Genomic DNA, 72,089 nt, shown 5'->3' with positions numbered 1-72,089 from the left:
TCCTAATAAGAGTGATGTGGCAGGTAAATTGACAATTCCTCATTTCACTAATAGGGTGAGAAATATCAACCTAGGAATTTAATTTGTGTTTAACAGTTGTGTTGATGTCCATGAAAAACAATAAAACAGTGTTCCCTTTTAGTGTATCTCTTATTTTAGCCCTAGTGTCGATATATCAGGTATAACTATAAGCAGTTCTTACCCATTGCTGGTTGATTTTATAGTACTGAAAATATGGGAAACATATAAGTAAATTTCTGTGATTCATTCTGACGTATGTTTCATTCCATGAATATCCTAGAAATATTCCCCAAAGAAAAATCTCCGTTACCCATACGTATCGTTTTTCCCGTTCTCTAACTCATTTTTAAGAAATCAAACTTCTGTCTTCAGTGTACATACCGACGTAACATGTGTATCATATTGAAAAAAATGGCTCTGAGCACTATGGGACTTAACATCTGTGGTCATCAGTCCCCTAGAACTTAGAACTACTTGAACCTAACTAACCTAAGGACATCACACACGTCCATGCCCGAGGCAGGATTCGAACCTGCGAACGTAGCAGTCGCGCGGTTCCGGACTGAGCGCCTAGAACCGCTAGACCACCGCGGCCGGCAGCCATTTGAACCAACCATTTGACAGCAGACAACAGTGTACTTTGTAAACTGTGAACAGACTGTCGAGTGCCGTGATCGCGACATTTGAATTTCATAGTGAAGTGTTGTAGCATCAGTTATTAACTGTTCCCCTGACGTTTTTGCCTCTCAGACTGCATTTTAAGTGTTTAGTCAATATATTGAAGACTTTCCTGGAAAAATAAAAATAAACCACTTGTTCAAATGATAAATCAACGAGAGTGACTCAATATTTTTTTTTTAATTTCACCGCAATACCTGCCTGCATTGTTCTTTATATTTTTATTTCAACTTGAAAATTGAGTTTACGACAGGTGTGAGCTGGCACCCTATGACGGAAAACGTAGCCAAACATTGAGACCAGCCACATCTCTGGGCCACTCAGTTAAGCTGAGTGTGGAGTATAACAAATAGTATACATATTTTCGTGCCATAGCACGTGGGGACTCGAGCTAATTATTCAAGCTACAGAGCGTAGTGCCCAGTACCGTCGTAAGTTCTCTGAAAATATCCTGCTTGTATACAAGATTTTGACGCAAGAATAATCACTGATGCTAACTGATCTAATTTTTATTGAAATATTCATAAGCAAGAATTGCTTTCATTGTACAAAAGAGAAAAAGGGGCGCTTGAACAAATAATTTAATGAATGCAAGATTACGATTACACCCACTAACTTCCTGGCACGATCTGTAAGTCGATTGTGACCTTTCTTACAGGCGGATCTCGCGCAACGAAGACTGTGAAACCTCACCTTGTAAGACTAACGCATTTTCACAAAAAGAACATGAAATGCAACAATCACATCGAACATAGTTCGGAACAGCGTGAAGTTTCGAAGTCTCTGCAACAATGACTTACCTTGCTGGCTGTAATATACTTGCAAAGAATTCAAAATATTCCTACTGACGGCAACGCTTTTACGAATAATAATTCCGCTGAAGGGACTGTAAGTGTCAACTTGTTGTCAGATCAAGTACTGTCTCACTTAAAAACGTAAGAGCACATGGAAACAACCTAAAACTCGTGTGAGTTGTGTGAGTCACTGGGGGATATGAATAAATCGGGAGTACTTTATGATGATTCCTTACTATCAATCATTAACTGAGTAAACAGTAAACCACGTGGAGTACAATCCCACGAAACACAAGAAACAGATCAAAAGGAAAAAATCCATACATGTTAGAATACTCCGACCAATATCAAGATAGTGGGAAAGTGATTAATGTCATACTCTAATATCATGGATGGACAACTAAAAGCCGGCCGGTGTGGCCGAGAGGTTCTAGGCGCTACAGTATGGAACCTCTCGACCGCTACGTTCGCAGGTTCGAATCCTGCGTCGGGCTTGGATATGTGTGATGTCCTTAGGTTAGTTTGGTTTAAGCAGTTCTAAATTCTAGGGGACTGATGACCTCAGAAGTTAAGTCCCATAGTGCTCAGAACCATTTGACAACTGAAATATCGATGTTGTTCTGTGAACATGGAACAAGATCTCTGTCCTTGAACAATCGATATTAAGCCTGGGTTCGAGTGAAAGTACATCTAAATTCCTCAAAACGCTGCAAAGAAAATATTACGCCAAACTGCGCTAGGTTCAAATGACTCTGAGCACTATGGGACTCAACTGTTGTGGTCATCAGTCCCCTAGAACGTAGAACTACTTAAACCTAACTAACCTAAGGACATCACACACATCCATGGCCGAGGCAGGATTCGAACCTGCGACCGTAGCAGTCGCACGGTTCCGGACTGCGCCCCTAGAACCGCGACACCACCGCGGCCGGCCAAGCTGCGCTAGCATACCTACGACGTCACCATAATGCTTGTACACCTACATCTACAATTATACTCCCCAAGCCACCTCACGGTGCATCGCGAAGGGTACCTTGTGTACTAGTGTCACTTCCTCCTTTGCCTTTTCCATTCGCGTGTGTTTCACGGGAAAAACGACCGCTGGTAACCCTATGTGTGGGTTTGAATCTATCTGATTTTCTCAACTCTGTACACAGAGCGTCTCCAAGCCAGCCCCGATAAGCATTAAGATCCAACGCTATCACAAACAGGAAACAGAAGAAAAGCCTTTGTCTAGCGTTCATCGAGGCATGCTTCCACAGAACTCTGTCGCTCAGGCATGTGATTGGTCAGTCAACTACATTGATCAGCCAGAACATCATGACCACTGACTTACTGTCGGTATAAACCAGTCCAGGTGATAGCAGCGTCACTTGGCGAGTGATGACTGCTAGTCATACACAAGCACAGTTCATGTACACTAATTTTCAGAAAAAACAGAACATCTTGAAGGACTAGAGACAGAACATTCATATTCACAGGACATGTACATTAGTATGTTCTGCAGAAATGATTAGCATTTCAGTCACCTTGGTTCAGCATGTGTCCCGTTGCCTGGCAGGCATAAGGTCCGCCATAGATCCTGCGTAAAGGCGCGAATGGCGTCCTGTGATGTAACCAACCATGCTGTATTCACCTGTTTCCTAAGTTCATCTGTGCTGGTTGGCACTGGGTCACAGCACTGTACCCATCGTTTCACCATACCCCCCACATTTTCGATTGGCGACAAGTCTAGTGATCTGACGGGCCAGGGTAAAAGGCTGACATGCTGTGATACCAAAAAGGCGCATATTCATGCAGCAACATGTGGTCGTGCACTGTCTTGCTGAAAAATGGCGTCTGAGGTGTTGTGAAGAAAGAGTATGGGTACAGGTCACAGGATGTCATTCATCATTCACGTAGGTCACACTGGTCACGGTGCCCTGAACACGCACCAACTGTGATTTGTGGTTGTACCTAACAGCTCCCGACACCATAAGGCCTTGCGTTTTCGCTGTATGTCTTATGCAATGCAGTCACTGTGATATCGCTCCCCTGTCTGCGGCGAACCAAAATGCGGCCATCATTTTCAAACAAACAGAACCTGGATTCGTCCAAAAACACTATCTCATGCCATTCCTGTCCCCAATGATGCCGTTCCATAGACGATTGCCATTTACGATCTTTCTGCACATTTGTGAAAGATAAGCAGAGAAGTGGACGACACGCACATAACCCACGCCAGATAGTGGACAATGTGTTACACTTTCCACTGTTGCGCCAGAGCCGAGGAGTACACAGACATACCATTCAATGCCATTCAGATGAGATGTCGATCTTCTCGTGGGGTGGTCTGGGTGATCTACATCTACATCTACATGATTACTCTGCAATTCACATTTAAGTGCTTGGCAAAGGGTTCATCGAACCACAATCGTACTATTTCCCTACTATTCCACTCCCGAACAGCGCGTGGGAAAAACGAACACCTAAATCTTTCTGTTCGAGCTCTGATTTCTCTTATTTTATTTTGATGATCATTCCTACCTATGTAGGTTGGGCTCAACAAAATATTTTCGCATTCGGAAGAGAAAGTTGGTGACTGAAATTTCGTAAATAGATCTCACCACGACGAAAAACGTCTTTGCTTTAATGACTTCCATCCCAACTCGCTTACTATATCTGCCACACTCTCTCCCCTATTACGCGATAATACAAAACGAGCTGCCCTTTTTTGCACCGTTTCGATGTCTTCGCTCAATCCCACCTGGTAAGGATCCCACACCGCGCAGCAATATTCTAACAGAGGACGAACGAGTGTAGTGTAAGCCGTCTCTTTAGTGGACTTGTTGCATCTTCTAAGTGTCCTGCCAATGAAACGCAACATTTGGCTCGCCTTCCCCACAATATTATCCATGTGGTCTTTCAAACTAAAGTTTTTCGTAATTTTTACATCCAGGTACTTAGTTGAATTGACAGCCTTGAGAATTGTACTATTTATCGAGTAATCGAATTCCAACGGATTTCTTTTGGAACTCATGTAGATCACCTCACACTTATCGGTATTTAGCGTCAACTACCACCTGCCACACCATACAGCAATCTTTTCTAAATCGCTTTGCAACTGATACTGGTCTTCGGATGACCTTACTAGACGGTAAATTACAGCATCATCTGCGAACAACCTAAGAGAACTGCTCAGATTGTCATCAAGGTCATTCATATACAACAGGAACAGCAGAGGTCCCAGGACGCTTCCCTGGGGAAGTGACGTCACCCATCTCATCATGTTCTATGGCCTTCTGTGAACCATTCTACCATTCTGCATCCACTCGTTGCACTGCCGAAATACTTCGTCCCACTTGAGCATCAAATTCCTTGATGGATACATCAGATTCTCTCATGCCAATAATGTGCCCTTTTTCAAACTCACTGATTTGACAGAGCAGTTCACTTATACATCTGCAAGGCATCCTGCACATCTGTGCAAGTCGCACTGGTCCATCACCTTCGGTTTATAACGACAACGAGAGGCACAGGCACATTTTTCTAATAGGTGGTGTTGCGCAGCGATATCGACGTTGACTTTGATCCCGCAGGCCAACATGGTTCAAATGCTAATCACTTCTACAGAACATACTAATGTACACATCCTGTGAATATGAACGTCCTATCTCTAGTTGTTCAATGTGTTGTTTTTTCCGATAATTAGTATAGAATTATTGAGCATGCTGTCCGTGTGTAAATGGGCAAGACAACAATCAATCTGAGTTTTCCCGAGGACAGATTATGATGGACCGGAGGCTCGGAATGAGCGTTTTCGTAACAGCACAACTTGTCACGTGTTCAAGGAGTGCTGTGACGAGTGTCTTCAACATGTGGCAAAACTAAGGTGAAACCCTGTACAGACATCATGTGGTTAGGCGGTCACACCTCATTACAGATGTCAGATGTCGTAGGCTGGGCGGAATGGTAAAACAGGACAGATGGCAAACTGTGGCAGATCTAACATCAGACTTAAATACTGGGTAGAGTACAAGTGTGTCTGAACACACAGTGCACCAAACACTCTTAAAGACGGACCTCCAAAGCTGGCAACCCATGCATGTGCCAATGTTAACATCATGACATCGGCAATAGTGTGGAGATGGCGACACGAGGACAATTTTGATATCAAATTGATATTCAGGTTAATTAAACTCATCCATTAATTACCAATGCGATGCTATACCACACTGGCGTTTGTGAAACAAATCGTGAGAGCCTGCTTGTAATAGAACCCCCTAGTTTTACCACATCTGTCTCTTCCGATGTATTGAAAGCAAATACCGTCTGCATGCTTATATTTGACATTTTTGATCCATCACTCCTCATTACCGACATGTCTGTAACGTTTCTATCATATACCAGACAGTCATTTTCCACAGCAGCAGATTCTTGCGTTCTAGCTTTGTAAGCAATTTGACCATCACAGCCTGTTTCAATCTACTCACACGTCGGGAAAAATTCTATCATTTCGAGGATCTAGAAAGAGCTATAATTCAATTGATGCCTACTTTGCAGTTGTGAATTCCTAAGGGACCAAACTGCTTAGGTCACCGCTCCCTAGACTTCCACCCTACTTAAACTAACTTATGCTAAGAACAACACACATACCCATGCCCAAGGGAGGACTTGAACCTCCAGCTGTAGGGGCCATGCAGTCCGTGACATGACGCCTCAAATCGCATGGCCACTCCATGCGGCTTTGCAATTAGAGATTATGAAGTATGAATTAATATGAGACTTGTGGTAATACCTATTTTTAAACACGCAATCATGACGATAATAATAAAAACAGTCATGATTCCATAAGAATGGATACAACCGACTCCGATTAGTTTTTTGGGCAAAATCGGTGTAGTTTTGAGAGAAGTATATGTATTCAAACTTTAACCAGTTATATAACTCCTTGTTACAGAACCTCCTATAAGATTTTACCACATTTCTCTCTTCCGATATATCGAAAAACAAATACCACCTGCTTGTTGAGATTGGCATATTACATATACACGTATCGCTCCATTGGACCTGGTGGCCAATGGTCAAAGCCGCTTGCACAGACCTGCGTAAAGGTTTGTCGACTGTACTGGAGGAAGATTATCAGTCACAAGAGAGGGTTCCTGTATTGTTCCTTAATAAACAATTTAATGCATTGTTGTTCGGCTGTAACACATCAAAGCAGTGTATGACTACGGCTTTGTATGCCACCGTAAACTTCGTTTTTCTATTATGACTTCTAGGTCTGTGTCAAGTGCTAAACTGATCCATTTACACGTTTCGATCCATTGGCTCTCACAAAAAGCTGAACATCGTATGATGTAAACTATGTAACTCCCATAACACACAGGTTGGCAGGAATAAAACACAGAGGCGATGTTTCTCAGCGAAAAAAATGAGGAAGACATGGCAACATATGGGAACCGGGGAGTTTATGGCATTGCAGAGCGTTTCTAACAGCTGTCCAAAGACGACGATCTATTCAGTTAAGGCCGGCCGGGGTGGCCGAGCGGTTCTAGGCGCTACAGAATGGAAACGTGCGGCCGCTACGGTCGGAGGTTCGAATCCTGCCTCGGACATGGGTGTGTGTGATGTCCTTAGGTTAGTTAGGTTTAAGTAGTTCTAAGTTCTACGGGACTGATGACGTCCGAAGTTAAGTCCAATAGTGCTCAGAGCCATTATTCAGTTAATCTTGTCTTCAACAGCGATGGGTAGCAGATGTCTTGGTGTCCTGTTTCAAAGACCATTGTTTTCTCACTTTGCAGTCATGTACATGATTATTGCTCCAGTGCTGACCATCTCCAGAAGGTGCTGTTCACTACATGCGTGAGGTAGTAGAAATAAAAAGAGCTACTGTTATCTTATTGGTGAAAAAATCATGTGGAGGGCATCACAACATATGGAAATACGGCGAGTCTGCAGCACTGAGGAACACTTCCAAACAACTGTCTGAAGGTGATGAACTCTACATTTAACCCTCTGTGCCACAGTGACAAGTAGCAGATACCCAAGTTTCCGCCACAGCTCTCTCCATCTCAACCAAGTGGTGTCAGTTAATCATTAGGTGGTAATCAAAAGTGGTCGGATGGGATGGGAAAGACACAATTGATATGGGACAATGTACTGTAATCCGCACTGCAGTTGATAGTGCGATCAATTTCAGCAATGTTACCAGTTGTTCGGTAATTTCAACGCCAGGCAATGACACAACAGAGTGCTCCAAAATTCCTGTATCATCGCTAAATCACCCCACGACTACTTTGCAAGTAACGCATACTAGATAGCGAATGCAGATAGTACATCCATTCGGTCATATACATCAAAGCAAACCAGTTGGTCTATAATTTCAGCGCTAGCCGATGAAACAGCAGAATGTTTCCCAATTTCTATATCATCGCTAAATCACCCCTACACAACTTTGCAACTAGACTGCGAATGCAGACCGGTGACTGTGCAGTAGATCCAGTCATATATAACAAAAGTATACCAAACAACGTCCTCCACCGATGCAATTAGGTTATGTACATATTTCCAGCACATAGATCATAGTGAAGAACTTACGATTATGACTGGCGATCTTCCCCTATGTGGATGGGCCTCACAGAGTACTCTCGCATTCGTAGAATATAATCAGGGGTTGACAGACCCCTCCCACATTGTCCTTGACCAACCCTCCCTGCAATAAACTGTTCAAATGGCTCTGAGCACTATGGGACTTAACTTCTAAGGTCATCAGTCCCGTAGAACTTACAACTACTTAAAGCTAACTAAGCTAAGGACATCAAACACATCCATGCCCGAGGCAGGATTCGAACCTGCGACCGTAGCGGTCGCGTGGTTCCAGACTGTAGCGCCTAGAACAGCTCGGCCACATAGGCCGGCCTCCATGCAACACAGTCGCTAATTTAATCTGCAGCTGACCAGATGTATGAGGGTCTCACACCCAATACATTCCACATCTCATGAAGGAACGGGGCGAGCTGTGTCCGTAGCTGCTGTTCAGCAAAGACTGTTCCACACCAGTCTTACCCACAGCATCCATTCAGATGCACACGATCTCTCCAGACGCATGTCGAGCAGAGTAACACCTCTTATCGGTGTATAGTAGACTTGGGAGTGTTGCAGTGATATAACAGACGATTAAGGCGAAACGTGTGGCTCATACATGAGGAGCTCCACATGGGTGGACTTCGAAACATTTCACGTAAATTAACTGTGTTATCAATTCTGAAGTATTATTCCACTGTCTGGAGTCAGTACCAGGAAGGTACTGGCGTGAGAGAAATGATCGTAGATTATAAACACACACTCCTATAGCTACATGGTGCTGGACCTAAAAATGCTACAGTGTTAAAGCCATATGGCTTCCGAAATATTAGTCGATCAGAATGCAAAGCTCTTGATACTCTAATGCAGGATAAATTTGTCCAACGTCGGACATACAACCACCCTGCAGGTTTCCAAACCCAATCACTATGCTGACAAACTTTAAAATGATAAAACTACCTATATTAAATTTCAGCCTCCAGTTGCATAAGCAAATAAACTTTAACTAGGTTTCGACTATAATAATGTAGCCTTCTTCAGAAATGTCACAACACAAAATTAAAATTAAAACATGCCAGATATTGGCCTTGTCAAACTTAAAATGTTGGTACTACAGTACATAGTCATAAGACTGCGTCACTTCTACTAATGTTTTGCCGATAGGCCACACCAAAACATTAGTAGAAGTGACGCAGTCTTATGACTATGTACTGTAGTTTTAATATTTTAAGTTTGACAAGGCAAATATCTGGAATGTTTTAATTTTATATTGTGACATTTCTGAAGAAGGCTACATTATTATAGCCGAAACCTAGTTAAAGTTTATTTGCTTACGCAACTGGAGGATGAAATTTAATATAATTACATTTTACCGTTGCTGACTCTGCTGCACCATGCTAAAAACAAAACTACTTACTTCTGCACTATCCTGATGTCATAGGAAGGCATCGTCAGTGTATGTCCGTCGCTCTAGCTGCTTGTAAACCAACTAGAATGAAGTCAGGAGATTGCTGCTCTGTCTCTTAGGAAATTAATGGATTTTATTCGTCTCCTTAAGTCGGAAACGTACATACCCTCAATCACACTTCCCGCGGCAGTCCTACATATTATTATTAATATTATCGGTTTTGACAGATGTGGGTATGTCTAAATAGCATATAGAGCGAAGAAAAACCGACATGAATATTTTCGCTAGCTGATGCATTGAGGTGCCACCCATGCCCTGCTGCACGAAAAGGCACACGAAAAATCAGCAAATTCTTATGAGGGAGTAAGCACCACAAACAGTAGCCAAAGGAGATGTAACAGTCTTATTGCTGTTTACAGTAACATCACCATGGCTCTGGTAGCATTCCTCTTCCACAAAGAAGTCCTGGTCTGATGTTAGGTAGTTTTGCTCGTGTGTAGGATAATATAGCAATTTCATCCTAACACCACATCTCTCAAGTACACCCCCCTCACACTATTAAAGGTGATATACAGGGTGTTTCAAAAAGACCGGTATATTTGAAACGGCAATAAAAACTAAACGAGCAGCGATAGAAATACACCGTTTGTTGAAATATGCTTGGGACAACAGTACATTTTCAGGCAGACAAACTTTCGAAATTATAGTAGTTACAATTTTCAACAACAGATGGCGCTGCAAGTGATGTGAAAGATATAGAAGACAACGCAGTCTGTGGGTGCGCCATTCTGTACGTCGTCTTTCTGCTGTAAGCGTGTGCTGTTCACAACGTGCAAGTGTGCTGTGGACAACATGGTTTATTCCTTAGAACAGAGGGTTTTTCTGGTGTTGGAATTCCACCGCCTAGAACACAGTGTTGTTGCAACAAGTTTTCAACGGAGGTTTAATGTAACCAAAGGACCGAAAAGCGATACAATAAAGGATCTGTTTGAAAAATTTCAACGGACTGGGAACGTGACGGATGAACGTGCTGGAAAGGTAGGGCGACCGCATACGGCAACCACAGAGGGCAACGCACAGCTAGTGCAGCAGGTGATCCAACAGCGGCCTCGGGTTTCCGTTCGCCGTGTTGCAGCTGCGGTCCAAATGACGCCAACGTCCACGTATCGTCTCATGCGCCAGAGTTTACACCTCTATCCATACAAAATTCAAACGCGGCAACCCCTCAGTGCCGCTACCATTGCTGCATGAGAGACATTCGCTAACGATATAGTGCACAGGATTGATGACGGCGATATGCATGTGGGCAGCATTTGGTTTACTGACGAAGCTTATTTTAACCTGGACGGCTTCGTCAATAAACAGAACTGGCGCAAATGGGGAACCGAAAAGCCCCATGTTGCAGTCCCATCGTCCCTGCATCCTCAAAAGTACTGGTCTGGGCCGCCATTTCTTCCAAAGGAATCATTGGCCTATTTTTCAGATCCGAAACGATTACTGCATCACGCTATTTGGACATTCTTCGTGAATTTGTGGCGGTACAAACTGCCTTAGACGACACTGCGAACACCTCGTGGTTTATGCAAGATGGTGCCCGGCCACATCGCACGGCCGACGTCTTTAATTTCCTGAATGAATATTTCGATGATCGTGTGATTGCTTTGGGCTATCCGAAACATACAGGAGGCGGCGTGGATTGGCCTCCCTATTCGCCAGACATGAACCCCTGTGACTTCTTTCCGTGGGGACACTTGAAAGACCAGGTGTACCGCCAGAATCCAGAAACAATTGAACAGCTGAAGCAGTACATCTCATCTGCATGTGAAGCCATTCCGCCAGACACGTTGTCAAAGCTTTCGGGTAATTTCATTCAGAGACTACGCCATATTATTGCTACGCATGGTGGATATGTGGAAAATATCGTACTATAGAGTTTCCCAGACCGCAGCGCCATCTGTTGTTGACAATTGTAACTACTGTAATTTCGAAAGTTTGTCTGCCTGAAAATGTACTGTTGTCCCAAGCATATTGCAAAAAACGGTGTATTTCTATCGCTGCTCGTTTAGTTTGTATTGCCGTTTCAAATATACCGGTCATTTTTGAAACACCCTGTATGTGGCATCAGTCCACTCTCCTACAGAACACTCAAGGGAATGACTTAAGTCTGACAAAGGCATTGAGTCTTCTCCTTAATACTTAAGAAATAACATTGCTTGTGAGAAATAACCGTAATTTGGTAATCTCTATATTCGACTGCATGTGTGAGAACATAGTTATGGACTGGGACAAATATGTTTCGCTCACTTTAATACAGCGCCCACGTAGTTTACAGGGGGAGGGAAGGGCTGAAACGGAATGCAGCCAGAGCATAATTTTTAAGCTTTTTCTCGGTCTTGATTGTTTGAGTGCCCCCAGCCCACCTCAGTTCCCCGCATTTCTTAGTACTTTTTCTCTAATTTTATGTATTCTCAGTCAATTTATGTAATTTTCAAAGTTTCTGCGCGATTTTACATATTTCGTCATATTTCGCTCAATTGTACCTATTTCCAATCTATTTATCGTAATTACGCAAAGTTTCCTCGATTTTTAACGATTTTATGTCATCTTTTTCATATTTTTTTGGCGTACCCATGCGGTGATTGATTTTATATGAGGATATTTCCGTCTCCTATACAACAGCCTACTAGAAAATCCTAAAAATTCCCCTCTTCGTGATGATCTACATGCTTGCATTTTGAATAGGAAGACCATAAAAACTAGAGCGACACTCGCCTTGTACCTAGATGAGACTCAACAAGTGGTGCAGATTGGAAACACATAGTCTGGAAACAAATCCGTGTACTGCGACGACACATCAGAGAGCTTGCCTGCAGACTCATGTAGCGATGCACTTAATGGAAACCCGAAGTCTGGCGCAGTTCCACAGGTTAATTTGACTTCCACTCTACTGTGATGTGATCTGCAACAAGGAGCTGACAGGTGTATATGTCATATGTCGATGTCAGCTCGCGGATGGCATTTGTTTTTCGATATATCGAAAGAGAGAAACGCGGTAAAATCTTGTAGCAGGTGCTATTACAAGGAGTGGTATAACTGGTTAAAGTTTGGATGCATATAGTTCTCTCAAAACGACACCGGTTTTGCTCATAAAACTAACAGAAATCGGTTTATGTATTCTTGTGAAACCGTGACTGTTTTTATTATTATCGTCACGAGTGCATGTTTAAAAATAGGTGCTACCGCAAGTCCTATGTTCTTTCATACTTCATAACTTCTGATTATAAAGTAGATTTGGTAAGGTCTTAGGGGACCAAACTTCTGAGGTCATCGGTCCCTAAGATTACACACTACTTAATCTAACTTAAATTAACTTACGCTATGGACAACATACACACCTATGCCCGAGGGAGGACTCGAACCTCTGACGGGGAGAGCCGCACGGACCGTGACAAGGCTCCTGAGACCGTGCGGCTACCCCGCGAGGCTATGAAGTAGACCCCACTTGAATTATAACTCGTTCTAGACTCTCGAAATGATAGTGTTTCTCCCGACATGTGAAACAGGCGGTGATGCTCAAATTGCTTGCAGACTAGAACGCAAGAATCTGCTGCTATTGAGAATGATTGTCTGGTGTACGATAGACAGGTCGGTAGGGGAAAGCTATGGATCAAAAAAGTCAAATGTAAGCACGCAGACAGTATCTTCTTTCGATGTATAGGAACAGAGAGACGCAATAAATTTTTAGAGGGGATACTATTACAAGGCAGGCTCTCGCGATTTGTTTCGTAGACGCCAGTGTGATATATCGTCACATTAGCAAAACGGGACCTGCCATAGTGTACAAAACAACAACGTCCTCTTGAATGTTGTTGTTGTCGAACGTAAAGTCGTTGTGTTTTTTCCGACATGTGAGCAAATGGCTTGAAAGGCTGTATTCTGTAATGTTATTTCACGTGTCTGAAATGTTTGTAATACACACATGCGTCACAGTTTATTTACAGACACTGATTTGAACGTGAGAGACGCTCTCATGTTGTGTAATTTGTCCATCAAGCTGAAAGACATTGCTTAACATAAATGTTTTTTCTTCGGAGCTTAAATTCTCTCTGTTTCTTTACTTTGATGCTGGTTTCAGAATAACGACCACATTCTGTAGTGATCGGTACTTTTCGCAAGCAAAATAGTGGAAGCTTTTTTCCCAATTTTGCGCAGGGTGGACATGTATAGGCCTCTGCAGCCTGCTCATCTGCAATCGGCAGCGATGCTGTACATTATTTCACTTCATTGGATGTCGCAAAATGATGAGATGCACGTTGTATCCTGCAATCTAACGTAAAAACTATAACGAGTTAGCTCATAAAACTTAAAGAAAATGGTCTGCACCTATATTCGTGGAAAGACGACTGTTATTATCATAGCGATGGTGTTTTTCTTTTTAATAGATGCTCGCTTATAGAAGGTGCATTGATGTTAAAATACAATTTTTACAGTGCAGTGTTTTCACACTTTGCAGCGGTGGTGTGTGGGACGGTCCAGAGTGTGTGTGTGTGTGTGTGTGTGTGTGTGTGTGTGTATGTGTGGTTGCTGGAGGCAGCTGCGCTTTGGTCGGGGGCGGCGTGTGGGGTGGTGCGGTGCCACTAAATATTAGTTGAACAAACAAGTTGTACTTGGGGCGGTCCTCATTTATCTCACATTCTTTAGTTGGCTTTACATCCTTTTGTGTTGGCGAAGGGCCGATGCCCTGACCGTCGCCTGAAGGCAGACCGCGTGTTTCCAACGGCCATAGGGGGATGATGGTAGGCCAGGTGCTCCCATCGACCGTAGGGACATGGCGGAAGGGCCACAGAGAAACCGCGAGGCGCGCGGAAGCAGTTGACCATTTCAAAAATCCGAGGGAGGGAGGGAGAGGAATGAGGGAAGGTAGAAGTGCCTATAATTTCGCTAGTTCCTGGACGTACATCGAGGAGAACACAAGCTCAGTTGCCGCCTCTCTGCAATATTTACGGACAAAGATTTTCCCCAGTACATGTGTTGCATTATGACCTGTTGATTACTAGTGCTGTTTTTTGTTCATAACAATTTCGATGTGCAATTAGAACAGTGAAGCATTTGATGTCAGTTGTGGCAGCGTGTAATGGCTTCGATTACCTAGGCTGCAGGTCATTGTCGAGCAGGTGTCTATAACGAATCTAATGTCAAACACTGACACAGACCTCAGGTGTATGCGTACAGGTAATACACTTATTAAACTCCTCTCTGTCCAACACCTGCATCTCGTTCAGTTGAACACATTTCCCGCTAAAAAAATAAAGATAGTACCTTCCACTGCAACCTTTTTCCCTGTCAGCTTGTAGGTGAAAGGTAGAGTTTGAGTGCGTCTGCCACTGGCTTCGAGTGGTATTGTGAAATTTTTTTCCATTAGAATAACACCAATTGTATGACATCGTCAATTTTTGAACTGTATTGCGATATTGGGAGTTCCTTGTGTAGCGCTATGCATATAATTGAGTCATTAGGGCAAAGCTTTATGATAATTACGTAATTAGGACCGATCTTTACTTCAGTTTCCCAAACAAAACAAATAAAGTAGACTAACCTAACCCTCCTCTCTTAGCCGGCCGGTGTGGCCGTGCGGTTCTACGCGCTTCAGTCTGGAACCGCGTGACCGCTACGGTCGCAGGTTCGAATCCTGCCTCGGGCATGGATGTGTGTGATGACCTTAGGTTAGTTAGGTTTAAGTAGCTCTAAGTTCTAGGGGACTGATGACCACAGATGTTAAGTCCCATAGTGCTCAGAGCCATTTTGAACCTTCCTCTCTTACATCTGGGCAGCTTCTATGTGTTAGTGCACCACAATTTTTAATTTCCCGCAAGATCTCGAGTGGGGAGTGGAGTGGGACGTCAGCACAGCCCTGGGGCAAAGAAATTATCGCTATTTTTGAAATTCCGGCCAAAATTAAAAATTCCCACTAATGGGGTAGGTGGGAGAGGGGTGGGGAGGGGGCGGGGACCCATGTGTTGGCTGAGGAAAACACATGACGTCATCTGTGGGTGGGAATGGAGTTGGAGGTAATTAATTGATCAAAAATTAATTTGCATATCAATTTGATATCAAAACTGTCCCCGTACTGCCATCTCCCTTCTACTATCGGCAACTACGACTGAAATGGGCAGATAACAATCGCACTGGAAGTTGGTGCACTGGCAGAGCGTAGCATTGTCTGATGAACCCTGATATCTTCTACTGTGGTGACAGTTAACACCATTTAGTTTCCTCGAATTAGCTACTACTCTCCATTTATTTTTACCAGATGCCTTCATCTTTTGGGAAAGCATTAACAGAAAATACCAGGGGCTAGTTGAAGGCACTATTGTATCACCCCTTACACACATTTATCTCCTGCTGTGACGTTTATTTCTGCGTTCTGGTGTTCTGTAAGGACGAAAGCAAATTATTTGTCCGTCTGCTTCGGGAATCAATTTTATTGATGCTGAATTTTATCTGCATTTGTCAACTAATCTACTGGCAGATTAAAGATATCATTATATGCAGAAAACACCTCTATTATGGTCTGCTTCACTATGGTATTTAAATTATCTAACCGTAAGGTCTGTATTAATAAACAGATTTTAGATCGTTTCTCACTTGAGGCATTCGTTCCTTGTGCACAGTCTGCTTCAGACTTGTGCTAAGTTGTGGAAATTCTACCGCTTTAATTCGAGGCATCTCAATAGAAACTGCCTCCTCTCGCGTGTTTAACATATTAATTAAACAAGAGCGTTTTCGTACTCTCACCAGCGACTACGGTAGGTACACGCCTTCCTGCATCTCTTTCATTTCAACAGTGGCTTCTCTTAGTCTAGTATCAGCAACCTGTATCACCATAAGTCTCAACACAAGGACTCAACTTTATTTTATCCACCTGGTCTGCCTTACGCTGTGTTCTTGTTTCTTGTCAGTGACATGTCTGCCTGTCGCTAACTTGTTTACATCACAATTTCTTCGGCGTTCTTTTGTGTACTAGCTCCCCTGAGAAACACAGAGAACTGCGAATTCTGCTGCATTCAGACTTTGCAGATGCAGTATCCTTTATGGCATTCCAAGCCCCTGCCCCTGTGTATCTGCGCCTTGCACTTCTGTCTCCTTGCACAATTTAACGCCACTACCCTCGAGCTACAGGGCTCCCTTAGCGAAATCAATTACTACACCATGCTTTATTTATTTATTTATTTATTGTTCCGTGGGACCACATTAAGGAGAAATCTCCATGGTGATGGAGCGAGTCAATACATGAAATTATAACACGATTGTAGAAACAGATAAAATGAAATATAAGAAACATATTCAGGCGACAAGTCGCACGTTTAAATAAAGAAAGTCAACAATGTAACACTGGAATTTGCTTAATTTTTTAGCGCTTCCAGGAGCTCCTCTACAGAATAGAAGGAGTGAGCCATGAGGAAACTCTTCAGTTTAGGGCAATGTCAAAATTACGAGACTATTGAATAGGGGTCGACAAGAGGTTCTCGAACTTACACCACACATAGCTCGAACAGCCCGTTTTTGAGCCAAAAATACCCTATTTGAATAAGAAGAATTACCCCAAAAAATAATATCATATGACATAAGCGTATTAAAATATGCGAAGCAGACTACTTTTCGTGTTGAAATGTCACTTATTTCAGATACTGTTCTAATGGTAAATAAAGCAGCATTTAGTTTCTGAGCAAGATCCTGAACATGGGCTTTCGACAACAGCTTACTATGTATCCGAACGCCTAGGAACTTGAACTGTTCCGTCTCGCTTATAATATGCCCATTCTGTCTGATCAAAATATCAGTTCTTGTAGAACTGTGAGTTAGAAACTGTGATTTAGCATCAAATTATTTTCCACAAGCCACGAACTTATTTCATGAACTACATTATTTGATAATGTTTCAATATTACACACAAGATCCTTCACTACCAAGCTGGTGTCATCAGCAAACAGAAATATTTTTTAATCACCTGTAATACTAGAAGGCATATCATTTATATAAATAAGAAACAGCATTGGTCCCAACACCGACCTTTGGGGAACACCCCACTTAGCAGTGCCCCATTGGGACTGAACATCACTACCACTCTCAATATTGCGGAGAATTACCTTCTGCTTTCTGTTCTTAAAGTAAGAGGCGAACCAATTGTAAGCTACTCCCCTTACTCCATAATGGTTCAACTTCTGCAGTAATATTTTGTGGTCAACACAGTCAAAAGCCTTCGTTAAACACCTAATGTTCGCAACATTTTATTTAATCCGTCCAAAACCTCACAGAGAAAAGAGAATATAGCATTTTCCGTTGTTAAGCCATTTCTAAAACCAAACTGTACATTCGACAGCAAATTATGTGAATTTAAATGCTCCGGTAACCTTGTATATACAACCCTCTCGATAACTTTAGCAAACACCTATGGCATGGAAATAGGTCTATAATTGTCAACATTATCCCTGTCTCCCTTTTTATAAAGTGGCTTCACTACCGAGTACTTTAATCGGTCAGGAAACCGACTACTCCTAAAGGAAAAGTTCCAGGTATGGCTAAATACTGGGCTAACATACATAGAACAATACTTCAGTATTCTGCTAGATACCCCGTCATATCCATGAGAGTTCTTGGTCTTTAGTGATTTAATTATTAACTCAATCTCCCTCTTGTCAGTAACATGGAGGAGCATTTCAGGTTACAGTCTCGGAACACTTTTTTCTACGAGCGCTATATGATTCCCTGTTGGGACTAGGTTTCTATTTACTTCACCTGCTATATTCAGAAAGTGATTATTAAATACTGTACATATATGCAATTTATCAGTAACACGGAAATTCCCACTACGCACTGATTCTATACTTTTTGCCTTCCTAATAACTTTTTTAAGCACCTTACAATACTGTTTGTAATGGGCTGCTGCATTTAGATTGTGACTGTTTCTAACGTTTTGATATAATTGCCACTTTGTTCTACAAGATATTCTTATCCCTTTAGTCAGCCACCCAGGCTGCCTGTTTGTGCTAGTACCCTGTTTTGAAAGTTCTAACGGAAAGCAACTTTCAAAAAGCACGAGAAAAGTATTGAGAAAAGCATTATATTTATCGTCTACTGTATCAGCACTATAAACATCTTGCCACTCTTGTTCCTTGATAAGGTTTACAAAGGTCTCTACAGCAACTGGATCAGCTTTCCTAAAAACTTGATAACTATATTTAACATGTGTTGCAGCACAAAAATCTTTTAGAGTTAAAATTTGTGCATCATGATCTGAAAGGCCATTCACCTTTTTGCTAACAGAATGCCCTTCTAGTAATGAGGAATGAACAAAAGTATTGTCTCTGGTTGTTCTACTGGTCCCTTGCACTCTCGTTGGAAAGAATACGGTTTGCATAAGATTATATGAATTAAGGAGGTCTACCAGCATCCTTTTCCTTGCACAATCACTTATACAATTAATATTGAAGTCACCACATATTACTAACTTTTTGTATTTCCTATAAAGTGAACCAAGAACCTCCTCTAGCTTAAGCAAAAACGTTGTGAAATCGGAGTCTGGGGATCTATAAATAACAACAGTAAGAAGTTTAGCTCCACTAAATTTAACCACACCTGCACAACATTCAAACACCTTTTCAGTACTGTACTTTGAAACATCAGTTGACTCAAATGGGATACCGTTTTTCACATACATGGTTACTCCCCCACACCGCAAAGAGCTCCTAGAAAAGCTGCCAGCCAACTTGTATCCTTTGTAAATAAGTGTCTACCAATGAAATCTGCATTGGGACTATACAATTCCCCTCCTACCAAAATGAAACTTATGTTTTCCTCTTAGTTCCTGATCTATTCCCAGACCTAAAACTTACGTCCCATGTGTGTGTTTGTGTGTGTGTATCTCGTATGTGTGTGTGTGTGTGTGTGTGTGTGTGTGTGTGTGTGTGTGTGTATCTCGTATATTACAGGATTTGTAATACCTTCAGCTTTTATACTTTCTTCAGGTCTATATCTGTCCCATGTGTGTGTGTGTGTGTGTGTGTGTGTGTGTGTGTATGTGTATATTACAGGATTTGTAATACCTTTGGCTTTTATACTTTCTTCAGGTCTATATCCGACCGGCTTTGTATATACTTCATATTAAAGAAATTAATCTGTGCTCCATGGTCTGGGAGCAGTTTCAGTGATCTTTGTGTCCTCTGTGGGCAATTCAATTCTACATACTCATTTTTACTTTCATAGTCGACTTGAAATACTTTTTCCAGTACAGAGTAAGATGACTATAACCTTATGCTTTTCTGTCGTTTCCCCTCTTCTTATTTTTCATAAAATATCCCGTGTTCTAAGTACACTCTGTGGCCATGTGCCCTGGCCTATGGCACACGAAACTCACAACTGGCTTCGCTTTCTTACAGGGAGCACTATGTCCCAATAAATTACAATTCCGCATCTGACTGGCTCCGGTGTCTCTGAATTTTCGACACGCTTGATCAGATTCTACTTAACGAAATCTTTTCTCAAGTCGGCAGTCTCACGCTAAATGCCGCGATTTGCTACACATTTTGCACTTAATAATACTTACGTGTCCAAGTGAGAAACATTAAATAGCAACCCTCCACTCTTTGCCCAAACTGTTTCCGTTACCAAATCCTTTTTCTTTGGCAGACATAGCTGCCGACTTTTCCGTCGAAGCTAGTTCAACAATCTCAGTTTGGGTGCTGTTTTCGACCCTTGAACGCGTAGTTGTTTGTATGCGCTCATCCCTGAATAAATACTGCTCTGTTTAATTTATCTACTAGCGACAATGATCCTGCCAGTTCTGACACTGGCATTGCACCACAGACTGCCTCACGAAATTGACGCTGAAGCAAATCTACGGATACTTTACTTACCCAGTCTGCAGTCGATTCTCCCTTTCGTTGCCTAGAAGAAAACATTTTACACGCATAGAAATCGAAGTTAGGCTTGTATGCATAATTTTGTTACAAAATACAGGATGTCCGAAAAGGCTTTCCCTGATTACATGAATTGATAACTCAGACTAGAAGTAAGATACAAATATGAAATATGTATCGAATTGTTTACAACTATCAAAGTTTTATTCTGTTTTAGGTTCGCAGTACGTAAGTAGTGGATGAGGTGCAGTGCCCAAGAAGCCATGTTAACCAATTAGGAGAAGGCACAGTGTGTCCTGTGGTACCATGAGACACGATCACCAACCACAGTGCAGAGACACTTCCAGACAACATTTAGAAGGAATTCACCTGATGTCAAGAGCATTAAAGCCTGGTATGAGAAGTTCAAGAACACAGGATCGGTTGCTGACCTTCCGAGGTCTGGTCGACCAAGAACCTCAGCAGACTGGGTGGAAGCTGTAAGGCAGTCTTTTCTGCAAAGTCCGAAGAAATCGTTGCGCAGGGCCTCACGTGAATTACAAATGCCAAAAAGCTCTCTGCATGAGATTTTACACAAACGTTTATTGTTTCGTGCATACAAAGTGCAAATTCTTTCAGGTCTTTTTGCCCAATGACAGTACACGTCGATATGACTTTGCGGTCGAAATGCTGTCACGTATTGAGAAAGATGATGGTTATCTCAAACGTATTGCCTTTTCCGACGAAGCGACCTTTTTCGTCAGTGGAGTAGTGAATCGCCATAACGTGCGCATTTGGGGTTCACAATCCCCTGGCGAGGTCATGGAGTGCACCAGAGGCAGTCCAAAGGAGAATGTTTGGTGCGTGCTATTGCACGATCGAATTGTCGGGCCATTCTTCTTCGCTGAGGCTACTACACATCTGCAGTGTATCTGAACATGTTGCAACTGTGCCTGTCTCGATATGACTTATCCTGGGTGATGGATTGGTCGTGATGGGCCAACGGTTTGGCCTCCACGCTCTCCTGACGTAACCCCATTAGACTTATTTTTATGGGGTTATGTTAAGGATGAGGTCCAGATCTTGAAACCCTGCGGCAACGGATAACAACAGTCGTTGAATCGATCCCTCTAGTGATGTTAGCTAATGTGTGGATGGAAATTGAATATCGCCTGGATGTGCTACGTGCTACCAAGAGTGCTCATGTGGAAGTTTACTGGCGTGTGCAAAAAACTTTCATAGTTTGTAAACAATTAGACACCAGTTTCATATTTGTATCTTACTTCTAGCCTGAGTTATCAATTTATGTAATCTGGGAAAGACTTTTCGGACACCGTGTATTTCTTATCTCTGCCCACGTGGAATATTATTTACACAAGAGCAGTTTACTCCTTTCAGGACACTGGATATGGGTTTTTACAGACTTTAACAATTCTGAATGGTCAGCTTCACGCACTAGTTCAAAAACTATGTCCACATTATTTATAAATTCATTTAACATGGACTTCGCACCATCAAAAGCCTGGGAAATGAGTTAGATACTGCTCCACTATTGGCAACGGCGTTGTTATGTGAGGCCATGACTTTCTTTGGCTACTTATGAGTTTTGCAGAGACGAGACGAGATAGCGCCATTGCTGAAGGCGCTGTGCTATGCGTCTGCTGTGTTGTGTTGCGCTGCGTGGGACGTGACTGTGTGATGCCCACGGTGTCGTGTTCTGGTGGCCCACTGCCCCCTGCTCACAGCCCACCTGGCTGCAGCTGTAACTCGCTAACGCTTCGCACCCTCCACTGGTTCCACAGCTGGTCGTTGTCCCGGCGGTCCACTCAGGACTGCGATCGCCACTCCATCTCGTATTCAATCAGCCATCGTCGCGATATGGCGAAGTAATGAAGACAATCTGCCAGTGCGGTGTCTTCCATCGTCCGGCATTAATCTCCGTATCTCGACGTCTTTCTTGTGCTCATCTCGCTCCATCTGTTCTCCCTGGAAGGTAGTGCTGCTTCTTATAAGAGTCTCAAAGCAGACAGTCCGATCACAATATCGGGCTGAGTATGTAAAAAGTACCTATCTATCGCATAAATCATTATATAACCCCGCATCTGGTACCGGAAATTGTTCACCTATGACGTGTCCTGGCATAGGAGAGAGGGGAAAAAGTCCCGAGCGATTAGAGCAAACATATAAAGACTAATTTCCAGTAACAGCAGATTGATTGCTTGGACCAGCGCCAAATGCTGTCAAATGCTGTCACACGGCACCTACTAGAAGTGCGGATTTCGGAGTTTTATAAGGATACTCGTAGCAGAAGAGTCGAGGGACTCAACGCTCTGAATAAACTCATTTATTTCCTTCAGACTAACTAATACACTGAAAGATAATTCTAAGCAATAGGAAAGCAAGCAAGCAAAATAGACTTAGTCGTAGCTTACCCGAGGCTGGTAACGAGCGACGCGGAGTGGGCGTACCAACGATGTGACAGAACTAGCTTGAATACGAAAATACAGGATTTTTAAAGGATTGTGGCGGCGACCTGTTTTCTCTGTCTGTCATCAGCCCACCAATCCATCGACGCTTTACAGGCATTGGCCAATATGGCGCGCGGATCTGCATCTCCATGGTGCCTCTGCCTAACCACATTTAGATCCCTCTACTTCTCCTGCTCTGTAGATAGGGCTGTCCCCTGCTTTTACTCTAACAAACTCCTAGTTTGGTAGCAACAGAGCTCAGCTGAAAGGTAAATATCACTGCCCGTCCTACTACGGCGAGTAGAAACAGTGTTTTACGTCGCTTAGCTCTACCCTGAGGTCTCTGGTAAGTGGGGACCACTGCTCCAGCGGTTCTTCCCATTTTCCATCTCACTAACTTGTATGAATCCCTCGAATCCTCAGGACCTAGAATGGTGCTTGCTGCATATATGCTAAGACTTGTCTATTTGAGATCACTGTCTGCTGTGACGTCTTATAACACCTTGTAAACGGTATATGAATTTACTAGTTATTCTCTGAAGTGAAACATACCCTGCGAGAGTGCTCGGAGCTCCTGTAAGTTCGCAGGCTTCTGTAGTTACTTTTTACCTCTGTTAACCTACATGCTGACACTTCTATATGCTCTCTGCATTCTGTCTCTGATTTCCTGTTTTGGAATTCCCTCAATGCGTGCCAGCAGCGATAAGATTAAAACAATGTACAAGTCAGTAAGTCGTCAATACATGACACTTTGCATTACTTTTTACGTAAAAGTGGTACTCATGTAGGTAAGAAATCAGGATTGTTACACGTTCAGTTACCTTTCACCCAACTACCCACTTTCCACAAACGCAGATCGTCGTAAATAGGATAATGTTTTAAGGATTTTTCGCAAGGTAGAAAATTGAAAAACATATTTTTGTACACAACCCTCATTAATTTATAGATACACATTTGTACAGAGAAAACAACCCAGTCTTTACATTTTTGGCATAGTTTTAATAACACCCACCTTGATTTTAACTTATAATTACAGTTACATCTGAATCGTGTATTTCCTTCTCCAGACAGTAATTTGGCAAGTACAAAGGTCTGTTTTCGAATTGTAGTATTTAAATTTCTTCTTTTTACGTCTTTAACAATTAGCTCTGTTCCTTCCTGCAATTCTTCTAACTAAGGGCATTCACACAATTTAATGTAACCTCTTATCTCCTGCACAATACTATTGTTGGAATACTCCACATCTGCTTGGGTGTACGTTGGCAACTCTGCTTCACATTCATGCGGAATTTCCTTGTTAAACTTTAAGTTAACAATTTTTGCAAACGAATTACCCTTAAATGTTATTATTCTGTCGGTATTATGCTCTGCAAACGGTTGTTCTGTTTCTGTAATTGCCGACAGTCTTAATGGACTCCGGCCGCGCAGCTTATAGCGAATGCAGCATGGTCTGGTTAATTGTGCTTTACAAACCGTTTCGTGTTAAATTTAGTAAGTGTACCTTATAAATATAAGATACACATTACGGAACCCAAGTAATACAGCTTCTCGCATTGCAGAATAGATTCTATAATAAACTGCGCCCTCAGAACTGGTTATATCTTCTGTAAATGTAAAATCATCACTGCAGGATGAACAGCGTTTTAAACTATGTTGTATCGCCATCAGAACAGCGAGATAAGAAAAATATACTTTCCATTAGAGAACAGCTACTTTCTGCTGCACGGACAGCCTTACAAGAAACTAAATGTTCCATGAAAATTACAAAATAAATTTACATTCCATCAAAATACTTTTTTATTCATCACGTCTCACTGTCACTGCCTTCGGAGCTGGAGTCTCTGGATGTGGATGCCAGATTGATGAATAACGAATTTATTATATTTCCTCTAACAACTTACCAGTAATCTTCTTCCTGAAGTTTGTTAGTGTGACGTACGAAAGCTCCTCAGTTAGTGTTGGTGGTTTTTCTATTGCTTCATGGATCAGACTTTCAGTGTCGGCTTCTTTAAGCCTACTATTTTTATCTGCCACGAATCTCTACACCTGTGTCCAGACCAGATCTATGGGACTATAATAGCAATGATAAGGAGGTGACCATGTTGCAGAGCTATGAAATCAGTTTCATATTTTTTACCGCCTCCTTGTAAAATCATAAGGCGCTCCAACGGCTCTGTTCTTGTTTGTGATTTCAGTATGTCCTATATTATTACATCGCAGCCAAGAACGAATACAACTTTTTGTTAATTGTAGTGGGAGCCCTGTCCAGGATAACACGAGTGATCGCTTGCATAGTCCATAACAATAACAGTAGCTAGATTAAAATTTTTCGCCTGTCACTAGTCTTTTCATATTTAAATCCGATGTTCTCCAATATTATTTACATTGACCTTGCATTCTCAGTGAATCCAGTAGAGTCAGGCGTAACAGTGAGCAATTTCGCTGCCGTAGGGAACTCGCCTCTTTGATAAATTTGGAAATCATTTCGACATAAAACATCTTGATCGAGGTGGTCGATTACCTGCTTTCCATGGAGACCGAAATTGGACATTTCCAGTTGCCTGCTGACACAGCTTAGTCTCATACACATCTCGTCTGACAGTTCGTTTATCAATACTGCCTTCGCCTCAATCTGTCTCTCGTTTGAAGAACGAGTACACTTTAAATATAAGATCTCTTACCTGTTTTGAAACACTTGTCGCCTTCTAGGTGTGTCAGCCATTATGAGAAAACTCACAGAATATCACATAAATCAGTCAATCGTAGTTTTGCGCACGTAAAACACGAGAGAAGGTTCAAATGTGGCGGAAGTTCACACACTACGGAAAGGGGAAGCCGGCTGAGTGCTGAATGGCTGTTTTCTGTTCAGCTCTGGCCCAGAGGTCATCAACGCTGTCGCTGACTATAGATGCACAACGTCCTGGCCAACAGATTTAGATACAAGGAAAAAATACTTTTTGAGAAGATCCAGATCGGAATGGAGCTTTATAAACAGTTTCTTTGTGTGTTTAATCTAGTAAACGTAATAGAGTCCGACATTTTCAGCTATTACTCCAATGCATGTCTACTTACCACTGCTGTTTGCAACAAATGCTAATATCGTGTATTCCGCAGCTGCATACAGACACTTCCATCCATTGTGTTTAAAGTGATGTGTAAGCCTTGCCTGCACATCTCGAATGACCTTCTTTTTCCAGCAGCAGTTTATATTCCTCCTTTGTGGTAACTGATTTCACGATATATTCGTTTTCATTTTCTGGCTTCGACATGTCTGATTTCCAGTTTTCATTTTCATACACATAACGTTAACTTCTCTTATAGAAACACTTTCTTTATTGGTGAATGACTGAAGTATGTTTAATGCATTGGTCCTTTTCCTTAACACCTATGGACTGCATTATTCATGGTTACCTGTCCCAATTAGGAAACATATATGTCTGACGGTATTATGGAGAACAATGTGCTGAATCGAGAAAAATACGTGTCTCCTGCTTTAATACACTTGTATCGTCATTTTTGGAGTATGTGTTAAGTATATCAAAGTAGTTTACAGGTAAAAAGTTAAATCTATAGCCAGACAGAGAATAGTTTATAGTTCTTTCTCGATCTTGATTGTCTGGAAGGTATACCTACCTGCACACCAGTCAATTTGTTTTTTATTATACCAGTAAACAAGCCGCAGAACACTGTTAAACACCAAACAGCAGCTGTTCTATAAGTCATTTGTAAGTTGACACCACATGGAAGTGATTAGCACAGAGTACAGTGGAGAATGTTGTAAATAATGTTTATTAGTGTTTAAACTTTATACAGTCTTGTACAGGATCAGCATACGATCGATTTGCAGACTTGCGTTCTGGTAATACAATGCTCTTTAGCCAAGGAGTACATAAAATTTTCTCCTGCATAAAATCGGTAAGGCTGTTAGCGATACCATCCTTCACTGATGGACTTGTGATTTAGCATATAAATTTGTTATTCATCTCTACTCTACAACCGGAGAATATCCACGTTAAACGGTCTATTTCAAGTGTCTTTTCGTTATTTACAATCACATTGCCATTTTCCCTAGTGGTCTCTGTGCACACGGAGGTCATAGTTTGATATTAGGTAGTCACCCATGTTCATCATATCACAAATCCCAGCAAAATCTTGCGTTATATCGAGGGCCATAAAGTAATAACAACCTACATGAACCTGGTGCAAATTCCCTGGCAGCTCTACCATTAGCATATTCATCATAGCATAAGACATTTCCACTTCATACAGTAGAACCACAGGATTTTATATGTCATCGAAATGGTTTCCACTATCTCATGTCATTTTTTCAAATATTCGTCTGTCACATTGTCGTACCCTTGTAACTTCGAATTGACACCGTGTTCCGCAGGTATGAATTTGGAGAATTTTCGTGGTAGACTCCTGTTAACTGCAACAAATATTTTTTCTTTGACATTACAGACAGATGCGTGTGTAATTGCTCTTGACAGTCTACTTGATTATAGATCTTAAACACCATATTGCTGTCGCAAAACGGAGCTGTAATGGATGTAAGTACATTTCATTCTTGCTAAGGAATGTACCATTTTCAGTGTACTTTTTGTGACCAATATCAGTAGCAAGATTATCCAGGTTCTCCAGCAATAACCACAAACGAAACAGTTCATCAGCTGGGATGTTTAGCACTTTGAGGGATACCGTGTTCACACATTCCACTATCACAAAGGACTGATCATTTGCGGCTGTCAAAGATCCAAGATGGAGGCACTTCAGTCACATGATCATGACGTCTCTTGTGGTCTGCTTTCTATCTGGAATCCTGTGACTGTAAGCGCCTCCATTTTGCATCTTTAGACCATAAAAGGACGTTTGATAGCCGCAACTGATCAGTCTTCTTTGGTAGTGGAGCGTGTTAACATAGATTCTTGAAACATGCTAAACATCTCCCAGCTACTAGGGACGAAGGGGAGGCCAAACAAATCTTGTTTGGTTCGTGGTTATTATTAGAGAAAATGGAAAATCTTGTTGCTGAAACTGGTAACATAAATTACACCAAAAATAGTACTCTAATTTGCAAGAGAAATTTAAATATGCTTACATTCATTACAAAACTGTTTTGTGACACCATTATAGTGATTAAACTCTATAATCAAATGGATTGCCAAGAGCAGTTAGACAAGCGACTGTCTCTAATGTTAAATAAATAAATTTGTGGTGCATTTAGCAAATGCCTGTGGGGGAAAAATCTGGCAGCAAGAGGAATATTGGAAAAAATTGGCAAGTAAGCGCTGGAAACCATTTCGATGTAATAAAAAAATCCTGTGGGATGTACCATATAAAGTGGAACTGTCTGACCCTATAATAAATGGAGCACGTATCGATCTCACCGCGGGCTTCTAGTACTCAGCCATACACAATTGATATCATCAAAGTGTACGGGCCTGAAGATGGCGTTGACGCAACGTTGATACTAGTACCCAAATAAATATGAAATCTTAAGTACAGCTGTAGGAGTTTCACTTTCATAAAAATTATACCAGCCGATGTCCAACCATCATCCAATTTAAATATGGACGTACGAAGACTATAATGAATGTTCTAATGGAAGAGCTGTCTCGGGTGTTGCAGCATTTTCGTGTAGAAGAATATTACCTTGTTGACCTCGATATAGCGCAAGATATTGCGAAAAGGCCACACCAATATCGGAATTATTCCGTTCCTGGCAAGTTCCAGCTCACTTCCTACGCGTCTGATCAATCACCTCTAAATCCCGTCACCGCGGTGGAAACCCAATCGGACGGCCATAGGAGAAACAAAACACCACCCACAGGCGCCAGCAGGCCATCTCCGCTTTCGTGTACAGTAGAATCTCACACTATGCTCCCACGGTCGCTGCCCTCAGTACCACCTGTGGCGGGTGACCTAAATGCAGGTGGGTCACCCAAACGCAGCGTGTCCAGTCCTGCATCTCCGCTATCTGCAGGTGACAGGGTGTCGCTGGCCTGGAGGCTACCATTGTATTATCCGGCGAAGCTTCCCTGTTTTCGGCGAACCGGTCTAAGCCATCCTTCACACAAGTTGTGAAAGTGGTCCACATGTCACTTGCCCTGCCTTCCCTCTGAAGCCGTTGTGGCAGGCATCATGGAACCCAGTTCACAGAAAATACTTTGCCCTGTATTATGAACATTCCGTATACTAATTATGCTAATAGTGATTAACCCTGTGTGATTTGATTATCAGTTAAATTATAGTAAAGCCATACTGCCTGGCACTAACACAGATATTCAAGGATTACAGAATAAAGATTCATAAACTGATATAAGAAAAGACAGAATAAAACAGACCCCTTTCAAATGGATTGCAAATAATGGTCAGACGGTTACAATAGACTGTTTAATGTGGATAATTTTCAGTTGTAGAGTAAAGCTATATAACAGCCAACAAGCCCTGAAGTACACTATGATATCGGTAACCACCTTATCTAATTTACTTAGTGTCCAGACAAGCGTCTACGAAAAACTTTGATGTCCTCGGCTAAGGAACATTGTATTACCCTGGTATAGGCTAGCATATACAAGTAGAGAATGGATCATGTGTTGCAAGACTGTATAAGAGTTTTAAACACTAATAAAAGTTACTTACGATGTGCTCCGCTGTAGTTGGTGCTAATCACTTCCAAGTCATGTCAACTTACTAATACCTTACAAAGCAGCTGCTGTTTGGCGTTTAACATTGTTCTGTGTTTTGTTTACTTGGGCAATAAAAAAACCCCAAAACTGGCTGTTGTGCATATAGGTAAACCTTCCAGACAATCAATATCGAGAAAGGACTAAAAACTATACTTTGTCTGGTAGTAAATTTAACCTTTTACCTGCAAACTACGTGGATATTCTTAGCACAGATTCCAGGAATGACGATATAATTGTATTAGAGCAGGAGAAACATATTTTTCTCAATCCAGGCCATTGTTCTCCATAATACCGTCAGACAAAGATATTTCCATATTGGGACAGGTTCCCACGGATAAAGCGATTCCAGAGGTGTCAAGAAAAAGAACCAATGCATCAAACAGTCTTCGGTCATTTCCCAATAAAGAAAGTATTTCTTTAAGTGCAGTTAATGTGTTATGTGTATGAAATTGAAAACTGCAAATAGAAGAGGTCGAAGCCAGAAAACGAAAAGTGGAAAAATCTTGAACCCAGTTACCACACAGGAGAAATATAAACTGCTGCTGGAAAAAGAGAAGATCATTGGAAATGAGCAGGCAAGGCTTACACATCACTTTAAACAAAGTGTATTGAGTACAATTTGGGAATATATGATATTAGCATTTGCTGTAAACAGCAATGGTAAGTAGTCAGACGTTGCAGTACTGGTTCAGAACGTGAATCAGCTTGCGGTGCATCTCAGATGCAAAGCAGCGGGTGACGTGAGTACATAGCGTGTGTAGCATCCACGCTTCTTTGCGGTGAAGTTGCGGCGAGGTTGAGGTTGGAATCCGGCAAGGCTGCAGCTACATGACCTCGTTTAGGGTTAAATTAAAATTATGAGTACCACTTGTGGTATCGATAGTTCCCATGCCACAGTCTAGGTTGGCACTACGAGAGCGAAAATCTTCGCCGACCACAGTGCCCTCTAGCCGACGCTGTGCAGCTCTACGAGCGCCGCTCGACTTCCGCACAGTTCAGGAAGAGTAGACGGCCGAGAACCATCGCTTTAGCTTAGCTTGCTATTGAGACTCTCTTATCAGGACTTTGGCTTCGCACCTACGTGCACACCTGTACCAAGTTATGTAATCTGTTTGCCTATGTTTATACACTAGTAAACCACTTTTTCTTATTTGCAGTACTGGCGTGTTTTACGTCACCTGCTCGTACTCGCTTCCTTCATTAGGCGAACCTTTAAGATTTCAGGAGCAGACCCACGCGCCTCCTTCCACGCTGGATACAAACCCCTTTTGCGCAAAAAAATTATGCAAAGTTAGCCATCTATGTGTGTTTATGGGGGCAGACATTTTTGGAAGAAGTACAGACTTTGTAGATACTCTGGTTGGAGGAGCGCTCACTTCCCCAGTGGCTATCAGCTAGACTGGTCAGGGCACTCTCTGGTAATTGTTTAATAGCAGCTATTCTTACACACACATCCAGTAATCATTGACTAGACTGGTTAGAGTACTCTCTAGTGCTGGGCTAATGGCAGCTATCCTCCTCCTTCCTAATGCTAGAGTAATAGCATTCCCACGCTTCTAAGCCAGAGCAAAATATATATATATATATATATATATATATATATATATATATATATTAGTCAGCTATATATTTTTCCCTGAATCTCAATACTTACACGGCAGCTGCCTTGCACTAGGGACTGTTGAGAGCTCAGTGGGCTGGTACAGCTGCATTTTTGGTGCCACACTATACACCAACAACTTCACCGACTCTTTGGTACGTAGTAATAGTTTGTCTTTCTGCTTACTTTATTTATGCCTCAGTACCATTCCGTGATCAAATATACCTTGTAGAGAACGTTCTAGTTCCAAAATTAAGGAGGCAGTGCAAAATGCGTAGTAATGAGTTATAGCCAATGCGCTAAGCAATGTGCTAAGAGCAGCTATTCACACAGTTCATCTAGAGAAGATAATATTTACCACCATTTTGCAGAAAATGCTTTGTCAACATTAATTTATAAGGCCAAAGTATCTTATTTTGTTACATATCATTTATTATTACTTATTAAAGAACCATATTCCTTCACTACATAGTATAAATGCAATTTGTCAGAAGGAGGAGTTGGAATTAATTTGCGATCTTAATGTCAGGCAGCTACTTTATAATACGCACTGCACGTGTCTTTTCTACAAAAATAGCTGCATTTCCATATATTTGCATTTTTGACTGTCCTGCCAATTTTACCAATGTCATGCCAATATTTACAATCAATTTGCCAGCTGTACAGCCAATTTACTGCCAATGTTACGACCAATTTGTCAAATTCCTGTCAGTTTTTACGGCTAATTTGTCAGTTTAATTATGGTCCTCGAATGATCCCTATTGCTTGTGCTGACCCACTCACTATGGTAACTTGGCTCATACAATTGCTCTAAAGGAATAAGGGTTGAGATGATATGGTTAGCAAACAATACATATCATTATTTATATATAAATATCCAAACAGAGCTTATGATTCCACTAAAGACCCGCGGGTCCTTTCACTACAGACCGCAGTCCTCGAATGATTCCTATTGGCTGAGAGCAATGGGTGTACTCTGGCTACTGGGCAAGAGCATGATGATGTCGATGTAACTCGACTGGCCAACCTCCCGTCCTCTCCTCTTCTCACCTTCCCCTCCCCGCCCTTGAGGGAGGGGGGAGGAGAGAGGGAGTGACCTTCTATATGATATGAACTATTGCACCAGCTGTAACATGACCCCGAAAAAAAAGTGCTGATGGATGCTGAATCTGTGATTTTATCCAGAAGCTGCTCTGATTCCCTAGCTGTCTATATTTTAGTTAAATAATATTATTTAAAACCTCGCATTGTACACTACTTGCCATTAAAATTGCTACACCAAGAAGAAATGCAAATGACAAACGGGTATTCATTGGACAAATATATTATACTAGAACTGACATGTGACTACATTTTCATGAAATTTGGGTACATAGATCCTGCAAGAAGAGAATAGAAGCTTTTGAAATGTGGTGTTATAGAAGAATGCTGAAGATTAGATGGGTAGATCACATAACGAATGAGGAGCTACTGAATAGGATTGGGGAGAAGAGGAGTTTGTGGCACAACTTGACTAGAAGAATGGATCGGTTGGTAGGACATATTCTGACGCATCAAGGGATCACAAATTCAGTATTGGAGGGCAGCCTGGAGGGTAAAAATGGTAGAGGGAGACTAAGAGATGAATACACTAAGCAGATTCAGAAGGATGTAGGTTGCAGTAGGTACTGGGAGATGAAGAGGCTTGCACAGGATAGAGTAGCGTGGAGAGCTGCATCAAACCAGCCTCAGGACTGAAGACCACAACAACAACAACAACAGGTCCTGAGAAATCAGTACCCAGAACAACCATCTCTGGCAGTAATAACGGCCTTGATACGCCTGGGCATTGAGTCAAACAGAGCTTGGATGGCGTGTACAGGTACAGCTGCCCATGCAGCTTCAACACGATACCACAGTTCATCAAGAGTAGTGACTGGCGTATTGTGACGAGCCAGTTGCTCGGCCACCATTGACCAGACGTTTTCAATTGGTGACAGATCTGGAGAATGTGCTGGCCAGGGCAGCAGTCGAACATCTGAAATGTAGGGTTTCGCAGGTATCGAATGAAGGGTAGAGCACTGGTCGTAACACATCTGAAATGTAAAGTTCACTGTTCAAAGTGCCATCATTGCGAACAAAAGGTAACCGAGACATGTAACCAATGGCACCCCATACCATGACGCCGAGTGATACGCCAATATCAATGTGCGTTCACCACGATGTCGCCAAACACGGATGCGACCTTCATGATGCTGTAAACAGAACCTGGATTCATCCGAAAAAATGACGTTTTTCCATTCGTGCACCCAGGTTCGTCGATGAGTACAACATCGCATGTGCTCCTGTCTGTGATGCAGCGTCAAGGGTAGACGCAACCATGGTCTCCGAACTGATAGTCCATGCTGCTGCAAACGTCGTCGAACTGTTCGTGCAGATGGTTGTTGTCTTGCAAACGTCCCGATCTGTTGACTCAGGGATAGAGACGTGGGTGCACGATCCGTTACAGCCATGCGGATAAGACGCCTGTCATCTCGACTGCTAGTGATACGAGGCCATTGGCATCCAGCACGGCGTTCCGTATTACCCTCCTGAACCCACCGATTCCATATTATGCTAACAGTCATTGGATCTCGACCAACGCGAGCAGCAATGTCGCGTTACGATAAACCGCAATCGCGATAGGCTACAATCCGACCTTTATCTAAGTCGGAAACCTGATGGTACGCATTTCTCCCCCTTACACGAGGCATCACAGCAACGTTTCACCAGGCAACGCCGGTCAACTGCTGCTTGTGTAAGAGAAGTCAGTTGGAAACTTTCTTCATGTCAGCACGTTGTAGGTGTCGCCACCGGCGCCAACCTTGTATGAATGCTCTGAAAAGCTAATTATTTGCATATCACAGCATCTTCTTCCTGTCGGTTAAATTTCGCTTCTGTAGCACGTCATCTTCGTGGTGTAGCAATTTTAATGTCCAGTAGTGTAGATGAAACAATTTATCTGTATGGAGATACGTGACCGTGAATGTCGACTGTGATACGTGGTTGCTTTAGGACGCTTGTTTAAGAAAAGTGTCGAAAAGTGGGTTGAGCAGTGATTTCATATCAGCCTTTGTAGGAGTAGTCCATGGAAGATGTCGCCCACGAAATCTTTAATGTCACTGCGAATAAGAGACGGTTCCGATTCCCGGTAAACGTCAGTACTGCCGCGAGTAATTTCTAAAAAGTAAGCCTAAAGCGAAAAGTCGAATTGTATGAAGGAAGCTGATAAAGTTAATAAAAGTGAAAACGCCATTAAGAGAGACAGATAATTTCAAGTAGTTTTATGTTGTAGCAGAAAGTCTCTGTTATAATTCATACGAATGAACTTTTACTACGCAGAATTTAGGTTATGATGAACAGCTCACAGTCTGATCCAATCGGTTCTGTTTTGTTAGGGTGCTTGCAACCGATCTCTGATTTACAGTTACAACAGAATTGCATTACAGTATGTTGAGTTAATGAGTTAGCCACGTAACTTGAGCATTCCAGACGTTCCATAAAATCCCATAGGTTGTTTGTTGTTGTGGTCTTCAGTCCTGAGACTGGTTTGATGCAGCTTTCCATGCTACTCTATCCTGTGCAAGCTTCTTCATCTCTCAGTACGTACTGCAGCCTACATCCTTCTGAATCTGCTTAGTGTATTCATCTCTTTGTCTCCCTATACGATTTTTACCCTCCACGCTGCCCTCCAATACTAAATTGGTGATCCCTTGATGCCTCAGAACATGTCCTACCAACCGATCCGTTCTTCTAGTCAAGTTGTGCCACAAACTCCTCTTCTCCCCAATTCTATTCAGTACCTCCTCATTAGTTATGTGATCTATCCATCTAATCTTCAGCATTCTTATGTAGAACCACATTTCGAAAGCTTCTATTCTCTTCTTGTCCAAACTATTTATTGTCCATGTTTCACTTCCATACATAGCTACACTCCATACAAATACTTTCAGAAACGACTTCCTGACACTTAAATCTGTACTTGAAGTTAACAAATTTCTCTTCTTCAGAAACGCTTTCCTTGCCATTGCAAGTCAACATTTTATATCCTCTCTACTTCGACCATCATCAGTTATTTTGCCCCCCAAATAGCAAAACTCCTTTACTACTTTAAGTGTCTCATTTCCCAATCTAATTCCCTCAGCATCACCTGACTTAATTCGACTACATTCCATTTTCTTCGTTTCCTCGTTTTACTTTTGTTGATGTTCATCTTATATCCTCCTTTCAAGACACTGTCCATTCGGTTCAACTGCTCTTCCAAGTCCTTTGCTGTCTCTGACAGAATTACAATGTCATCGGCCATAGGTATCGAAATCAAATTTCCATCAAATGGTAGTAGACAACAGAGCAAGGAATTTCCTGTATTGGTCATACTTGCAAGTTTTTTTTTTCTATCGAGGTATTGAAGCCACTAGTTTTTTCCATTTTAAAAGTAAATGCATACTTTTTAACGCATTTCCGTAACAATCGCAAAGAGGTGGTCTGTGAAATAGCGTTTGTTAAGGTTTGCACTGAAATTTTCGCCAAAGCAGTAAAATAGTTTTCTGAATACAAGTACCAAGGAAGGACGCAAGACGCTGACTCTTCTTCACTACACTGAATAGGGCTCGGAGCCTGTCGTACGACTTCCGTGGCAGCGCTGGTCACTGTTAGAGTGCTGCGGCGGCGTCTGCACCTGCCGTGCGTAGCAGCCCAAACTCAAAATGCGCGAGCAGGCAGTCCGTTTCGCCCCGTGAAGGGGGTGAGGTCGGGTTGCCGCATGCCGCTGTCGCACCTTGGACAATAATGCACTTTGACCCACCGTTTGCGGCAGCGCAAACTAGATGAAACTGAGTGTGGACTGGAACTGCTGTCTCTTACGGTAGCCATTAACAATAACCAGAAGCAAAAACTTTTTTCAAGGTACGAATGCCGTTACAAGGCAGGACATAAATAATGATTTGTGTGTAACACGCCTACAGCTTATTGAAAGTTCAAAACCAAACAGAAATTAAAGACAGTGCCCGACAACTAGAAGATCGTAGAGCCACATCTGCATTGCTTTAAGTGCATGAAGCTGGATAGTGTCAACATGCGTCTAAGGCCGGTTCCGTGTCTGTATAAGTAACGTGTCCGTTTACAGTAAGTCCTTATTTCGCTGAAATCATGGCACTCTTTTATTGCTGTCAGAAATGGTTCACGCTTTTTGGGGTGCTCCGACATACACGAACTTTCCCACTTGCAGATGTTAGACGTAATGGTATGTTTCAGGTACAACCCCAAGAAACGGAAGCATACTCTCCCTTCCTTTTCATAACATCACTGTAACAAAATATTTGTAGAATTTATGGTTCAAATGGCTCTGAGTACTATGGGACTTAACTTCTGAGGTCATCAGTCCCCTATAACTTAGAACCACTTAAACCTAACTAACCTAAGGACATCACACACATCCATGGCCGAGGCAGGATTCGAACCCTGTGACCGTAGCGGTGAAGTGCCTAGAACCGCTCGGCCACTGCGGCCGGCTTAGAATTTATGGATGTAGCAGTTACGCTATGGCTGTGGCGCCCAAATTTCATTCTTTGAGAATGTCGAGGTGACGCCAAATTAGATACGAAATAGTTGGTACTGGTGAATGCAAGTTTTGCCTGATACTTTGGACAAGCTTCGAGTTTTAAGTATCACCATGTGGAACCTGATTTTTTAAAGAATGTAGCCGTCCACACCAAAGTGCGGGGGTGGGGGGTGAAAGTCCTATATTGCCGAGCAATACCTAAAAATAGGAAGAACGAAGGTTTTATAAGACACTGCTTTATAGAACACTACTTCCCTGGTGGAATTATATTTTCTTGAAATTCTTCCAGCGAATCTCAGTCTGGTATCTGTTTTTCCTTTTATGCGGTTGTTCCGCGTTATATCCATCCCGACTGATATTCCTAGGTATTTTATTGTTTTTCCTTTTATGCGGTTGTTCCGCGTTATATCCATCCCGACTGATATTCCTAGGTATTTTATGGTTCTCAATGTTCGCAGTAATTTTTTGCCAATAGTTTAATTGAGCAGTAATCGATATCACCTCATATTTATGCACAATATACTTCCTGGGTCAACAGCTAGTCCTCTCACTGATCGTCGTTTCTCTTCGGGTCTTCCTGAATTTTGCCACAGTTTTCTGGCATTGCAACTTTCCTGTAAACAATAATATCATCCGAGAACAGCTTTGCGGAATTTCCCTCCTCCAATGGCTCTTCGTCGACGTGACTTTAATTTTCCTTCCTTCGATCAACAGTGGCTTAGCGTGGTTGTAAAGGTTGGGGAGACTCTGCAGTTATTATAGGGAGACAAAATAGTACAGTAAACAATAATTTAAACAAGTGAAACAAAATGCATAAAATAAAACAACAACAACAACTACTACTACTACCAGTGCCACTAATAATAATAAGTAACTTGTTCAAACTGAAAATGACAAATTTGTAGAACTCCAGCGGCAAGAGAAGCAGCACTTAATATTTTCTTGTACACAAATGCAATGCGCCTATCTTTTCTTTCCACGAATAAGTCTCTAACTCGGTCTACAAAGATCTGATCACTGGATAGCTCTCCAAGTAGTGTCTTTTCTATTGCTAACGTGCTCAGTCACGACAGCAGGATGTTGGACACTGAATTCCTTAAATCATTCTTCACTCGTTTAAGAGCACTCATTCTTCGTTCACTGCTCACTGCAGTTGCGCGTACGGTCAAAACCAAACGTAGGAACTTTGTTGTTTCTTCATAAACGGAGTCTAAATCATTGCTGACAATGTACTTTAAGAGGATTCTTGGAGATAAGTGTTTTTTCTCATGTTTCTCATGTTTATGTTACACAGTTCATTTTCAAGTTGTTCTTGTTTGAAAAAAAGGGCACTGTTCTAAATAATTGAAGCAGTTTCAGCTTTGGGAATTCTTTTTGATAGTTCGGGAAACACTTTTCGTTCTTAAGTTCAACAAACTGAATTTGGGGAAAGTCTTGAAACATTCTTTCCATCTGAACAATTTGCAAATCCAGTATCTCGTAAGTTAGTGCCCTGAAAGATGTCTTTTGACTGACACAGAATGATAAGTTGCCATTCAAACACAAGCTGCATTTAATGCATTCATCAACGAATATTTCCGTTCTTAATTGTCGTAAGTTTCTCAAAACAGTGTTTATTTCGTCGTGGCAATCAGTTATAGTGACAGATTTTGGCTGAAGAACATTTAAGAGATGATCAACATAAACAAAGCACCCTCGGTAGAAGCAAAGCAAAGCAAGTAGACAAACGTAGAATTATCCATCCGTCGTTTCATTCCCACAGCACAGCTCAAAGATTCTGGGTCCCACTGAGAGTCTGTATCATCAAATATATAATTAAAAACACTGTATAGCCTGAGAAATGACTAGATATTGTTGAAACTGCCCTGGAACGAAAGTTCCAGCGAGTTTTGCTTGCATATGGCAGTTTAAATCCTTTCTCAGTTAGCAATGCAGTTCCTTTTGATGATTTGCTGAAAAACGAATGGAATGCAGTAAAATCACTTACAAACATGCGTTCTTGTCGTATAATTTTGGAGGCATGTAACAGTACCAAATTCAGTTGGCGTGCTTAACAATCTATCAACAGCGCATAGGGACAGAACTGCTTCACCAATTGTTGTCCTCTTTCTCTGCCCGCCATTACTGAAGCGCCATCATATGTTTGACTAACCACTTTTCCTTCCATATTCCATTCTTTCAGTACTGCATGAATAATGTTTGACAAATCTTCTCCAGAAACATCGTAAAATACAACGAATCTTTCCTCAATTTTGTCTGCAATACAGTACCTGAATATTATAGTCATTTGACTCTTGCATGACACGTCTAATGTTTCATCAGCCCGAATCGAAATGAAACTGTAGTTCTGAATTTCAGATTTTGTTTTCTCATTAACTGCCAGAGTTATCATTTCTATTACATCATTCTGTATATCTGGAGATGGTTCCTTAAAGGTTGAAGATCATGACAGATGGTCTCGGATTAACTGCTCTCCTTCATCTAGTAAATCCAACAATTCCCGATAGTTACCTTTGTTGCTGGAGGATTCGTCTTCTCGATGGCCGGGAAAGGCTAGTTCTTGTTTACAAAGAAATACAATTGCCTGAATAAGACGAGCCTATACTCTCCTGCTGGAGGCAATTTGTCTGTTTAATTTTATTGCTGTCAGACGAGCGGCTTCAGAAAGGGCGTGCTCAGTTCTACTTTTGCTCAATAACTGAAATGATTCTTTGTTCTGCAGGTGACGTTTTGATATCTGATGCTTTTGTGCTTTTCTGTCAAAGTTCTTTATTGTACAAATACCATAACTTCATCATTCCTTTTCGCCACGAAACAGAAGACATATAGAACAATATAATCTGTGATTAACTGCATTCGCAGTCAGCCAAGAATACTTTTCGTACCAGCCTGTCTGAAAAGTACGTTTTTGTTTGGCTTCACTTAAAACTACACTGCGTCTAGGAGTAGGTCGTTTGTCCTTCAATTCCAACTTTTTTCCTTACGTTAATGTAGGAAAAGGCGTTATTAATAAAAATTCTGTAAGGTGTTCAGTTGTTGGCTCACTTATGTTGGCGACACAACGAAAATATGCACTAAAATCACCCAAGAATGACTATGAACACAAACCGCGCGACTGTTCACTTCCGTGTTAAAAGCCAGCACAGAAGCCGCAGAGACTAGTCAGTAGCCTCAATACCTGCTAGCAAGTGCAGCGCACCGGCCTTAGTGGCAGAGGGGAAGTGGAGGGGAGCCGAGAACGCTCAGACTCACACAGCCGGGTAAGGGATGGGAGGCAGAGACTGAGAGCAGTCGAGTCTCAAGCAGGCAGATACACCAATACTCAGGGTATCATGTACGATACATGCTTCACATGCACAGCTCACTTCTTCATTCTTCGGCCGAGCACTAAGAGGTGTAAGCACTGACTGCAAACTTCAGATTCTGCAGTTGAACAGCATATCTAGGTGAAATAAAGGTAAAGACATGCCTTTCCTAATTACACCTGTTTTTACATCCTTTAATAACTTATTAAAGCTGTACAGATATTCCTCAGTTAATAGGTAATTATAAACTAACGTTACAAGCTTTATTTTTTTTTTAGTTTGACTACAAGGCTTGACTGCCATGTCCAGGAGAACACGTCAAAATGTCCGGCAGAAAGCTGTAGAGGCCTTACCTATGTACGGTGTGAGCAGTGCAAACTGTACTTTTGCTTCAGTACTGACAGGAATTGCTTCATGCATTCCACAGAAAATAAACTCATTCGGGACAAGTAACGTTAATACCTATCCTTGAGGCAATACCAGAAAAGCAGAAATACTTGGGAAATTTTTGCTATGGTAATTTTATTTAAGTATTTCGAAACATTTATTTGCAGTTGTTGGAAGTTTTGGTACCAAGTATGTGTTTTGATCCATCTTGAAATCTAAAGCAAATATGAGGAATATGTGCAATGTATATGACTATTTTCTTAAATAAAGAAACAATTAGTTGCAAAGTTGTGTGTACAATTGTCCTGCTTAAATTCTAAAATACCACACACCTAGGTGACAAGTCAAGGGAGACCTCGTAATATCTTGTCGGACCTCCTGTTGCCTAGCGTAGTGCTGCAACTCGACGTGGCACAACAAGTCGTTCAAAGTCTCCTGCACAAATATTGACCCATGCAGCCTATATTTTTCTTTTTTCTGAGTCATCAGTCTTCTGACTGGTTTTATGTGGCCCGACACGAATTCCTCTCCTGTGCCAACCTCCTCATATCAGAGTAGCACCTGCAACCTACGTCCTCAATTATTTGCTGAATGTATTCCAATCTCGGTCTTCCTCTACAGTTTTTGCACTCTACAGATGCCTCTAGTCCCATGGAAATCATTCCTTGATGTCTTAACAGATGTCCTATCATTCTATCCTTTCTCCTTGTCTGTGTTTCCCACATATTCCTTTCCTCTCAGATTCTGTGCAGAAACTCTTCATTCCTTACCTTATCATTCCACCCAGTTTTGAATATTTGTCTGTAGCACCATATCTCAAATGTTTCGATTCTGTTCTGTTCTGGTTTTCCCACAGTCTGTGTTTCACTACCATACAATACTCTGCGCCAAACGTACTCTCTCAGAAATTTCTTCCTCATATCAAGGCCTATGTTTGATACTAGTTGACTTCTCTTGCCAGTGCTAGCCTGTCCGTCATTGGTTATTTTACTGTCTAACTGGTTGAAATCCTTAACTTCATCTACTTCGCGGCCATCAATCCTGGTGTTAAGTTTCTCGCTGTTCTCATTTCTGCTTCTTCTCATTACTTTCATCTTCCTTCGATTTACTTTCAGTCCATATTCTGTACTCACTAGACTGTTCATTCCATTCAGGACAGCAATCTCATTAGCGAATGGTACCATTGATATCCTTTCACCTTCACTTTTAATTACGCTGCTGAACCTTTCTTTTATTTCCATCAGTGATTCTTCGATGTACAGATTGAACAGTAGGCGCGTAAGACTACAGCCCTGTCTTACACCCTTTTTACTCCGAGCACTGCGTTCTTGGTCGTCCACTCTTGTTATTCACTCTGGTCTCTTGTACATATTGTGTATTATCCGTCTCTCCCTATAGCTTACCCCTACTTTTCTGAGAATTACGAACATCTTGAACCATTTTGCATTATCGAATGCTTTTTCCTCGTCGACAGATCTTATGAACGTGTCTTGATTTTTCTTTAATCTTGCTCCTATTATCAACCGCAACGTCAAAATTGTCTATCTGATGCCCTTACCTTTCCTAAAGCCAAACTGATCGTCATCTAACAAATACTCAATTTTCTTTTCCATTTTTCTGTATATTATTCTTGTAAGTAACTTTGTTGCGTGAGCTGTTAAGCTGATTATGCTATAATTTTAGCACTTGTCAGCTCTTGCAGTCTTCGGAATTGTGTGGATGATATTTTTTGAAAGTCAGATGGTATGTCGCCAGGCTCATACATTCTACGCACCAACGTGAATAGTCGTTTTGTTGCCACATTCCCCAATGATTTTAGAAATTCTGACGGAGTGTTACCTATCCCTTCTGCCTTAATTGATCTTAAGTCCTACAAAGCTCTCTTAAATTCTGATTCTGATACTGGATCTCCTATCTCTTCAAAATCGACTTCTCTTTGTTCTTCTATGACATCAGACAAATCTTCTCCCTCATGGGGGCCTTCAACGCACTCATTCCACCTATCAGTTCTCTCCCCAGCATATAACTGTGGAATCCCCGTTGCACTTTTAACGTTACCACCCTTCCTTTTAATTCCACCCAAGGTTGTTTTCACTTTCTATATGCTAAAGCAGTCCTTCCGACAATCTTTTCTGTTTTGTATTCTTCACATTTTTCATACAGCCATTTCGTCTTAACTTCCGTGCAATTCTTATTTATTTCATTACACAGCGAGCTGTATTTCTGTATTCCTGATTTTCCCTGAACATTTTTGTACTTTCTTCTTTCAGCGATCAGTTGAAGTATTTTTTCTATTACCTATGGTTTCTTCGCAGTTACCTTCTTTGTACCCATGTTTTTCTTTCCAGATTCTGTGATTGTCCTTTTTAGAGATGTCCATTCCTCTTCAATTGTACTGCCTACTGAGCTATTCCTTATTGCCTTATCTATAGACTTAGAGAACTTCAAGCGTATCTCGTCATTCCTTAGTACTTCCTTATCACACTTCATTGCGTATTTATTGTTCATGACTAATCTCTTAAACTTCACCCTACTCTTCATCACAACTACATTGTGATCCGAGCCTACATCTGCTCCTGGGTAGCCTTACAATCTAGTAGCTGATTTCGGAATTTCTGTCTCACCATGATGTAATCTAACTGAAATTTTCCTGTATCACCCGGACTTTCCCTAATGTACCTCCTCCTCTTGTGATGATTCTTGAACAGAGTATTCGCTGTTACTAGATGAAATTTATTACAGAACTCAGTTAGTCTTTCTCCTCTCTCATTCCTTGTTCAAAAAATGGCTCTGAGCGCTGTGGGACTTAACATCTTAGGTCGTCAGTCCCCTAGAACTTAGAACTACTTAAACCTAACTAACCTAAGGACATCACACACATCAGTGCCCGAGGCAGGATTCGAACCTGTGACCGTAGCAGTCCCACGGTTCCGGACTGAAGCGCCTAGAACCGCACGGCCATCGCGACCGGCCTCATTCCTTGTCTCAAGCCCATATTTTCTTGTAACCTGTACTTCTACTCCCCCTACAACTGCATTCCAATCCCCCATGGATATTAGAGTTTCCTCTCTCTTTTACATACTGTATTACACTGTCAGTATCCTCATATAGTTTCTCTATCTCTTCATCTTCAGCTTGGGACGTCGCATGTATACCTGAACCATCGTTGTCAGTTTGCTGTCGATTATGATAAGAACGACCCTATCCCTTAACTATTCACAGTGACACAGTATTTTTCCTGCCCTCCTGTTTATAACGAATCCTACTCCCGTTATGCAGTTTTTTGATGCAATTAATATAACCCTATACTCATCTGACCAGATGTACTTGTCTTCTTTCCATTTCACTCCGCTGACCACTACTATATCTAGACTCAGCCTTTAAATTTCCCTTGTAAGATTTTATAACTTCCCTACCACGTTCAAGCTTCTGACATTGCACGCTCCGGCTTGTCGAACCTTATCCTTTTGTTAGTTATTCAAACTTTTTCTCATGGCCACCTCCCTCTTGGCAGTCCCCTCACGGAGATCTGAATGGGGAACTACTCCGGAATCTTTTGCCAATAGAGAGATCATCATGAGACTTTTTCGATAACTGGCCACATGTCCTGTGGATACACAGAATGTGTCTTTAATTCAGTGGTTTCCATTGTCTTCTGCATCCTCTTTCCGTTGATCCTTCCGTATTTAGGGGCAGTTTCCCACCCGAGGGCAAGAGAGAACCCTGAACCTCTGTCTGCTCCTCCGCCCTCTTTGACAAGGCCGTTGGTAGAATGAAGGTGACTTCTTATGCCACAAGTCTTCGGTCACCAATGCTGATTATTAATAAAATTCAACCGGTGGTGGTTTCGAACCCAGTACCGAGGACTTTCTGATTAGTAATCAAAGACGCTACCCTAGACCACCTCCATACCCATCCATAATTATGAAAGTGTGGTCGACGCAGAATTGTGTGCTCGAATGACCTCTGGAATGTGTCCCATAAAAGTTAGATGGGATTCATGTGGGTGGCAAATAAGTCGCTCGAATTCTCCAGAATGTACTTCATACTAATCACGAACAATTGTGAATGGCTGCAAATGGTCTCCAAGTAGCCATACATAACAATTCCCAGTCACTAATCGGTTCAGCTGGACTGGAGGACCCAGGCCATTCCATGTAATCCATTAGGACTCAACTGACTAAGCCTAGGTTTTCCAGTCGTCTAGGGTCCAACAAATATTGCCACGTGCCCAGGAGAGTCGCTGCAGGTGATATCGAGCTGTTCGCAAAGGCACACTCGTGGTCGTCTGCTGACATAACCCATTAACGCCAAATTTCGATGCACTGTCCTAACGGTTACGTTCGCCTTACGTCCCACATTGGTTTGTGTGGTTATTTCACACAGTGCTGCTTGTCTGTCAGCACTAACAACTAGACGCAAACGCCGCAGCTCGCGGTCGTTAAGTGAAGGTCACCAGCCACGGCGTTGTCCGTGGTGAGAGATAATGACTGAAATATGGTATTTTCGGCACATTCTTGGTACTGTAGTGTCTCTTTTTATTTCTTTCTTGTCATTCTTATTATTTGTCAGGCATGGAGAGCTGGGCTACATGGGTTCTTACCTTGGCTCAGAGGATGAGGTACAATAAAACATCCCTTACTCCAAGAGTTATTTATTGACAAACATTTCCTTGACAACAGTGCATTCAGCGGACTTCAACCGGTTTACTTTACTCGCTTGGTTCAGTGCTTCCGTAGCAACACGGCGTAGTGGCCTCGGTGCTGGCGGCCGCGGGAGATGCTAACGTAGACTGCAAGAAATGCCCCAGAAACAACAGCTGACGACGGCCGCACGTGGCGAGCGCTGCTTACGCGGCAAGACTGTGTGCCGGCGAGTGTACTGGCTTGCAATTCCGGGCGGCTGGCCGGCCACTGCGATGACGAAAGTTGCCCCGTGCTAGGAGCGAACCCGTGTTCTCAGATTCGACGGCTCTGGGCGACGTCCATTGAACTGGAGTTCTTCCCAATTCACGGGTGACTTCACTGGTTCGGCCGCATCCCTTCGTCCGAACCAGTCATCCGGGTTATTCACTATACGTCTCCCTCTGTTGCTATAGGTGAGACTTCGACTTTAATGACTTGACTCGGAACGAAGAATCGACTTCTGTGACTTACTGGCGAAGGGACGACATCTTCTTCTTTCTTCGTAAGTCGTGGTAACTAGACGCTGTTATCAGGTTCGATGCTGTCCTATGACCTCCATAGCTGCCGCTTCTTCTTCATGCGTACCGTCGGGAGTACATCAGCACGCCCAGCAAACGTCACGTGGCTTCCGGAACATGACAAGCGTACTCCATAAGTTGACCAGCATTTCCAGCAGACTTCGAGCAGACTCCCAGCAAACTTCAGAAGAAGCTCAAACTTCGAGAGGGAGCTGCCTCTTTCCGGGGTATTTATTTCGTGTTGCTGCTGACGGCGTGACGTTTGTAGCACAGTGACTGACCTCTGTGGTTCGATGCTAGAAGGTTCCCTCGTGTATCGTACACGCGACTTATGCTGGCTCCTGATCCGTCTGCCCTGCTTTCCAGCGGGGCGGGCAATGTCCTCCGGACGACGCCCCCAGTAGACCGCTGACTGCTTGGTTCGCATACTCGATCGGCCGATTACCTCTCCGCGGTCCTGCTCCACTTCCGTGTCTCTGCTAGCGTACTTGAGTCCCTGTAACTTCATTCACCAAGTCTTTACTTAATTTCATAACTAATATTTACACATACGATCACTACACCTATTACAATACTGTGGATCTCGGAACAGTGAATTCTCTAACGATTTCCGAAGTGGAATGCCCCATGCGTCCAGCTCCAAGTACCATTCCGCGTTCAGAGTCTGTTAATTACCGTCGTGTGACAATAATCACGTCGGAACCTTTTTCACATGAATCACCTGAGAGACGGCCGTTGTGACCAAGCGGTTCTAGGCGCTTCAGTCTGGAACCGCGCGACCGCTACGGTCACAGATTCGAATCCTGCCTCGGGCATCGATGTGTGTGATGTCCTTAGCTTAGTTAGGTTTAAGTACACTACTGGCCATTAAAATTTCTACACCACGAAGATGACGTGCTACGCACGCGAAATTTAACCGACAGGAAGAAGATGCTGTGATATACAAATGATTAGCTTGTCAGAGCATTCACACAAGGTTGGCGCCGGTGGCGACACCTACAACGTGCTAACATGAGAAAAGTTTCCAACCGATTTCTCATACACAAACAGCAGTTGACCGGCGTTGCCTGGTGAAACGTTGTTGTGATGCCTCGTGTAAGGAGGAGAAATGCGTGCCATCACGTTTTGATAAAGGTCGGATTGTAGCCTATCGCGATTGCGGTTTATCGTATCGCGACATTGCTGCTCGCGTAGCTCGAGATCCAATGACTGTTAACAGAATATGGAATCGGTGGGTTCAGGAGGGTAATATGGAACGCCGTGCTGGATCCCAACGGCCTCGTATCACTAGCAGTCGAGATGACAGGCATCTTATCCGCATGGCTGTAACGGATCGTGCAGCCACGTCTCGATCCCTGAGTCAGCAGATGGGGACGTTTGCAAGACAACAATCATCTGCACGAACAGTTCGACAACGCTTGCAGCAGCATGCACTATCAGCTCGGAGACCATGGCTGCCGTTACCCTTGACGCTGCATCACAGACAGGAGCGCCTGCGATGGTGTACTCATCGACGAACCTGGATGCACGAATGGAAAAACGTCATTTTTTCGGATGAATCCAGATTCTGTTTACAGCATCATGAAGGTCGCATCCTTATTTGGTGACATCGCGATGAACGCACATTGGAAGCGTCTATTCGTCATCGCCATACTGGCGTATCATCCAGCGTGATGGTATGGGGTGCCATTGGTTACACGTCTTGGTCACTTCTTGTTCGCATTGACGGCACTTTGAACAGTGGACGTTACATTTCATATTTGTTACGACCCGTTGCTCTACCCTTCATTCGATCCCTGTGAAACCCTACATTTCAGCAGCATAATGCACGAACGCATGTTGCAAGTCCTGTACGGGCCTTTCTGGATACAGAAAATGTTCGACTGCTGCCCTGGCCAACACATTCTCCAAATCTCGTCACAATACGCCAGTCACTACTCTTGATGAACTGTGGTATCGTGTTGAAGCTGCATGGGCAGCTGTACCTGTACACGCCATCCAAGCTCTGTTTGACTTAATGCCCAGGCGTATCAAGGCCGTTGTTACGGCCAGAGATGGATGTTCTGGGTACTGATTTCTCAGGATCTATGCACTCAAATTGCGTGAAAATGTAATCACATGTTAGTTCTAGTATAATATATTTGTCCAATGAATACCCGTTTATCATCTGCATTTCTTCTTGGTGTAGAAATTTTAATGGCCAGTAGTGTAGTTCTCCTCCCCCCATGAACCATGGACCTTGCCGTTGGTGGGGAGGCTTGCGTGCCTCAGCGATACAGATGGCCGTACCGTAGGTGCAACCACAACGGAGGGGTATCTGTTGAGAGGCCAGACAAACGTGTGGTTCCTGAAGAGGGGCAGCAGCCTTTTCAGTAGTTGCAGGGGCAACAGTCTGGATGATTGACTGATCTGGCCTTGCAACATTAACCAAAACGGCCTTGCTGTGCTGGTACTGCGAACGGCTGAAAGCAAGGGGAAACTACAGCCGTAATTTTTCCCGAGGACATGCAGCTTTACTGTATGATTAAATGATGATGGCATCCTCTTGGGTAAAATATTCCGGAGGTAAAATAGTCCCCCATTCGGATCTCCGGGCGGGGACTACTCAGGAGGATGTCGTTATCAGGAGAAAGAAAACTGGCGTTCTACGGATCGGAGCGTGGAACGTCAGATCCCTTAATCGGGCAGGTAGATTAGAAAATTTAAAAAGGGAAATGGATAGGTTAACGTTAGATATAGTGGGAATTAGTGAAGTTCGGTGGCAGGAGGAACAAGACTTCTGGTCAGGTGACTACAGGGTTATAAACACAAAATCAAATAGGGGTAATGCAGGAGTAGCTTTAATAATGAATAGGAAAATAGGAATGCGGGTAAGCTACTACAAACAGCATAGTGAACGCATTATTGTGGCCAAGATAGATACGAAGCCCACACCTACTACAGTAGTACAAGTTTATATGCCAACTAGCTCTGCAGATGAAGAAGAAATTGAAGAAATGTACGATGAAATAAAAGAAATTATTCAGATAGTGAAGGGAGACGAAAATTTAATAGTAATGGGTGACTGGAATTCGAGTGTAGGAAAAGGGAGAGAAGGAAACATAGTAGGTGAATATGGATTGGGGCTAAGAAATGAAAGAGGAGGCCGCCTAGTAGAATTTTGCACAGAGCACAACTTAATCATAGCTAACACTTGGTTTAAGAATCATGAAAGAAGGTTGTATACGTGGAAGAACCCTGGAGATACTAAAAGGTATCAGATAGATTATATAATGGTAAGACAGAGATTTAGGAACCAGGTTTTAAGTTGTAAGACATTTCCAGGGGCAGATGTGGACTCTGACCACAATCTATTGGTTATGACCTGTAGATTAAAACTGAAGAAACTGCAAAAAGGTGGGAAATTAAGGAGACGGGACCTGGATAAACTGAAAGAACCAGAGGTTGTACAGAGTTTCAGAGAGAGTATAAGGGAACAATTGACAGGAATAGGGGAAAGAAATACAGTAGAAGAAGAATGGGTAGCTTTTAGGGATGAAGTAGTGAAGGCAGCAGAGGATAAAGTAGGTACAAAGACGAGGGCTGCTAGAAATCCTTGGGTAACAGAAGAAATATTGAATTTAATTGATGAAAGGAGAAAATATAAAAATGCAGTAAAAGAAGCAGGCAAAAAGGAATACAAACGTCTCAAAAATGAGATCGAAAGGAAGTGCAAAATGGCTAAACAGGGATGGCTAGAGGACAAATGTAAGGATGTAGAAGCTTATCTCACTAGGGGTAAGATAGATACTGCCTACAGAAAAATTAAAGAGACCTATGGAGAGAAGAGAACCACGTGTATGAATATCAAGAGCTCAGATGGCAGCCCAGTTCTAAGCAAAGAAGGGAAGGCAGAAAGGTGGAAGGAGTATATAGAAGGTATATACAAGGGCGATGTACTTGAGGACAATATTATGGAAATAGAAGAGGATGTAGATGAAGACGAAATGGGAGATACGATACTGCGTGAAGAGTTTGACAGAGCACTGAAAGACCTGAGTCGAAACAAGGCCCCCGGAGTAGACAACATTCCATTAGAACTACTGACGGCCTTGGGAGAGCCAGTCATGACAAAACTCTACCAGCTGGTGAGCAAGATGTATGAGACAGGTGAAATACCCTCAGACTTCAAGAAGAATATAATAATTCCAATCCCAAAGAAAGCAGGTGCTGACAGATGTGAAAATTACCGAACTATCAGTTTAATAAGCCACGGCTGCAAAATACTAACGCGAATTCTTTACAGACGAATGGAAAAACTGGTAGATGCAGACCTCGGGGAGGATCAGTTTGGATTCCGTCGAAATGTTGGAACACGTGAGGCAATACTGACCTTACGACTTATCTTAGAAGAAAGATTAAGAAAAGGCAAACCTACATTTCTAGCATTTCTAGACTTAGAGAAAGCTTTTGACAATGTTGACTGGAATACTCTTTTTCAAATTCTAAAGGTGGCAGGGGTAAAATACGGGGAGCGAAAGGCTATTTACAATTTGTACAGAAACCAGATGGCAGTAATAAGAGTCGAGGGGCATGAAAGGGAAGCAGTGGTTGGGAAAGGAGTGAGACAGGGTTGTAGCCTCTCCCCGATGTTATTCAATCTGTATATTGAGCAAGCAGTAAAGGAAACAAAAGAAAAATTTGGAGTAGGTATTAAAATTCACGGAGACGAAGTAAAAACTTTGAGGTTCGCCGATGACATTGTAATTCTGTCAGAGACGGCAAAGGACTTGGAAGAGCAGTTGAACGGAATGGACAGTGTCTTGAAAGGAGGATATAAGATGAACATTAACAAAAGCAAAACGAGGATAATGGAATGTAGTCAAATTAAATCGGGTGATGCTGAGGGAATTAGATTAGGAAATGAGACACTTAAAGTAGTAAAGGAGTTTTGCTATTTAGGAAGTAAAATAACTGATGATGGTCGAAGTAGAGAGGATATAAAATGTAGACTGGCAATGGCAAGGAAAGCATTTCTGAAGAAGAGAAATTTGTTAACATCGAATATAGATTTATGTATCAGGAAGTCGTTTCTGAAAGTATTTGTTTGGAATGTAGCCATGTATGGAAGTGAAACATGGACGATAACTAGTTTGGACAAGAAGAGAATAGAAGCTTTCGAAATGTGGTGCTACAGAAGAATACTGAAGATAAGGTGGATAGATCACGTAACTAATGAGGAGGTATTGAATAGGATTGGGGAGAAGAGAAGTTTGTGGCACAACTTGACTAGAAGAAGGGATCGGTTGGTAGGACATGTTTTGAGACACCAAGGGATCACAAATTTAGCATTGGAGGGCAGCGTGGAGGGTAAAAATCGTAGAGGGAGACCGAGAGATGAGTACACTAAGCAGATTCAGAAGGATGTAGGTTGCAGTAGGTACTGGGAGATGAAGCAGCTTGCACAGGATAGAGTGGCATGGAGAGCTGCATCAGACCAGTCTCAGGACTGAAGACAACAACAACAACAGTCTAGTTCTATGTCTAGGGAACTGATGACCTCAGATGTTAAGTCCCATAGTGCTTGGAGCCATTTGAATCATAGAGCAAGTTTGTTTCCAAACAAGGCACAGAGCACATACCGTTGACATTTGCATTGCACATACAAAGATAAATGGAAGGAAAAAATCAAATGAAATAGAGTTATTCTGCAACAGTCACCATAGACACACTGTCCTTTCTACCAAAATACTCAGGAACTAACCCTGAAGAATGTGATTCTTGAGTTTCTCCCGGCGTATTTGATAATCAAAATATCCACGGGTGTACTGCCGGTCTATAGTGTCCAACGGGCACAATATTTCGGCGATCAAACATGTCGCCATCATCAGGTGAACTGACGTCAGTGCCCGTTGGACACTATAGACCGGCAGTACACCAGTGGATATTTTGATTAACCCTGAAGAATCCCCGAAGTTTTGTAGGAGGAGTTCTAGTTCGGCCTGTAGAATGTCAGTCAGCCCCTTCTCCATTCCACCTCTTCCTACGGCTGTCGTATGCACTTCGCAGCTCAGACGGAGTGGAATTCGCCTTTGGCGTAGAGTGACTTACACAGATGGAGTCAGTCAGCTGGAAAGCATGACGGTGACATAAGGAGGGCTGTTTGCGCTGCGGATGCAGCAGTGCGCGTATTGACCGAAACAACACGTGTGCATCGTGCAGGGCGCAGGCCAGGGCGGAGAGGCACCAAGCGGGCATTCCTGTCGTCTATTGCAGTATCCCATGACCCAGCAAAGTAATTGTACCGATATTAGAAAACAGCAAAAAAGTTAGTCAAGAAAATATTTAACTAAATTATTCTCAGAATACTGCTGCGAATGCTTCTTACTGACAGGCTAGAACGCTCGTCTGGCTCATAGCGGGCTGTCACAGTTCCCGTCTCCACAAGATCTGTAGGAAAACGTGGAAATCACGATTTGTGCACCACAACGCAGCTTACACATCTCCAGAGCGTATGACACCCCACTACAGGTTGTTTTATTTTATTAAATGGCATCTGAGTAGAAACTTACAGCCAGCAACATTTTCTTTAACATTTTTAACCTTGAAAAACAAACTGTTTTTCTACTAACTTTTTTGGACCCGATATCCTTCTTCTTGACCCTTCGTCAAGAAACAATTGACTAGCATCCACAAGGGGCGCTAGTGTATAGGAAAACGAATATTGTAAGAAAATATACTATTGACACAGACAGATCTTTGGTCATGATATTAGGTGATAAATGTGAGCTCGAGCACTCATCAGTCGCGTTATGCACTAAACATGTTGAACTGCTGTGTTAAAATACAATTTACAAGACGAATAGTGTCGGGCTACATAACAAAGATACCCAAAATTGAAATGTAAAAGTTGTATACATGACGACAATTCCACTGTTTTACAACTTTATGGAGCTGAATGTAATAACTAGGACTGAGGTCTGAAATTGTGTGTCTGGCTGACTGTATCATGTGACGCTTAACAATGGGACGTGTTGAGCTGTAATAGATCATTTTGAACCAGGTAGAGGTTTTGAGCTGAATACTTACCTACTTCAAGTGCATCTAATGCATTAGAAGGGACACTAAAGCACGAAGAATAACTAGCTGCTGCACTGCGGTAGTAGTCAGCGCCGGCCAGGGCGGTAAGGTCGCTGATGGAGTTCTGGTTATTCTTCGTGTTTTATTGTCCCTGCTAAAACATAACGATCAAAAGAATATCTCGTGAGACTAATTTGGGACCCCTCTATGGAATGGGTACGTAAAATTCCTATTTAAAAATAATTTTTCTGTATTGAATAATACAGAAAAAAATTGCTATATACATTAAATGTGTTCTATCTCGGAAACCATTCATATGTCCATAAGAAGTTTTTTGTTTCAAATGACAGTTCCAGCCCTCTCCCAGAATATTGATTATTCCTACTTGGACACCCTGTATAGGTCGTTTTAAATTACTTGTACATTTTCATCGCTTCCCCACGCTGCTCCCGTTTCTGTTAAGGGGACATAGTCGCGAGGGAACTCCCATAAGGAATCGTGCTAAAACGAGCAAACGTCAGGTACACTTTTTGAAGTAACTAATGGAGATAGAGACCTGAAACTTTTACAGTGTACAGCTGAAACATCATTCTCAAATCACATAGAAAATGGTTAATGTATTTTATATATTTCATGAGTAATCAGTTTTTTGTTCTATAAGACAAAAAATTAAAACTTTTCTAAACACCTGGGAGCTTGTAAATCTGTTCTTTATATCACTACTGGTCTATTTTTTATCTAATTAATTATCGTTGTATTAACATTAGATACTGTAAGTCTGATGTCTGTAGCAGTCATAGTTTTTGAGAAAAGTGTACCAGAAGGTCAAAAAATGTAGTTTTGAGAAAAATTGTATTAAAGTTTTACATGCAGGAAAGTAATGTACAGTGTCATACAGACACACTTCTAAAACATTCCAGGGCTATACTGTGGCTCAGCTTCTTGATCTTTATCTTCTTTTCTTATTTTTTTTGATCTTCTGGCTGTCCTGGCCACCTTGGTAGCATTTCCTGCACAAATATCAGCATAACAGATACGGTCCCCTTTCAGTATTGATACGATCCTTTGTTCCCAAGACTCTTAATACATCAGTCTTCTTTAACACACCAGCATTGAAGCACGTCAGTGCATCATGAACACCAAATTTTAGTGTTTCTTTTCTAACGAAAATAGTTTTTGGTAGCCTTGTCCAAATGACAGAATTCAAACTTTCATATGGGTTTTAAGATTTTCCATGAAGACACTTTTTCAAGAGCTCTTGTTGGCTAAAGTCTCTGAAAATGGGTTTTAGAGCTAGCAGGATTTTTTCTGGAATTGACCGTTTGTGCTTATAGCTGGAAGATGTAGCTGGGTTGTTGAATTTGCACCAGCTGTCAGGTCCCCGTGGGCAAAGGTTATGTTGTGATTCCTCATCTGTTGAAATTTTATGAAAGAATGTAGCCCAGATGGCTCTCCTCATTGCTTCTACATTGTTGCAGTTATTTCTAATAGCCATACCACAATAAGTCTGGATCCTGTCTATTTCAGCCTTTGTATGGCCCCCTTTACCACCTAACTTTTTTTCCTTACATATCTTTAGAAGTCGTGATACCATTCTTTTCTGTACATGTCCTATACATTCCAGTTTATTAATTTTGACTCTAGGCCTATAAGGTTTATCTTCTACTACTTTATAATAAGCCTTACTGTCCCCGTCCCCAAGATAGTCTGTATAGAGGATACCTCTTGACTGCACAGACCTTTTGAAAATGTTAGCAACACCAGCCACTTACAAGCCTCCACTAGAACCATCATAGTCCTTTTTGCACACATGTTGTATAGTGGGATTTTTGCTACAGATGTCACAAAACTTAGTAGTAATTTCAATATCCAGAACCTTCGCAGTATCAAAAGCAGTTGCTGACACAATGCCATTTAGGGATGTATGCCCACGTTTCTGCCAACTGCCATCAAAACCAGCAGATATTTGCCTTGGGTCAGATTTCGTATCATTCAACTGAACTGCTTCTTTGGCTGCTTTCAACATTGTAGATTCACTTACCTCAGCTACAACTGCACCAATAGTCTTGTTGTAAACAAGAGGAATGTTCATCACTGCACAAAGAACAGCACCTGCAGTTCGCCCTTTTCTAATAGATCTAAGTGCATACACTAATCTTATATTGTTTTCATACAATCTGCTTCTTGTTACGTGGGTTTGACATTGTATTGGCAATACAGCTACATTCCAAACATGTCAAAACTAAATTACAAACAATTCCCTTGGTTTTCACCACATCTTCGTCCAAAGTAACGTTTCCACCACAGTTTTTACAATTTGTGTGTTTTTCGGTAAGTTCACGTAATAACCTCACGGATATCAGAATGTTTGTGTCAGTAACGACAGAAACACTGTTCGCACCACATAGTGCATTGTCAGGCATTTGAGAGGCACTTGGAAAACCGGCAGTACCTAGAAGCTTCTTGCTTGAAGCACTGACACTCGCACTGACTTCACTTTCAATATTAGTTTCTGCCCTGTGTTCAAAACTAGCAGTTTCGTAGTTTATTTTACATATTTATTTCCACGAAACTTAGGCTTATATCCAAACTTATTTATTTTACCCATTGTGTTATAACGTTTCACAAAATCATTACATTTGTATCACCAAAACGTAAACAACTAGGATGAAGAAACTGACAAACGATAGTCGACAATGCAGACAGGCTGGCAAACATCAGAATAACAATTCTCTCTAGCAGCCCAAATAAAGAGTATTTATATCTGTGAAACATAAATGATTGTTGTACTATAGTCAATACAGACTACTGCGCAAGACACAGCAAAAATGGACATAGCGGTAGTTACCATGCTTCACGAACAAATTAATAACTCCGAATCTAATAATCAGATTTGTATGACACAAACGGCATTTTGTAGCCAAACAATTGGAGCATAGATTAAGATTAAAAAAAATTCGATTTTTTGAGCCTGTTCGCGACTGTGTCCCCTTAATTGAATGACGTCCAGATGCTCACTGATCAACCTAGAAATACAACCCTCCCAAAAAGGTGCCGAGATTAGTCCTGATTGTTTTTTTATTATTTTTACATGTGATTTCTTCCATGCCGCCTCCAGTCCTAGACATCCTAGGCTTATCTCAAATTCTCCAGTATTGTTTCTAGAGAGTAAGTCATATGAGTACCAAGAGGGGCAGCGTTATGTGCGTTCCTTGGGACCAAACCAAAGAGTTAATGTTCTAAGTATGTTTAATCACACATTGTGAAGAGCTGCAGGACTACCTCTGTACTGTGTCAAGGGACAACGAACCCAAAAGGTGTAGATATCAGCATAAGAACTTTCTTATCTGTGGTGTCATATTACAGCTGAGACAATTTCCACCTGCCATAATCTGCTAACATCAGCATCAGCACTTCCTTATCTCCAAGGGTATTCTAAGAACCATGCACCAAGGCCAAGGAGGGGGAGAGGAAGGGTGGGCACCTGCACCCTCACCCCCAGGCGCCCCTGTGATTTGCACGCATAGCATGAAGCAACCCTACATGGCCCAGGCGCCCCTGCTCTGCAGCCAATGGCGTGCATGTTGTCAGTGTGATTTTGTGTGTGTTATTGGTGCACTGTGTTAAAATATCGTGTTGTGTTACTAGTTAGTCATTTAAAATCACTTGTTTACATATGTCTTATAATGGAAGTGAAAAAAAACCGGAAGTTGTAGCATTTAGCGACATGGAAGAGGGTGCTGTTTGTACCTACAGAAAAAATTCACTTTAATACGTGTTGTGGTATTGTTATGAATTAGTCATTATGTGTCATGCGTTCGGCATTTTTCGTTTGGCGTTATGCATTAGGCGTTAGGAACTAGGCGTTCAGCGTTATGTGTGCCCTCTTAGCTTTTCTGCAGATGATGCTGTTCTTCACCATCCAGTAAAGCCACCATAATATTAAATCAATTGCTGCAATTATTTTAAACAAGCTCCCTGCATGGTGGAAAAGGTGGCTGTTGTCTCTGAATAAGGAAGGATGTGAGGTCATCCATATTAGTATGAAAAGAAATCCGTTAAATTTCGTTTACACCATAAACCACACAAATTTTAAAGGCTGTCTGTTCTACTAAATACTTAGGAATCCTTCTTACTAACACCTTACACTGGAACGTTGTGGGAATGGTAAACCAAAGACTGCGTTTCTTATTAACACAACACTTAGAACACACAACAGATCAACTAAAGAGACTGCCTACATTATCCCTGCTCGTCGCCCGCTAGAGAAATACTGTGCGGTATGGGTTTACACACACACACACACACATACACACACACACACACACACACACACACACACACACACACACACGCACGCACGCACGCACGCACGCACCCACGCACACACTGATCACTTACCCACTCGCTCTAGATACACTCCTGGAAATGGAAAAAAGAGCACATTGACACCGGTGTGTCAGACCCACCATACTTGCTCCGGACACTGCGAGAGGGCTGTACAAGCAATGATCACACGCACGGCACAGCGGACACACCAGGAACCGCGGTGTTGGCCGTCGAATGGCGCTAGCTGCGCAGCATTTGTGCACCGCCGCCGTCAGTGTCAGCCAGTTTGCCGTGGCATACGGAGCTCCATCGCTGTCCTTAACACTGGTAGCATGCCGCGACAGAGTGGACGTGAACCGTATGTACAGTTGACGGACTTTGAGCGAGGGCGTATAGTGGGCATACGGGAGGCCGGGTGGACGTACCGCCGAATTGCTCAACACGTGGGGAGTGAGATCTCCACAGTACATCGATGTTGTCGCCAGTGGTCGGCGGAAGGTGCACGTGCCCGTCGACCTGGGACCGGACCGCAGCGACGCACGGATGCACGCCAAGACCGTACGATCCTACGCAGTGCCGTAGGGGACCGCACCGCCACTTCCCAGCAAATTAGGGACACTGTTGCTCCTGGGGTATCGGCGAGGACCATTCGCAACCGTCTCCATGAAGCTGGGCTACGGTCCCGCACACCGTTAGGCCGTCTTCCGCTCACGCCCCAACATCGTGCAGCCCGCCTCCAGTGGTGTCGCGACAGGCGTGAATGGAGGGACGAATGGAGACGTGTCGTCTTCAGCGATGAGAGTCGCTTCTGCCTTGGTGCCAATGATGGTCGTATGCGTGTTTGGCGCCGTGCAGGTGAGCGCCACAATCAGGACTGCATACGACCGAGGCACACAGGGCCAACACCCGGCATCATGGTGTGGGGAGCGATCTCCTACACTGGCCGTACACCTCTGGTGATCGTCGAGGGGACACTGAATAGTGCATGGTACATCCAAACTGTCATCGAACCCATCGTTCTACCATTCCTAGACCGGCAAGGGAACTTGCTGTTCCAACAGGACAATGCACGTCCGCATGTATCCCGTGCCACCCAACGTGCTCTAGAAGGTGTAAGTCAACTACCCTGGCCAGCAGGATCTCCGGATCTGTCCCCCATTGAGCATGTTTGGGACTGGATGAAGCGTCGTCTCATGCGGTCTGCACGTCCAGCACGAACGCTGGTCCGACTGAGGCGCCAGGTGGAAATGGCATGGCAAGCCGTTCCACAGGACTACATCCAGCATCTCTACGATCGTCTCCATGGGAGAATAGCAGCCTGCATTGCTGCGAAAGGTGGATATACACTGTACTAGTGCCGACATTGTGCATGCTCTGTTGCCTGTGTCTATGTGCCTGTGGTACTGTCAGTGTGATTATGTGATGTATCGGACCCCAGGAATGTGTCAATAAAGTTTCCCCTTCCTGGGATAATGAATTCCCGGTGTTCTTATTTCAATTTCCAGGAGTGTATAAACGCTTGACACCCACCCCAGATTCCTCTTCATCAGCACCCATCTGTCGTTGCTCGATCATTAGTGAAAAATAGCCCAACGAGACTCAAACAGATAGTCTGTAAATGTGTAACAACCGAGCTAGGTTAATAATTAGCTCCTTTTACCGACATCCCGACTCAGCAGCATTAGTGGCAGAACAACTGAGAGAAAATTTGGAATACATTTCACATAAATTTTCTCAGCATGTTATAGCCTTAGGTGGAGATTTCAATTTACCAGATATAGACTGGGACACTCAGATGTTTAGGACGGGTGGTAGGGACAGAGCATCGAGTGACATTATACTGAGTGCACTATCCGAAATTACCTCGAGCAATTAAACAGAGAACCGACTCGTGGAGATAACATCTTGGACCTACTGATAACAAACAGACCCGAACTTTTCGACTCTGTATGTGCAGAACAGGGAATCAGTGATCATAAGGCCGTTACAGCATCCCTGAATATGGAAGTTAATAGGAATATAAAAAAAGGGAGGAAGGTTTATCTGTTTAGCAAGAGTAATAGAAGGCAGATTTCAGACTACCTAACAGATCAAAACGAAAATTTCTGTTCCGACACTGACAATGTTGAGTGTTTATGGAAAAAGTTTTAGACAGGTACATGCCAAGTAAAAGTGTGAGGGCCGGGAAAAACCCATCGTGGTACAACAACAAAGTTAGGAAACTACTGCGAAAGCAAAGAGAGCTTCACTCCAAGTTTAAACGCAGCCAAAACCTCTCAGACAAACAGAAGCTAAACGATGAAAAAGTTAGCGTAAGGAGGGCTATGCGTGAAGCGTTCAGTGAATTCGAAAATAAAATTCTATGTACCGACTTGACAGAAAATCCTAGGAAGTTCTGGTCTTACGTTAAATCAGTAAGTGGCTCGAAACAGCATATCCAGACACTCCGGGCTCATGAAGGCATTGAAACAGAAGATGACACGCGTAAAGCTGAAATACTAAACACCTTTTTCCAAAGCTGTTTCACAGAGGAAGACCGCACTGCAGTTCCTTCTCTAAATCCTCGCACAAACGAAAAAATGCCTGACATCGAAATAAGTGTCCAAGGAATAGAAAAGCAACTGGAATCACTCAACAGAGGAAAGTCCACTGGACCTGACGGAATACCAATTCGATTCTACACAGTGTACGTGAAAGAACTTGTCCCCCTTCTAACAGCCGTGTACCGCAAGTCTCTAGAGGAACGGAGGGTTCCAAATGATTGGAAAAGAGCACAGGTAGCCCCAACTTCAAGAAGGTTCGTCGAGCAGATGCGCAAAACTATAGACCTATATCTCTGACGTCGATGTGTTGTAGAATTTTAGAACATGTTTTTTGCTCGAGTATCATGTTCGTTTTGGAAACCCAGAATTTACTCTGTAGGAATCAACATGGATTCCGGAAAAAGCGATCGTGTGAGACCCAACTCGCTTTATTTGTTCATGAGACCCAGAAAATTTTAGATACAGGCTCCCAGGTAGATGCTATTTTCCTTGACATCCGGAAGGCGTTAGATACAGTTCCGCACTGTCGCCTGATAAACAAAGTAAGAGCCTACGGAATATCAGACCAGCAGTGTGACTGGACTGAAGAGTTTTTAGCAAACAGAACACAGCATGTTGTTATCAATGGAGAGACGTCTACAGACGTTAAAGTAACCTCTGGCGTGCCACAGGGGAGTGTTATGGGACCATTGCGTTTCACAATATATATATATATATTATATATATATATATATATAAATGACCTAGTAGATAGTGTCGGATGTTCCATGCGGCTTTTCGCGGATGATGCTGTAGTATACAGAGAAGTTGCAGCATTAGAAAATTTTAGCGAAATGCAGGAAGATCTGCAGCGGATAGGCACTTGGTGCAGGGAGTGGCAACTGACCCTTAACATAGACAAATGTAATGTGTTGCGAATACATAGAACGAAGTATCCTTTATTGTATGATTATATGATAACGGAACAAACACTGGTAGCAGTTACTTCTGTAAAATATGGGAGTATGTGTGCGGAACGATTTGAAGTGGAATGAACATATAAAATTAATTGTTGGTAAGGCGGGTACCAGGTTGAGATTCATTGGGAGAGTCATTAGAAAATGTAGTCCATCAACAAAGGAGGTGGCTTACAAAACACTCGTTCGACCTATACTTGAGTATTGCTCATCAGTGTGGGATCCGTACCAGATCGGGTTGACGGAGGAGATAGAGAAGATCCAAAGAAGAGCGGCGCGTTTCGTCACAGGGTTATTTGGTAACCGTGATAGCGTTACGGAGATGTTTAACAAACTCAAGTGGCAGACTCTGCAAGAGAGGCGCTCTGCATCGCGGTGTAGCATGCTCGCCAGGTTTCGAGAGGGTGTGTTTCTGGATGAGGTATCGAATATATTGCTTCCCCCAACTTATACCTCCCGAGGAGATCACGAATGTAAAATTAGAGTAATTAGAGCGTGCACGGAGGCTTTCAGACTGTCGTTCTTCCCGCGAACCATACGCAACTGGAACAGGAAAGGGAGGTAATGACAGTGGCACGTAAAGTGCCCTCCGCCACACACCGTTGGGTGGCTTGCGCAGTATAAATGTAGATCTAGATGTAGATGTAGAAAATGGAGAACACCCAACTTCTGCTAAAGCTGACAGCATCGGTCTGGAGAGACAGATGTCATATCGTACTGCCTTTGTGGTAAGGGATCAGCAGAGGCGTGTGGTGGAAACCCACATTAAAAAGACACAGTACTGATGTCAATATAGCTACTACAAGTTACGGGTAACGTCTTTCTGTTACGCGATCACCAAACCTAAGATTTATTTCAACATCTGGCTGGGGATACACGTACCATGGCTGCTGTTGCTATCACTTCTTGGAGAGAGCTTGCTGTGCACCTAATATGAAGCCGACTCGTAGGTTCTCACGTCGTTCTAGTAGGAGTGGTGTAACAGTGACTGATATGAGTCTTCCAGAGCCAGCAGTCAGTGCAGCTGCAGTAGCGTATATTGCTCGCTGAGGTGGCGCCCATCAGCAAGCTGCAATGCCAAGCTGCTTCTTGTGCTCGCTTACACATGCGCCTCGGCGGTTTATGAGCTAATATTTAGTCTGCAAGGCGACGATTTTTATTTGTAGTGTAAGCGGTATTGTGCTCCTTAAACGCGTCGTCCAGGATATTAATTCCCTTACAGCAATAAGCTAGGCCCTTTTTCCACTTCGTTCGAGGTCCCCAAAATTGGTATCTAGAGATATGAGGTTTAACTGATAGATTCTCGATAATACCATCCCAACCTCCGTTGACCGTTTCGTAGCACTCACGTCACGCTACTGAGTAGTTTGAGATTTGCATGTCCTGTTATATAGCAAATTTCATTTCGAGACTTCACCCAACAGTCGTGCGTTGATGAGGAGCCGAGGAATTTCACTGATACCTTGCTGCCTCGACATCTTACGACCCACTCTGCGAGAAACACGCCTGGTTCAGAACTTTTCTGAGATTTCTCTATGTAAAAACTCCCTGCAGTTCCTTCACAGTCACTGTGGTTTAAGATGTATGGTCTCGGACTTGTGTGCTGCACTTTGGAAACTGTAAATATCTCCGTTAACCAATTCAGTAGGTAAGACTTCTCAAATGCGATTTTCCTGTATTTCGAAATACGTATTAAACCACCTTGAACTTCTGTTTCTGTGGATCTACAGTCTTAATACGACTGCATACTTTAATTAGAAGCTCATTTTCAAACTCAATTGGTCTCTTCTTAATTATAGGGGTAGTGCGATTATACTCGTCAAAGATTTGTAGTAGACTGTTTATCCATTTTTATGACTCTTCCAGATCTCGTTTTTAATTCTCTTTTCAACCTTTCAACAATACTATTGAACACTGAGCAGTTGTGTATCCCACATCGTTCCATCACCACTTTTTAATGCCTATTGTAAAATGCACCTCCATGGTATATTTGAAAGTTGTCAGGACAGGGATTCGTTCCAATCTGCATTAATTGTTCAAAGTACTCCGCTATCTCCTTCCCCATCTTTACCTTCATAGGCAGAGTCAAAGTGAAATTGGAATATGTATCTGTGACCAATAGAATATACTTGAAACCTTTATTTGATCACTACTAGTATCGCTTATCCATGAGATCAGCCTGCCATAAATAATCCAATTCTCGTATTATCACATGTCTGCGGGGCAATGTTCTGAATGCTGGCCTATGAAGCTCATGAGCAACCGTCTGCCGGCCGAGCGGTTCTAGGCGATTCAGTCCGGAACCGCGCTCCTGCTACAGTCGCAGATTCGAATCCTGCCTCGGGAATGAATGTGTGTTCTGTCCTTAGGTTAGTTAGGATTAAGTTGTTCTAAGTCTAGTGGTCTGATGACTTCAGATGTTAAGTCCCATAGTGCTCAGAGCCATTTGAACCATTTTGAACGACCGTCTCCATAAATACTCAGTGGTGCCTCTTTCCCAATGCTCTGATAAGGCTGATACGATTTCGTTCATATGACCTGTATTAGCTGATGCTGCAAGTAGTCGTAATCGGTTCAGTAATTTCATGTGTGTCATTCTAATATACACTCCTGAAAATTGAAATAAGAACACCGTGAATTCATTGTCCCAGGAAGGGGAAACTTTATTGACACATTCCTGGGGTCAGATACATCACATGATCACACTGACAGCACCACAGGCACATAGACACAGGCAACAGAGCATGCACAATGTCGGCACTAGTACAGTGTATATCCACCTTTCGCAGCAATGCACGCTGCTATTCTCCCATGGAGACGATCGTAGAGATGCTGGATGTAGTCCTGTGGAACAGCTTGCCATGCCATTTCCACCTGGCGCCTCAGTTGGACCAGCGTTCGTGCTGGACGTGCAGACCGCGTGAGACGACGCTTCATCCAGTCCCAAACATGCTCAATGGGGGACAGATCCGGAGATCCTGTTGGCCAGGGTAGTTGACTTACACCTTCTAGAGCACGTTGGGTGGCACGGGATACATGCGGACGTGCATTGTCCTGTTGGAACAGCAAGTTCCCTTGCCGGTCTAGGAATGGTAGAACGATCGGTTCGATGACGGTTTGGATGTACCGTGCACTATCCAGTGTCCTCTCGACGATCACCAGAGGTGTATGGCCAGTGTAGGAGATCGCTCCCCACACCATGATGCCGGGTGTTGGCCCTGTGTGCCTCGGTCGTATGCAGTCCTGATTGTGGCGCTCACCTGCACGGCGCCAAACACGCATACGACCATCATTGGCACCAAGGCAGAAGCGACTCTCATCGCTGAAGACGACACGTCTCCATTCGTCCCTCCATTCACGCCTGTCGCAACACCACTGGAGGCGGGCTGCACGATGTTGGGGCGTGAGCGGAAGACGGCCTAACAGTGTGCGGGACCGTAGCGCAGCTTCATGGAGACGGTTGCGAATGGTCCTCGGCGATACCCCAGGAGCAACAGTGTCCCTAATTTGCTGGGAAGTGGCGGTGCGGTCCCCTACGGCACTGCGTAGGATCGTACGGTCTTGGCTTGCATCCGTGCGTCGCTGCGGTCCGGTCCCAGGTCGACGGGTACGTGCACCTTCCGCCGACCACTGGCGACAACATCGATGTACTGTGGAGACCTCACGCCCCACGTGTTGAGCAATTCGGCGGTACGTCCACCCGGCCTCCCGCATGCCCACTATACGCCCTCGCTCAAAGTCCGTCAACTGCACATACGGTTCACGTCCACGCTGTCGCGGCTTGCTACCAGTGTTAAAGACTGCGATGGAGCTCCGTATGCCACGGCAAACTGGCTGACACTGAAGGCGGCGGTGCACAAATGCTGCGCAGCTAGCGCCATTCGACGGCCAACACCGCGGTTCCTGGTGTGTCCGCTGTGCCGTGCGTGTGATCATTGCTTGTACAGCCCTCTCGCAGTGTCCGGAGCAAGTATGGTGGGTCTGACACACCGGTGTCAATGTGTTCTTTTTTCCATTTCCAGGAGTGTATATACTCCAGAGGTAAATTGCTCAGTCTTTTACGCTCAACTTTAACCCATTTACCTGAGCTTTGTGGAACTCCTAACGCTAGTTTAATTATTTTCTTTGGGGCTTTCATTCGTCCTCTTGAGGTCATACGTGCGTTATTCGTGCGTAATGTTTGACCATGCGCTTTTATCTCTTCCGAGGTATGCTATTGACGTTCGAAGTTTCTAACTATATTAGCTCTATCAAACCTGGCATTCATTCAAATTCCTTATCCTACTCTATTCTCAGTTAAACACATTGGGTGCTCTAAAAAGAGTACCACTGCTCGGAATGACTTCAAGTTTCAAAAGCTTGTGTTTGACGCAGTGCGAAACGTCATGGAACAAAAACATCACCGAAATTTTTTTAATACATGGCCCTGTGAGCGTCTTAACGTAATTGAGGTTGTCTACAAGTGATAGATGAATCGCAATAAGACGGCTATGGTTTGAGTTGCAAATTCCACCATCCGTTCTGTTCAAAAATGGCTCTGAGCACTATGCGACTTAACTTCTGAGGTCATCAGTCGCCTAGAACTTAGAACTAATTAAACCTAACTAACCTAAGCACATCACACACATCCATGTCCGAGGCAGGTTTCGAACCTGCTACCGGAACTGTCGCTCGGCTCCAAACTGTAGCGCCTAGAACCGCACGGCCACTCAGGCCGGCCGTTCTGTTCAGTGTGAGTGACTGCACAGGTTAGGTGGTCAACAGTTCTGGCTCTGTGAGTTAGGTAAGCCCATGGAGCATGGCAAGGTCGTACCACATTGAATGGGAAAAATTGATTTTTAATTGCCCTGGGGCAAAAACCCCATAAAAATCAAAATTATATCGGTTTAGAATCGTCGTGAGACTGATGCAAGACACGTTCAGTGTGCTGCCCACAGCTTTCTGTCATCAGCTGGACTCGAGAAACATCATGTTCCACAACTGATCTGAGAGTCTGAGGTCACGTTCAGAATCCGTTGGGCAAAGTGTGCCTTCATTTCAGCTACGTTGGTAATTGGAGTACTGGAACACATCATAACCGCCAGACTGTAGAAATATGACGGCTGATAATTGTAGCATTTCCGAAATGCCTCTGCAGCAGAAACTTCACTGGCTGTGCAATGTGCAAAGGAGCGCCATCTTGCATAAAAATGATCCTACCCACACTCCTGCGCTGTTGAATGGTTGGAATGATGTTGGTGCGCGAAAGACTCTCATAACATTTACCAATGACGGTACAGGTGATAGGACTCGCACGACTCACCTCCTCGAAAAAATGCAGCCTACGATAAACGATGCCGTCAACCAGCATCACGCAGTCACTTTTGAAGAATGTAGTGATGCATGCGGGCTTTTCGTTGTCCATATTCTGCAATTCTGCGTACTGACATGTCCTTGGAGATGAAAATGGGCTTTGTCTGCCCACATAGTGTTCCATTGCCATTCATTATCCACTTCCATGCGAGTAAGAAATTCCAGAGCGAACTTTTGTCTTGTTGGCAGGTCTGCAGGAAGCAGCTCCTGAACATGGGTGATTCTGTGTGGATAGCAATGCAGGATGTTTCGTAGGATTTTATGCACCATTCTTGCAGGTGTGTCCAACATTTGGGCAATTTCTCGTGCACTGCATGTTTGCATAACACCGCTCGACCCATCCTCTGATGCTCTGGCCACGTCTTCGACAGACTTCAGATCAACTGCTTTCCTCCCTGTGCCACGTTGCAGTTCGAAAGAAACTGTCTTTTCGAATTTTGTAATCACTTTCTCCATACCCTTACCAGACATCAGACCAATACCTTTTTTCATATCTCTGAGTGTCCGGAACTTCTGCAGGGCTGCTAGCGCAGTCACCGTTCTTGTAAAAGAGCTTTACCAGCAAATCGTGACCCTTCATGGAGACAATACGTTGGACGTCTCGAACGCCAACTGACGAAAAGACGTATGCCGTGCGTCTTTTGTTGTGCATATTCTGATGCTTCCAGCGCCATCTATGGGTCAAGTTTTCACTTTTTCTTGTGACGTTTCCCCCTGTGCCAGTAATATGCTGTTCAAAATTTGATATCATTCAGACCAATAGTTCTCTTTCTATAGCGTTTTGAAACTGGAACTTTAATTATGGACGCCGTGCACTTTGAGACCACTGGCGATGGTGGTAGTTAAGTGCCTTAGCTATCACCTTGATATATCCACGCATATCTGTTAGTTTTGTGTTGACTTCTTCAATTTTCTCATTGACATTTAGTTCACAGTACTATATTCCAGCAATCAACGCCGTCATTTGTAGCTCTCACCATGATAATACTTTCCAATTCCATTCATTTGACATTGATTGCCTCCATTTTTCTATCAACATATGGACGCATGCGCTTTGCACGTGCTGAACGAGTGTGCAACAAGTGTGCAAATATACGTTTTTTCCCAGAGTAACGTTTCGATACACCACGTTTTATGCAGAATCTCTCGAAGTTTCGTCTATACTAGCCCTCATCCAATTTCCTCGTTTTAACCGACTGTGATTTATTCCAGCAACTTCCGCATGTGGTAACCAATTTATTGGATGACTTGTCGGTTCCTTCATTTGCTTGGCAAATATGCTTTAAACTCAGACTGAACTGATTGTAAGCGATAATAAGGTTCACATTATCATGGTCCAGCTTCTTCGGGATTCTTGAGTATGTCTGGCTCAAATAAAATATATTGATTTGCGTATGACGAAAAAGCAGAAATATCTCCGGATTTCTGGCTGATTTTTCCACTGAAACATCGTCAAATATGAATACGCTGTTTGGCTTTACTTTTTCAGTCAGTGGAATATCACTACTTTCGCTTAACGTTTGGTATGTTACTCTCTCAACAGCATGCAAAATCTCTGGCGATAGCCTATTTTTTTGGCTAGAACAGAATTTTTGAAAAAAATAAATACATGCTCGAAGTGGACTTCATCAGGATACATCAACAATGGTAGAACAAGATTATTTTCCCCACAACCTAATGCTCAACAATCAAAGCATGTCTGCTGTTGGGAAGTAATGATCCTATTCTTCCAGTTTCCAACATCATCTTTGCAGAACATGTCGATTACTGCAAGATGCTTGCGGTTAGGCTGTCTCGCCCACTCAGTCTTGGTGGTAACTGTTCACTTACATTGGGATGCAGTTTTTTTAATAAACTCTTACATATAGCTCAGTACATAAACAAACTTAAATGAGATCATAATTCTGTGCCCACATCTGGTAGTTTCGAATGACACACTTTCACTTCCATCGATGTACAACATGCAGGATAGAGTTGAACCATGGTTTCTTCAAATAAGTAGAGAGTTTGGCGAGCTAGCTCCAGCAGATTAGTGCAGATTGTGTCACAGAATTGGTAGATATATGACTGAAACGTTTGTCGACACACTAGCTCCTGCTGTACTGCATAGCTGGCATTCATTAAACTCTTAAAAGTCTGCTTCTGCAGGTGTATACACTCTCTATTGTTAAATATTTTAACAGTACCAGGGAAATCCACTACAGAGATTGTTCATCCGGTATCACCGATGGAGAGAATGTTTCATTGGAACAAGGCTGAAGCCTGCATTGACACATCACGTAGTCGATGCCATTCATCCATGGATAACCTTATTTTGAAGTCACTAAATCGATGGTTTTCAAGTACTATCACTGGGCTGAGCTCCCTATTCGAAATCATACCGATTATGACACGCTTACACCCACTGGTGTACAAATAGCAGGTTTGATTAAACAGCATTACTTTCACATCAGGTGGCTGTTGCTGGAAAGACCTCAGCTTGCCTACAAGGAAACAGACATTATCAGTTAAGCTTATTTGCTTATTTTCCATGTTCATCACTATCGACATTAGTACTTACAATGCCTCAAAGTAGGTAGTGTTAATATACATCTTTACATCCTTGCCCTATGACGTTTCTCTCAAAAGTGGGTGAATTATTTACCGATCGCTGTAAATATATTCGTGACTTCTACTGCAGTAACTGTATTTGGTACAGTAATCTGTGACTGTGTTCATGCAGTTAAGACGTTTAGGAAAGTATTCTACATTTACATCTACATTTACATCCATACCCCGCAAGCCACCTGACGGTGTGCGGCGGAGGGTACCTTGAGTACCTCTATCGGTTCTCCCTTCTATTCCAGTTTCGTATTGTTCGCGGAAAGAAAGATTGTCGGTATGCCTCTGTGTGGGCTCTAATCTCTCTGATTTTATCCTCATGTTCTCTTCGCGAGATATGCGTAGGAGGGAGCAATATACTGCTTGACTCCTCGGTGAAGGTATGTTGTCGAAACTTCAACAAAAGCCCGTACCGAGTTAATGAGCGTCTATCTTGCAGGGTCTTCCACTGGAATTTATCTATCATCTCCATAACGCTTTCACGATTACTAAATCATCCTGTAAAGAAGCGCGCTGCTCTCCATTGGATCTTCTCTATTTCTTCCATCAACCATATCTGGTACGGATCCCACACTGGTGAGCAGTATTCAAGCAGTGGGCGAACAAGTGTACTGTAACCTACTTCCTTTGTTTTCGGACTGCATTTCCTTAAGATTCTTCCACTGAATCTCAGTCTGGCATCTGCTTTACCGACGATTAGTTTTACATGGTCATTCCATTTTAAATCACTCCTAATGCCTACTCCCAGATAATTTATGGAATTAACTGCTTCCAGTTGCTGACCTGCTATATTGTAGCTAAATGGCTGCAGTTACGTGTTTAATAAACACTGCATGGCTGATAAGCGCTTCAGAGCCAGAGGCAGCATGCCACACATTTAAAAAGTTAAACTGAAAGTGTGTGTAACATATTTATTTACAATATTCCTCCTGACTATTGTGAGGACCGGCACTTTCCTTGAAATCATACATATTTATTCAAGCTATAATTGTTTATTATTACATGATTGCAGACAATACTCTCATTACTATTTCTAGAACACTACAAAAACAACAGATATGTCTCTCAATCACATTGTATCAGCACTCCTATCTCATTGTGCTGTGAAAAAATAGTAAATAAAGAAAATTAAACGCTTAGTACCATGGTCAGTATTTTTTCAAATACTTACAGCCCACGTCATTGCCAAGATGCAAATATAGCCAGTAAGAGCTGTGCAATGGTATCTTATGACCTGCTGCTGCTTTGAACTCCTCTATTACTGCTGTAATAGTAACAAAAGAACTGTAAGTATAACTCTACACAAAACCCTAATAACAGTTATAGATGGGTGAATACTTAACTATAATTGCATATGCTAACTGCGTGGTAGGAGACTGGAAAGGCATTTTAAAAATGGCAAGCAATTAGAATATATGCAGCACTGTGCATTGGTGAATTCGGTTACATAATTCATAGCAGCTATTTTTTCAACAGCATTCCCTGTCTACGGTCTTACGCTCCTCTGCTACCATGCCCTTCCATCCTTGATGCAGAAAGCTGTGAGCACATTTCTCTCCTTGATAGATGTTTACAATAGTTTCTTCTTTGCTCAGTGGAATTTAATATATGACATACATACACCACTATACAAGTGATGTCATCAGAGCAATCGAAAAAATTAGTCTGTTCATACATACTAGTTATAATATCGTGACATTACTAGATTCTCAGCAAAGCACAGACACAGGGGGACATGCCCATGCGGGCACATCAAGTTGAGGTAAATGGTGAATCTATTACTGAGTTAGTCTGTCTTTGAATTAAAATGTATGCACTTGCGACTGAATCAGTAGGTATAATGTGCAGATCAAAAGGATTGAAACAGTCTTCTGTTAAAGACCTAACCACCGATAATTACTAACTACATGTGCTCAATTCTGATGTCAAAACAACTGTACAGTATATTATTAAATCCAAGTTTCAATATTGTTTCTGCTGTTATACAGCACAAGCTAGGTTTATCAACACAAGATTGTAAAGATTTTATATTTCCAGGTAACGTGAATACCTTAGCCTGCAGTCTTTTTTGCTTGAAAAATTATGAGTGCTTTCACTATGCTCTTACATGCCTGAATCCAGAACTCAACTGGGCATTGAAAAAAGAGAAAATAAGAGAATAAGGTGTAGTATACACAACCTTGATATAAAAAGTGGCAAGAGCCCGTCTGAGATGATTTGACCATCTAAAACAAATGGATGAGCGAAGGATAGCCAAACAATATCTGTACATGGATGTTATTGGTAGAAGACTGACTGGAAGACGAAGGAGGGAATGGCTGGACTAAATGAAAGAGAACATAAGGAAAAGAGGAGTCAGGTGTAATATAAGCCGAAGAGAAGAATAGTACATGGATAGACACAAGTAGAGAGTGCTTGTAAACCATACCCAGGCAGCTGGAGAGGATAATCAAGATTCATTCCTGTTTTGCAGTGCATGTCAACATGTTTTGGAAGGGGAAATTTCCTAGATCCTTAATAATATTTGATATCACGCTATAAACTGTAATACTATGTTATACTGCCACTTCGCAGTCATGAAAAATGGTATCATTGTTACAGTGCTCATACATTTACTGGTGCAGTTTGGTGTGACATCACAGGGCTGGCTGCCAGCTAAGTGATATGAAAGATCTCTCAAACAGAAGATACAGACTTGATTCAATGGACCTTAAGAATGAGTGTCTGGGAAAGTGGCAACGGTGTTCTATGCTTGGACATTTGCATGTATGTTTATGATCTGTTATGTGTAGTTACTTCCTATATTCTTCTTCCAACAGATATAGCTGATAAAAAAGTTATTATTTATGTGAAAAATTCCAACAACACTTTTTTGCATGGTCCCTTGTGGCTCATGAGAAAATTTTGAGAAGTCAGTAGAACATACAAGTATGTACCACACAAATGTTGTTTCATGTGTATTATAGACACCATGGATATGCACCCCTTGCCAGTCTTCAGAACACTGGAAAATTAGAGAGACTGAAAAAATCTTGTGTATTTATTTCTGTTTCGCTCCTTCCATCAACTCAAGTGAATGTATAATTTTTGAAGATCGTAATACTGAGTACCCATAAGGCTTTCACTAATGTCTCACATACGAATAACAAGAGACGATTTTATGCCTTCAGCTCATTCATTAATGCGATGATAAACTTTTTCATGCTATATGAAAGGTACAGCCTTCCAAGGCTTTTTATTACTTCATAATTTCTTTTCAGATTTCAGAAGATAAGTTTCCCTCAAGAATTTCAGACCACCACTTGTTGGCTATAATGATAAATCTTTGGTGCAAATGATGATATTTTTATAACCTCCTTACATTTTCCTTCCTTAAATCCGAGATTAATATTTTTATCTTCAAAAAATTTTAAAACCCATCCATTTATTAGTTTCAGATAATTCTTTGACAAAAATTTTTATCTTGCTATTGAGCTCCATAACAATTTTTTCTCCATTTTTTGTATTCAGATAATTGCATCCACTAATATTACATACAACAGCTATGTCCAGCTCATTAATTTTATTAAACAATCTATTAATCTAAAAAGATTAAGAGGACATGATAGATTTAAAAAATGCAGAAAATTAAGAAAAAAATAAGAATTCTCAGATAATAT

The sequence above is a fragment of the Schistocerca gregaria genome, chromosome X (genome assembly GCF_023897955.1).
Source record: "Schistocerca gregaria isolate iqSchGreg1 chromosome X, iqSchGreg1.2, whole genome shotgun sequence".
Taxonomy (NCBI): domain Eukaryota; kingdom Metazoa; phylum Arthropoda; class Insecta; order Orthoptera; family Acrididae; genus Schistocerca; species Schistocerca gregaria.
Note: the sequence above shows the minus strand (reverse complement) of the source record.